The 61,342-nt window shown below is 45.9% G+C and overlaps 1 long non-coding RNA gene across 1 annotated transcript; it reads left to right on the forward strand.

The window, feature by feature from the left end:
- The first annotated feature begins 14,450 nt into the window (after window positions 1–14,450).
- LOC136372867 (uncharacterized) lies at window positions 14,451–49,333 on the forward strand. The gene is made up of 2 exons (XR_010745540.1): window positions 14,451–14,636; window positions 49,148–49,333. It is a non-coding gene; the product is annotated as an uncharacterized lncRNA (long non-coding RNA).
- Window positions 49,334–61,342: the final 12,009 nt, after the last annotated feature.

A 61,342-nucleotide genomic window follows, 5' to 3' on the forward strand; every position in this document is an offset into this window, starting at 1 on the left:
CCCAGCAGCCATGCTGATGTACATGGTGATGCCTGTGTTTCCAATAACAGGGAATGAGAGGCAGAGAAATAAAACATGGAAAAGCCGGGGCAGTTCCTCCCCTTTCTCTTAAAGTCAGATCACAGTAGAGGCCTCTCTCTAATAAGCAGATTTGCTTGCTCCACAGAGATAGATGCAAGACTATGTGCTGGCTGGGTAATTGCAGTTTTACAGGTGAAAGTGCATGTCATTATTTCCAGCTTTCTTGTTGCAGTCTCCTCTTTAGTCTCCTCTGCAGCATGGCTGGCTTGTGGTGGGCCTCTGTACTCCTGCTATTCCCATGCATGTGACACTTAAAGAGGCTTCATGGCACTTTCCCATGTGGGTACAAAGGCACATCTGGATAGAAAATACATGTGAGGGTGAGTGTGGGCTGTGAGTGCATGTGTGGCATTGGCACAGATATTTCCACGGTTGGTCCTTCATCCGTGCACGGGCCTTCATGCTGGATATCAAGACTCCTGATGAGTGTGCAAATCTGTCTTTGAGATCCACCTGATGACACAAGTCATCCTCTTGCTTGAAACACCACATTTTCTATTTTACTGGGGTAAATGCCTTGAAACGCCCTGTGCAAGGGAGAACGAGTCCTGCCATCTCTTGGAGAGCCCTAAGACAGAGCAACATTGCTGAGTCCCATCTTGCTGCAGTGGAAGAATTCATCTTGATGGGATAGGCACAGCAAAGGTGTCAGTGAGGGTTTTGATTTCTTCAGCAACATCCAGCCATTCAAGGGGCTGTGCAAAGCTGGTGCTGGTTTGAGGTAGCTGGACTTTAGCAAAGACATGCCAACCTCTCACTCTTCTAAGAGGAGTAAGCACTTTCTGCTTTGTTCTTCGTACATGAGCTTGTATGTGAAACCATAAAAAAGGGGATTTACCAGCCTTGGGTGGTCATTGGAAGTATGTTTGCTTGGGTGTTTGCTTGAGTGTTGCCTCTCAGCCTCTGCTGTCCCTCTAGAAGATTGCCAAGCTGGGCACTGAGGTCTGTGGGGTGAGATGTTAATTTGGGATGTGTTGGCAGAGCAGTGCCTGCTTGGTAGCCTGGTATCTTGTGTGCTCCTTTGTGGTGATCAGTCCCCAGTTACATTCCAGAAGGACGACTCTGGTCACACAGGATTAAAGGGGATGAAGCACAGTCTTATTTTTTTCTTGCCTCACCCATGAAACTGTGTAACACCATACGTAAGGAGCTGACTGGTTGGACTTGGCTAGCTTATAGCAGTGGTGTGTTGGCTCATACAGGTGTCTTTTCAACTCCTGACAGGCTGTTCAGTTAGGCAAAAAAGTTTGGGTATCCTTAGTTCTTTGGTAAGGTATGGGAGGACTTTTTTGTTCCACTGGAGTGGACACTATGGTAAATTGAAAAAGTTGTTGCTAGTCCGGAAGAGACAGGTCAGGGTAGAACTTGTTAAGCTGAAGCAACAGACATTGTCTGTGCCCCACGTGTGACACTGGTCTTGGGGTGTGCTCACCATGCCTTGGTGCCTGCTGTTCAGCAGGTTGGAAATGCTTCAATTGCATTTCCAGCAGCAATCCATATGCCTAACTGGAGCACAGTGTGGGCCCCCCAAAACCTGGGGCTCTGTGTCATTGAGCAGAGCTGTGCCAAAGGGTCTGATGAAACACGGACCTTGGTTGGCAAGAGCTGTGGTTCCTCTTCTTTTGAAAGGAGATGGAAAAGGCTCCCCAAAAGAACCAGTGAAGAAAGCATCCAGATGAAAGATCTGGTAAGTCTCAGTGTCCCCTCTGCAGTGTTTTCGAGCTCTTCTGTAATCAGCTGTCGTTTCAGGATCTGGGCATATTGGACCTCAGGGAGTATGGATTGAAACTTAAACAAACAGTGATTCTTCTATAAATATTTAGCTCACGCTGTTTAGGAGCTGCTGGGAGTTGGAGACAAAAAATAGTTTAAAGTTCATGACTGTCTGGAAAAGCTATTGGAGGAAGGCACTTGGTCACCAGATTGCCTGGCATGTAGGTTTTGAATAGCTAATCCTCTTTTTTTTTTCCTGAGGAAGAGGATGTGTTTAAGCATTCTTTGGAGAGGCATAAGGTTGCATTTTTCTGGTCCTTACATGGCTGCACTGGGGACTCAGATCAAAGGGATTTTCTTCAAGAGAAAACCTGGTACACAGTAAATGGATGGTGCACCCTACCCATACACACCTTTGCAAATTTGGATTGGTCATCTGAAGTTCACACTCCCATCTGCATGGGAGAGGGGGATGTGTCTCCAAGTGTGTGCTTTTATCTGGCCACCTTGATACCAGGACAGAGGTTTGTGCATGGGCCAGCTGCTGCTGAAGGAGGTGGGGTCCCTGATGGGGTTTGTGTAGACAGCACTGATCTTGGGCTGCCACATTGTTCCTGCTCTTGCAGAAACGTTGATAGTGAGGTAGACCTATCTCTGACAGCCTTTTTTGTCTCTTTAATATGGAGATAATACACTTTTTTCACTTTGCAGAGCTCTGTAAAGAATAGGGAAAAATGAAATGTGCTGATAAGGAAAGGCATTGGTAGCTGAGACAGGCTTTGAATAAACAGGGAACTTCACCATGCTCAAGTCTGGGATTATTGATTAAAAAGAAGAGAAAATAATTGATTATTTTCTCTGTCCCTCTGTCTTGCTCTCTCTGTGTTGCTCTTCTAACACAAAGTACTTGCAGTTGAACTAGATGATGGTTTTAGGTCCCTTCCAACTGTCCTTATCCTATCTTATCCTATCCCCTCCCATCCCACCCAACTATTATAACAGTAAACACCAAATGCTTGCCATGCCCTGTGAAACATTTTACAACTGTTTCCACTGCCCTTGCCCGTGATTACAGCATCCTGGGTCTTTCTGTACCAGAATGATTGGTGTGCCCTGTCCTTGTGGTCAACTGCTTTGCCTGGAAGATTAATGGCAGAGGAGAAAATGTGAGGGAAGGACATGCAAGAAAAACGTAAATTTCTCATTTGTCAGGTTGTTGAAATTACTTTTGAGGTTTGAGAGAAAATGTCAGTATTTGAGTTGGAGGTGGTGACAAGCTTGATGGTTTTTCTCGTTCAATAGTTTCTTTTACTGCCCTTCCTAATTTAAAATAAGGTGTTTAAATTATTAATGTTTTAGCACTGAAGCAGAGGGATTCCAAAGCCTTTGGCAAATGTCTGCTAAAGCATCTATCTTAAAAAAGAGCTTAATGTTTTTTTCTGACTCCATCTTTGACAGAAGCTCCCCTTCTGTGAGAAGCACTGAATCTACAGAGGTGGACAAAGAACTTGATTTATGTAGAAGATAATTTTCTCTAGTGTGTTTGGCCAGAAAACATAAAGATGATAATGATTTTTATTTTTTGGCATAGTGTTTGGAGATCTCTATTTCTGCCTGTGGCTGAAGCAACACTATGCCATGGGTGAGTGCCAGCATACTGTCCATGATGCCCAAGTGCTGCCTGTGAGAGATGGGTACCCTTGTCTTCTCTTTCTGGCTGCAAGATCCTGGAGATGAGAGGCAGCCGAGGCTTCAGACACTCTCACCAAAGCTGTAGTTAGGGCTCAGGCCTCCTATTAGATTTACCACACATTTTCCTCCCTATTCCATTTAGGTATTTGTCCTGATTTTGTACCAAATCTCTTTCTTGCTACTTGAACTGAAGAATAAAGTATTATAACTCTGGCTTGGGGCAACTGTCCAAGGGATATATTGGGATACACTTGGCCTTTGAAAACAAGGACTTCAGTCTCCAGCCCTGTCAGTCCTTCTGGCTCCTGGAAGTTTTTCTTCCAAATGGTTATTTCAAACCTCAGAGAAGAAGTTTGTGTTTTTTCAGAGCTATGATTAATACCATTTTTACGCTTCATTGCAAAATGCCACACAATGAATGAGACCAGCAGGGTGGTGGTTTATGGGTGGGAGGAAAAAAAAAAATCAAACAAACACTTTTAAATGCTGTTTTGGAAGACTGATGTGTGTGTGCATGTTTTATAATCTGCTGTGAACTGTGTGGTTATGTTCCTATTAAAAAGAAAAGGGGCAAAAAAGGCTTAAACCTCATCTATGGAAAGAATGTCAGAAATAGCTGAGAAACTGAATAATTACAGTCTTTTTTGTGGGTCAGTGAAAGCGAAGGATTGCAATGCAGTTGCCTTTGCAATTAAAAAGTCACAGGATGGTTGAAGCTGGAAGTGACCTGTGCAGATGGTATGTTGCCCAGGACCGTGTCCAGATGGCTTTTGCAGATCTCCACAGACGGAGACTCCACAATCTTCCTGAACAAGCTTGGTCACCCTCGCAGTAAGATGAGGCACAGTGCATGGTATTTCAGCACATTGGCCATAGGTTCCTGCTCGTTACTGTTGCAGTCTGCAAAGCTTGTGGCCCTGTGTGGTGCTGGGACAGAATGTGTTGAGCAATGGGGAACCTGGGCTGCAGCTGAACCGAGCAGTGTCTTGGGCTTGGCAGTGTTTGGTTGGGGCTTGGGGGAGTTGGGCTTGGCATAAGATGCCAGAAATGGTCCCTTCAGTGCTTCAGTGGTGTGCAGGGAGTCCTGCTGCCAGATGGCTGGGTCTGAGAGCTTGTGATTTCTCTGATTTGGTTTTGAGGCCATGCTTATAGCTGACCGTCCAGCCAGGTCTGCTATTTTTTCTTCCCTTACCTTGACATTGTGTACCTATTCCCTGGTGAGTCACTTTGCCACAGGAATCTGGGACTCATTTATCAGCATAAAATGAGGCTAATTACACCTTTGAAGTGTTCAGCATCAGTGGTGCTGCAGCACCAGGTGCTTCCCCAGAAAACTCTGTATTAGTGGCAAACCCTGGGGAAAAGAGGCCCAGAGGTTTCTTGTGGCTGTGCACCTATTGTGCCCCCATCTTGGGGACAAAGAGGATGCTAGTGCATGTGGGAGGTCCCCTAACCCCCTACAGAGACATTGGGGTCAGCACAGGTTTGCTTCTTGGAGGCTTCATGTGCATCTCTCACACATGGAAAACAAGCAAAGCCTAAGACTACACTCAGCCTTGACTTGGTCTCTAGTGTTTCCTCCAGTCTTCCATCCGTGGAGAACAGTAGCCCTTGTTTGCCCTGGATGCATTTTTTTTTTTTCTTTAAGCGTGTTCTTTTCATCTTGTTTTTGTTGCTGATAAGTGATGGGAATAGCAGCAGTGAGATGATGACTCCCAGTGAACACTCCCACTGTCCACAGACTTGTCCCATATAGCCCTTCTGCCAGTGATGGGTACTTTCTCATTAAAAATAGACCACAGACAATGCCACTTCCTGAGGACTGTGATTTATCATTTAATAACAAGTGGTTATTCATTTCCTTCAGAAAACTTTCTGGAAGTGTTATTTTTCTTTTTCCCCTTGCCTCCTTTTTTTTAATTTCCTTCAAAACCCTTCATTACCCATAAGAGCCACAGTGTCTGTTAAATGAAGTGTTCCCTTTTCAAGTGGAAATCATATTTATGATTTAAAGTCAATGAAAATAACAACTCTTAGCCCATTGGGCATTAGCTTTTCTTTGTAAGTGCCTGCAGCCCTGAAGTCTTAGCTCAGCCACGGGAAATAGCAACAGAGAGCTGGGTAGGTAAGACTTGAAAAACTGTGACGCTGATCCTAAATGGGGAATGGATGATTTGCTTGACTTCCAGCCCTTAGCTGTGATACCTCCTGGTGTGCCAAGTTCTCCTGAAAGATGGAGAGCCTACAGAACTGTTAGACAGTCTCATACCAAGTCTGGTATTTCAGTGGCTTTACCGAAGAAGTGCAGAAAGCTGTAGAGTAGTTCTTGAGGAAATCTCAACAGCTCAGTAAACAAACTTGGGAAATGTACTGAAGATGAAATCATTGTAAGTTGGTACTTAAGCTAAAAGAAATAGCTCTCTGTTGGATCAGGAAGTCATTTTCAGGGTCAGTAGAAGATGGGATGGTAGACTACAGATGATACAGAAGACAAAATGCAACCAGGGACATTGCAGGTACTTCAGGTCATAACATCTTCTCTTACAGTTCCCTTAATGAGCTGCAAGAGTAGTTTAAAGATAAGAAAAATAAATTCAATAATGACAAGTGCAAAGCAGCACTCTTGGAAAATGTATGCACGTACCCAAAATGAGCAATAACTCTCAAAATGAGCAGGTTAACTGCAGAAAGGGATCTGTGAGCTGCAGTGAATCACAAGCCGGTTGCGAATTGCAGTCAGATGCTGTTACAAGACAGGTAGATCTTGAATAGCCCAGACAAAAATGGCAAAGGTAATAATTCCAGCTCTTCAATCTTTGTTGCCCTATAAAACCCTGTTTGAAACATAACATCCAGTCTCAGCCCCTCTATTTTAAATATGAAAGCAGGCGGCTTGGGAAGATGAAGCTTCTGTTTGGGAAAATTTACTTACGAGGAATAGCTGGAAAATTTGCATACGTTAAACCTAGGGGGAAAAAAAACCCCAACAGCCCACAGGTGTCAGGCTGTGGTTTGGTGGTATGCTGTCTTCAGCAGTAGTTTTGGAGCTAAGTATCTCTGCTCTCCTGTGCTGCAGCTCATTGTGTGGTCAGTTGTGTAGACACAACTTGTGTCCACTCTGTGAACTGGGACAAGGAACTTCTCTTAAGTGTAGAAAAAGATGAAGTGTCTCCAAATTTATTTCAAAGTATGGCCACACAGACAACAGATGGCATGTAGGAGGGCAAGGAGAGAAACTGGAGATTTTGAGCACCTGGTAGAGTTGAGACTTGAAGGGAAGACAGCAGATTCGAGACAGTCGGGAAGGTGGTGTGAAGAGTGCAGCACACAATGTTTCCCCATGTCTGAAGACAAGAATAGACAAAACTTGCAGACAGGGAATTCCTTCTCTGGGCACAGTCTTCCAGTGCATCGTCTCCGTCACGCCTGGTAGCAGGGGGTTGGCTGGCATTTCTCAAAGTCTAGGTTCCAGCTCCTGGTGGTGGTGGAGGAGAATGAGTGATGCTGGAGCTGACCCAAAAAGCATTAGAAACCTCTTTGTTAGCAGCACAGCAGCCCTTCCCGGGTCGTGGGGCAAGTGGTGCTCATCGCTGGGAACTGCAGCTGGGTCCCGCTTGCTCTTGGCAGGGCTGTGCCGGTGTTGCCTTGGAGAGCAGCACAAAGACAAGCCAAGAGAGGGTTCAGGGCTTGGTGGCTGTTTGACTTCCCTCCTGGCCCGGCATTTCTACACTCCTTGCATCCAGATTTTGGCATGGCTTCTGACCCTGTCAGTCCTGCTGAGGCTGAGTATCTCAACGCCTCCTGATGTTCTGAATCCAAATTTCTGTCATTACTGCATTGCACTTGGCTTTTTGGCTCTTGGGAGTAGTTTGGTTGACCACAAATTGGTCACTCTGTGCTGTGATGTAAGCTGATGATTTCCTCCACTGTGGATTCTAAACCAAATACCCCTGCAACTGCTGCCTGACGGGGATGTTACTGGGCTGGTGTTTGCAGCTGATGGGAATGTGCTGAAACTGTGCAAGCCTTAGTGATTCAAGCTGATACTTGGGTTTATGATTAAATACTAAATGCCTGGTCTGTTCTGTCCAACCAGCTCTACCCCTAGGGAAAAAAGGGGATTTACTGCAAGAAGAAAGGATATTCTGGTATTGGTTGGTTGATAATGAGTACACAGAGCATCAAAGCTGAAACAGTATGTGCTGGGTTTTGAAATCACTGGAGGATATAGAAGTGCCTTGAAGAGGGAGATCATAGGTAGGCAGACCTACAGGACATGCCTGGTTGATTTTTTGTAGGCTGCAGAGCTTTCCTCTGTGTTTTGCAGGGTTCCCTTGCCTTGCTGCATCTATGCACAGCTCAAAGCACAGTGTCTGTGTCCACGATCTTGGAAGATAGAGATGTGAGTCTTGCTGGGAAGATCTAGGCTTCAGTTTCAGTGTTGTAAATGCTAAAATTCCCCTGGAAATAAAAGAAAGCATACCATGTTTGCTTGTGATGTGTTTGACATGTTGGTGCTGAATCTGACTGGTGCTGATCTCGATTGCTTAAAAAATAAAAGAATCATGATAATTTGTCTTAAAAGGGTACAGAGAAAGTGAAGAGAGCAAGTAATCTACTAATCATTGCCTTTTCCAGGCTGACAGGCTGGGGCTTACTCTGGAAAGAAGTCAAATCCCCAGACAGTTCCATATAATGTCACCAGATGAAGGAGTGGCCACCACATGAAGCTTACTGATGGCAGGGCTGGTGTGGCAGGACTGCTGATAGTGGAGCTGCAGACCTCTTCAGCAGGGTCAGCAAAGTTGTAGTGGCACCTCAGGGGATATGTCTTTGGACACACAGAAAATCCATTTTTTGCAAAACACAGTTGGTAGTCTGGGTGTTGCTGAGGGCTCCAAACTGCATTCCTGAAACCCCAGGGTGCTGTACAGGTGACGGATGGGCATCAACTCTAAATGAGGAAGTGCAGAGTGTCTAGCAACTGCTGGACTTCAGAGGACAGGGTAAAAGGTAGGACTGCAATGACACTGGCAAAATGATGGTTAAAGTGTTTTTAAGGACAAACTAATAACAACTAACTTTTTTTCCCCCTCTTTTGCAGTCCCTTTTCAAGGAACAGATCTGTTATGTTAATAACAGTGAATGTGAATATAAATATGAATATGAATATAGTTATGTGTAAGGATGAAATCTTGGTTTTGGTGACTTCACAGGATTAGTACTTCATGCAAAGAGATGTTCTTGGAAGCCAATCTGGAACTATAGTCATGGTAGGAGGAGTAGGATGCAGGTCTGAGTGGGACTTGTCTGATAGCCACAGGAAATGTTTAGTGTTGTTTTTTCCTTGATGCATTTATTCCAGGGCTGTCGGTACTGCTGGGCATTCCGAGCAGGTGGCTACCAAACAGCATTTGTGACCAGGTGGGTCATCCGTCCTCTGGTCAGTTTTCCTGTAAGAGCATCTCTCAGGAGGATGGTACCTGCAGAGAGCTGTGGGGCATCTTCCTGGGGTGGATGCTGATGTGTGCTGACCTGCCCAGCTTTGCTTTCACCTGCTCATCTTCCCACGTGCTTGCTCAGGGTGCTGAAAGCAGGGAACCTCAACAGCCACTGAATGGTGACAGAACACACATAGCCCTCCACCCTAGCTCTTTTCCCCCATCATTGTCCCCAGTTTTCTATTCACCTCCCTCCAGCTCTGTGGCTGGGGGCTACAGTGACCACAGTGAAGCCTTGCCCTGGCATCTTCCTCCTCCACTCCTCTATCCTGCCTTTCCCTTCCTCTCTGGCTGCTGGGTTGCTCTAAGCAACTTTGGCTCCTGTCCCAGGAACAGTCTCTGAACACACATAGACCAGGAAGGCTAAAATAACACTTTAAAATTGTTAAATAAATAGCGATAGAGTTCTGCTTAAATGGGAAACGCAGCTTAATTTGTTAAAGGCTTTTTGTCCTCCCTTGGACAGGGATTCGGCTGGGCGTGTGTGTGTGTGAGAAGCATTTCTTGTAGTTTGTAAGCTGCATCTCATGGCCCCAAGTGGGCAGAGAGGGTTATGTGAGTCTGAGTTACTAAACACTTACAGTAAAAGTGTAGTCATCCTGAACCTCAGCCAAAGAACTGGAGGTTTTGTAAGGCTGCCTTTTTTTTTTTTTTCTCTCTCTTTTTTTTTTTTTTTCCTCCACATTTTCCCTTCTCTCCCTGCAGGATGCTGCTGCGTCACTTGCATTCTTCACCCCAGCTCAGCAGTAACTCTTTCCAGACTACCAGCGGCAGTCCAGGCACTTACATCCTGCTCCTTTCCCTCTCCAAGAGCTTTGTGCATAAGGCAAGTGCATTCCCTCTCCCTCAGCAGAGGAGCTGCTGCCAGCTCAGAGGTGCCCATCTTTCTGAAACGTGAAAAACACTAATTTCTCTCTCACATCTTTTCAAAACTGGAACAAAAATAGAATAGCAGTTACTGCTGTGAGAGAGTGAGAATGGGAGGCTCTGGATGAGCGTTTGTAAAATTTCCAGGGGAAATGGATGCCGGCAGAGGCTCTGCTGAGTGGGAGTGGGTGTACCAAAATGTATGTGTCAGGATGAGAAATGCATTTCTTGGGAAGAACATGGAGAACTGGCTGCTTCCCAGCACACAGCTCCCTGCTGGGGCTCGTCCTGTGGGAGCTCTTTGCATTTATTTTTTTTTAACACATGGACTATCCCCAGTCCACTCTTCTGAGTAGAAACTAATCTGTGTTTTGGGAGAGAGTTGTTTCTTATTAACTGTCTGAATGAGGAAAAAATAACCTCCACTCCCTGTAGTGGGAATTGCACGAGTCAAAATTTTACATTCCCTTCTCCACGCTCCCAATTCACTTCTGAAAGGATGAGTTGTGGGTCAGAGAGGGGCTGTGCCCTCCTGCCACACCTGCTGTGAGAGCTGCCAGGTCTGGCTGTCTGTCTGAATGTGTGATGAGAGCAGAGTAAAACTGCATTCATGGCCTGAGCAGGGATACCCAAAATTAACATCAAAAGGAAAGGAGGGACTGGTCCAAATACAGCCTGCAAACCTTTAATTCTGTATGACAGTGATACCCTGAGCCAGGTAATCTCCAGCATCAGTGTTGCTGCAGTGATGGAAGCAGCTGATTCTGTGGGAAGACGAAGGTTTGATGGAAGGTATAATAATCTATCTTAGATGTTTTAAATTTCCCTTTTCATGCCAAACGTAAGGAGCAGAGTTTCCTCCACTTTGAACAGGTCTTTTTATGTTCTCTTTTTATAATTGGGTAGAACAAAATGATGTTTCTTCAGTATATAAAATTAATCTGGCAGCTGGTTTTGTACTTCAGCCTCCCAAAGAAACAAGCAAGCATAAAGCAAGAAGATACACTGCCTACTAAGATGTCCCACTTATTAAAAAACCCACAATAAAATCCTCTGTGAACATCCTGTTTCAACTCTGCAATAAAACTCACTGGTCAATTAATGGTGGATCTCCTGTTCCCATGGAGAAAGGCAGTTGCAGACTTAAGAGGTTGCTGTGGGAAAGGGGAAAAAATAAAATTAAAAAGATCCAGTCTTGGTCTTGCAAACAAAGGTTGCCTTGGATTGCAGTCACATGTTGCAGTTCAGCTGATCTCGCTCATGCCAAAAGGGGAAAGATTTCTAGTACTTGCCTGAGCCCCACTGAACTGGTTTAGGGAATTAATTAGAAGAAAGTTACTCACCTTTTGTGTTTTTTCCTATGTAGTTTCCCCTTAGACTCAACTGCCCTGCCTTGGCACATTAGGTTGGGGGGGGCAGGGGCAGCTGGGACAGGATACGTAGCCGCTGTGATTTAAAATTACACCACTGGCAAATGTCTTCTGGCTTTTCCCAGTTGAGGAAGAAGTCTCTAGGTACCCAAACCTGGGATACCACTGAGCTTTGTAAATCATACCCAATAGCTGAGTTCCATTAGCAATATTGGGGCAGAAGAACCTGGAAGAACATTTTGGGGTCAATTGCAATTCCCTGGCACATCAGATGAACTAACAAGCTGGTGTTGGTAGAAACCTGGCCATGCATTTATCTGAATTCAGTAGATAGTTTTGGGAAGGTCAAGCTCCTTCCCTATGGTGCACCACTCGGTGCCATGGGGTTCAGAAGACCTTCATATGGCTGGACATCATGTGAAATTACACAGAATCCACGGTTTAGGCTTCACAGAGTTGATAGTTAGGTGTGCATAACATGGCTTTTTGGGGCAAAGCCAACATAACAGGTTTATCTCTCCTTCTGGGTGGTTTACTCAGGCCTTAGGGCTCACTTCTGATCTTCTGTATAAGGTCCTTGGATTTCAGAGGGTCAGAGGATATTTTGGCTGAAGGGTATGATCTCATCAGAGCCAGGTATTGAAAAACTTCCCAGGATTTTGTCACTTGCCCATGTGTGCTGTGTCTGGCTGTGTCTACAGACCTGCTGGGCTGGCAGATACCAGGAACACCACTGTCCAGCTCAATCCAGGCTCTTGCATTCTTGGTACCATGCTGTGTATCTTTATTTATTGTGGGGAGAAAAAAAATCTAGTGCTTGTTAGATCCCCAGACCTGTTTGTTTTTAATAGGTTGGTGGTTATTTCCCTTTTTTTTTTTTTTTTTTTCTTTTTCTTTTTTTTTTTCCCCTAAACCTGAAACATTAGGATTAGGGCTGCTGAATAAAAATAAGGAGTGAAAAACCAAGTATATTTATATAGTTTAATTTTACAGGGAAAAGGCAGGTCTCTGCTTCTTGGGTGAGGTGGTATGAAACACTTGCCTCATCCCAAATTTCCTGTGCTTCCTGGTGGCTTCGAGGTCCTTGTTTGCAGCATCCCATGGCAGAGATAAAAAAGTTTTGGTGTATGTTCCCTTCGGGGCAATGTGGATTTCTCCTCAAAAACCTCAATTCTGGCGACCGGTTTTATAAATGCCTAAAAAATGAGGCTTGTACCTTATCTCTTGAGAGATCGTTGATGGATCCATTTCTCAGAAAGATATTTTATTCAGTCCTTTAATGCCACGCCACTCCCTTCATTCAGATGCCTGGAGTCTTTTATCACGTCTCCTCTTACTCATTGCTTAGCCAGGTTGGGCATATTTAGTTCTTTTAATCTTTCCTGCACCTCAGCTGTCTTTAATCATCCTTCTTGATGTCAGAACGTTTGATGCCCACTTCTACGGGAAACAAGCCTAGGTTGGTTTTTTTTTATGCATGTGTATTGCTTGGGAAATGTCTCCGGCCGTTTGCCCAGGCTGATGCCTGGATTCCTCAAAAGCTCCCTCGAATGTTTCTGGATGCTGAGGAAAATTTCTGGCTCACCATGTACACCACCGGACTTGGCACCCACTGGGATTAATTAAAATGTTTTTTTGTTGGGTGTGGTCGGCAACACATTTACCCCCCCAGATGTTCCATGGATTGTGTTTCCAGGGGTGGATTTCTCTGGGCATTTGCAGAGGGATGCAGGTGCTGATAGTGTTAGTGGAGAACAGGCCCAGAAAGGTTACTGTAACCTGCTTTTCCTTCCTGTACCTGCCAGCAACAAGGAGAGAGAGGTTTAATTACCTCCTACGATGTCAAAAGCAAAGCCTGATGGTAACTGTTTATGGGTGCCTGTGCTGCAGGTCAGGCTAGTGCTTCTAGGTGCTGACCCCTTCCTGCTGCAGGTATTGATGCTGTCTTTCCTGAGTAGTTCATCTATTTTGCACCCAAAAATAGTCGTTCACAGCTTCTTAAATCAATTTGAAGGTGAGGATTGCTGCTAGCTGGTACCAGGCTGAGAGCACTACATCCCTTCAGGGCAGGATCTTCAAACTCACTATCTGAAGCTGATGTGTGGAGGTGTCCAGAATTCCCTCCATATACCTCCTGGATACCTGCTGTTCCAGTGGGATCTGTTTCCTAAAGCCTGACTCAATATATTTTCTTAAAATAGGCAAGCTCAGGTGCTGACTGGAAGGGGTTAAGGCACCGATCTCCGGGTTTGCTGGGTCTAGGCCATTGCTGTGCAGCCAGGGGTGACTTCCCCGACATGGACTTTGAATTACAGAGCACTTGGCAGGAGTTAAAGAAGGCCAGAAGCCGGCGGGTCCCTCCTCCACCTCCCATTACGAGGGAATGCTTCTCATACTCTCCCAAATTTAGCAGTGTAAATGTGGCTCGGTTAAAGTAGGCTGTGTGAGGAGGAGATTCTGATGGTGATAAAAGTCCCCTTCCCCCTCTGCCACACACTCACACTGCCAGCAGCCTGTGCTGTTTGGTAGAAAGCTGTTTGTTATATGGCTGTGTGATTTGTGGCTGTGCCAACAGGGGCTCTGTGGCCTGAGGAGAGGATGGGGATCTGGATGGTGGGAGAAAACAGTCTACAGGGACCATCACCCAGCAGAGCGCTGAGAACCTGAACAACAGCCTGATGTCCACCTGGCTTGTCCTGTGTGATCCTTGGGCTGTAACGAGAGGGGTCATCAATGTGTGGAGGTCACCACATGGAAAAGCCCATGTCCTCTCCACGATGACACCGGCCTACTCTGGGTCATGAAACAGGAGTCTGCTGCCTCCTTTTCCTCACAGCTCTGGGCCACCCAGGCTCCCTGGCACTCCTGTCTGTGTTTCTTCCCATTACTCCTTAGGAGTGTTTGAGGGATTGCTCTAGAGCTGGCAGTGAACATCTCAGGAGGAGCTTGACATACATTTTATGCCCCGTTGCTGGGTCATTGTGGGAGTCCAGTGTGGGACAGGCTGTAGGGCTCCATTATTGATGCCTGAACTTTGGTGGCTGCAGAGGAATGTGCTGCTGCTTCAGCCACTTGCATGGAGCCCCATCCTTTCACTAATTTATATATTTATATATATGTATGTATATATTTAAATAGGTAATATATATTAAATAGATATATAAATATTCAAATGCATACATAAGCTGCAATTTATATAAGCTGTAATTTATATATAACTGGTTTCCATTGCAACCTTATGTTGAACAATTAAGGAAATTGAAGGTTTTTGTTTGGAGGGAGGGGACAAGATTGAGCTTGCTGACATTTCTTTTGTTGTAATGTCATATAGGTCTCGGTTGACTGCAGAAAGGAGAAGGGAGGAGTGTGTCAAAGGGAGGTCAGATCCTGACAGGGTTTCCTGAGAAATGAGGTGAGTGGTGATCTCTTTCAGTGCTCATAAGCCTGGAGATAGAAGCCCTCCTGGTCTTCTCTGCACCTTTTGTGTGAGACCTCTTCTGCTGATCCTCCAGATTTCCTTTTCGTATGGGTTTTGCTGTGTTTTGCCTCTTCAGGGCTGATAGGACTGTAGTCTCCTGTTGTGCTTGGGAGTCTCAGAAGGGCTGGAGACTATCTGGAATATGCTGAGGTTTGTGCATCACACAGACCTTATTTCTGGCTGTATTTGGGCTTTGCAGCCGGGGACTTTACTCCTCTGGGTTTAGAGAACTCTGCTGCAATAACTGCTACTGATCCTGGCCCCCCCAGCCTCCTTTTACAGTCGCTGTAGGGAAATGGATATTTTTAGGAAGTGCCTGACCCTGACCTGCTGTAGGCATCTGAATGGATCGAATAATTCCCTACAATACCTGTTTCTCTGCACTGTCAGCACAGCTGGGGCAGCTTGTTTGGTTGTAGGGTCTGCAAGGCATGTGTAATGTCTGTACCCTGTGTAGGAGGACTGGAGCTCAGGGTGCTTGCTTTGTGGTTTCAGGTGTCCAAAGCCACTACATGAAAGCTTGGCCTCTCCTAAGCTGCCTTTAAATTTTCTTCAAGGTTTGGACACAGCTTAAATCTGTGAGCCACTTGTCTGAGCCTGCTCTCAGCATTTATACACCCTGACTGGCAGCATTTGTACATTCCTGAAGGATAGGGTATGATTGCTGAGGAGGTTTCAGTCCAACTGGGTCATCTCACACTGGCTGTTGCAGCCCCAGTGAGAATCAGCAAGATGATTCCAGCCTCAGGAGTTTATTCCAGCCCCAGGAGCCGCTGCACTCAGACCCGGTGAGGCTGCTTGGGCTGCACTGTAACCTCCTGGGAACCAGCCCTGGAGCTGCTCTGCTCTTTGGCTTTTTGAGTGATGTGGCTTGTGGCTTTTCAGCCACAGGAAGGTTTGGAACAATACTTGCCATCTCCCCATGGGAACTTGACACCTGTAGAGGGAGCTTCCACGTCCTGGTACCTTGGCTAAGGTGCAGATTCCCCCAGGTATGGTTCTGTGATGAACTGGGGCCATGACACTGCATGTCAGCTCTCTGTTGGTTAGAATCTCCATCCAGAGCTTTTGTGTACATCACTGCTTCTCTCAGCCACAGACATCTGCCTGACTTTGCTATGTCACTTTCTCTGCTTCCCCTCCTAGTTCTTTAAGAGATAGAAATGTTTTCTGCTTGTGTTTGCAGAGTGCTCAGCCTGTGCTCATCCCTACTGCAGTGAGGATAAATCTCGATGCTGGTTGAAATTTAGATGTACAAGGTATTGTGCCTAAGCAGAGGTAGCTCTGGAAGATTTTTTTGTATGCTTCTGCTAATGCCCTCAATATGTTTGTTCTCTGAGGGCAGTCTGTTCAGAAATAGGGATTGATAATGATGGTCCATCATCAAGATTGTCATCTTTAAGTCAAAGAACAAATATAATTTGCTGTAGTACAGCACTCTTGTTTAGTTGTAAGCAGGCAAAGGAAATGTGTGTTATTCTTCATTTATTTAATGTTTTCTCTGCAATTTACTGTTAGCTTTTCTGTATTACTAATAATTGGAGTGTTTTCACTGCTATCCCGGAGAGAGGAATCTTCTTTTTATAGCAAGGGAAGCTGTCACAGTGAAATGATGAGGGCACTGCCCTTCGCCTGAGCCTGACACACACATCTCCTGCCTTCTGTCTGCCTGCCTTGGGGACCAGCAGACGTTGCAGACACTCAGGGTGCCCCCTTGTATTTGGTGCTTGCTTCTGCCACTGGTCTCTTTGCTCTGAGTCTGTGCCTCGATTCTCCATCCAGAGAGCAGGAATAAACTGATTCTTTGGAGTTGCCAGGAGAATTAATGTTAAGGATGAGCAATTTAATGGGAGATACAAGGGCTGTATCTAAGAAGGAGGGATGCTTTTTGCAGTATCAGTGATTCCCAGGGAACATCCTCATTTTTACTTGGCTGCTGGACATCTCTCTAGATTTTTCACAATTAGGTTCACTCCATCTGGGTTTTTTCCTCCATCACTCTGTTTTTTTGAAGCGTTTTTGTGCTGGGCTGACACTGTGGATATCAGCAAGGATATTTAGGGCTCAGGGATGCAAAGCCAGGAAGCTGGTGGCCTGGTGTGAAGCTCTCTGCTTTCTCTGAGTTTAGGGTTTCCTTGATCTGGGCTGCACTGGGATTCTGGGACATGGTAAGCAGGAGAATGTTGTCATCTCCATCTTGACCAATATGAAATGAGCAGCCTCCCTGAAGTGAGGAGGATTTTGCAAGCCTCAGTGACATCAGTTAAGTACGCGGAAGGGGTGTGAATTGGGGGTGGGTGGAGAAGGAGGTTTCTTGTGTGTTTCCCGGCAGCTAAAAACAGGTGTTCAGTCAACTGAGAGTTGCCCTAAAGGCAGAGAATAAGGATGCAAATCATCTGTGAAACATAAAAGGAACCATCTGAATGCCCCTTTTCTTGGTTTACCTCCACCTTGGGTAATTTGCATGACACAAGTTGATCAACCCTGAGAAAAAGCAGTTCGGTCCAACAGAAGATAACGTCGTCAAACCTAATGACCTTGCAAAGAGGTGAAAAAAGTCAAGCCCAGAGGCCAGGAGATACAGAGAGAAAAGGGTGGGCTCTGCACTCTTGGTGGGGAGGTGGGTCCCCTGGTTGGCACTTGTGAAGTCCCTGCTTCCTCCAGGTTTCACAGGAGCCCAGCTAAGTCCATACACCCAGTCCGGTGTGTGGATTGCAGCTGTAACCCTCCTTGGTGGAGGCAGTGTGAGAACATTGGGTGAGAAGAGCCCACGGAGCTTTTGCCCGAACAGGCACCACATGAGACTGGTTGGTTTAAACCCACCTGGAATGCCTTTTGGGCCGTGCTTTGCCTCATGTTTGATGCAGCAGCAATACATGAATTCAGCCAGTTGCTGCAGCTCAAGGGGTGGCTGCTCAAGTGGGGACAATGCCTTACCTTGAAACTGGTGTTGATTTAGGAGCCTCCGTGGCCAGCCTGGTGATGCTGAGTGCAGGTGGAGCAGTGCTGAGCTGGTGCTCTGCTCATCGTGCCCCGATTCTGCCTCAGTCGAGTTCTACACCCAGCCTGGGTTTACACCCTACCAGAGCTTTTAACAGAGTTAATATTTTTGCTGTGACTTGGACCTGCACATGTGTCTGTTGGGTGTTGTCAGCTCAGCTGTAGCCGCAGATGGCTGGTCTTCTCTCACCTGTGCTCTCCTGTCCTGCAGCTGACCTGCGTCGTTTCATTGATAGTTTCACTAATTTGCCCGGTGTTAATGAGTTTTTCCCCAGCTCCTATTCCCCCGCTTCCCCAAATCCAATTGTGAGGATTAATTGCTTATTTATTTTGTGGACTGCACCTCCCTCTTTCTTGATTTCACTTGATTATGTGCAGGATGTGGTGATAAAAATCTGTTTGAGCTGTGTCTCCTGTTTCAGACATTTTTGCTTCTTTAAAGTAGCTTCATGGGGTAATGAGTGTGTACAGGGTGCTTGGATAGGGAGGTGGGGAGGGAGCAGCAGGCTGGGCAGCCTTGTGCTCTCTGTATGCTCCATTCTTGCACCCAGGTGTTTGAACAAAGGTTTTGAGGTGTTATATCCTCACAGAACCATTGTTATAAATCTGGGGCGGGGGGGAAAATTGTGACATTGTTCCATCTGATCTCTGCTCAGCTACTTGCAGACTTCTCTTTTCAGCAGCAGCTCCCGGGGTTGTCTGGGCCAGCTAGCAGCTTGACACCTTCAGTGGTGACATGTCTGTGTCTAGAGAGAGCATGGCATCTCTGGATCTGTGCAGTCTCCTTTGAAAAACTGCATGATGTGTATGGCTGTATGGTCCCTCCCAGCCTTACCCATTCTGTCTTTCTGTGCAATTCTCTGTGTTCATGGAGGGCATCCAGTTGCATATATTTAGTTGGACCAGGTGTTTTCTGTTTTTTTTTTTTTTTTTTTTTTTTTTTTTAGGTTTTGCATCAATGGTTTGTTTGGCCCTGGTGTTTCCCCCTAAAGTTAACGGTGTCTATGAGTGATTTACTCACATGCATGAAAAAGCTGCTCTCAGAAGTGGTTTGTATTGTCTGTATTTTTATCTTGAATGTCTGATCTGCAGCATGTCCTGCAGAGTTGGCTCCTTTGGGGAGATGTTGTCCTTGTGTGTGTATGCTTTAATAAATTTGACCCCTTTGAAGAAAACAGTGTTCATTTTCTGGATTACGAAGCCATGTATTGAAAACCAGTACGGAGTAAAGGGGGCTGAGGTCAAGAAGGGTTAGTTATGATGACTGGGGTGTATTCTGCTAACATCCCAGTGCCCCAGGGGTAATGCTTCTTACAGAGCTGTAACCCTGAGTCATAAGTGCCTGCCCCAGTGCGACTTCCAGCCAAAGCAGTGCCACATTAGAGAAGCCAAGAGGCGTGAGGGGTCCACACTGATGGGGCTGCTGGGTATGTGATGCCGTTATACCCCTGTGGAAAAGGGAATTAAAAATTGGGCAGGAAAACACAGGGGTCCAAACTGCCAAATGGCTGCATGTGTTTGGTTTGCTATTTTTTCTTTCTCTTTTGTTTGGGTCTGTTTGCCTGACTTTGTCAACTGGATCCCTCCACAAAAAAAGGACTTCAGAGGTCTTTAACAGCAATAAAGGGAGCTCATCTGTGGAGGAAAGGGTTTCCCTTGCTGGGCCAAGCAGACAGCTGCTGACTTGGGATGAGATGGGTGGTGGTTTTCCATCTTGTCTTTCCTTGTGGTCATGACAGGGAGAGCTGATGTTCTAATTGAGAATGTGTAGTGACATGCCAGGAATACATCCTTGCTGGATTGCATTCTTCTGTGGGAAGGCATAAGCTATACATTGTGATGGGGATTAACTCATTAGACCTTACTGTATTGATAGTGCTTTACAAATGATCTTTTCCTGGGAAGATTTCCTGGCTGGGCGTAGTCCCAAAGAGCATGATTTGGATGGTTCTGACTCTCTTATATCATTCCCAATGCCTTGGTGTTTTGGATGAACATCTGAGGCTGCAGCCCCTTTCCACGTGCTCTGCTGTGATGGTGCCACTGGTGTGGACAGTTGAGCAGGTGGGAAGTGACAGAAAGGGCATTCCTTGTGTTTGATTGCTGGCAAATCTCACACCCCATAGCTTATCCATGAAGAAATGAGTCGATGATGGAGGAAAATGGATAATTTTGTTGAGTTGAATTTTCATATTTCTTTAACAGTTATGCTAAAAAAACCCCAACCAACCAACAACAACAAAAAAACACCCTCTAAAAAGCTTAATGTTTCTTGGGATTAATTTTTGTATGTTTTCTGAGAGCACAAATAAAGGCTATAAAAGCAGTTTCATTTTCCAAAAGGAGAAAGAGCTCAAACCTGAGTGTGAAACATCCTGGTATTGCAGCATACTTCCCAAGTGACCTTGGGCAGGTCAGACAGCTAGACTAGAAATGTTTGAATGGGCATCCAAAATGCTGACCCACTTGTACATATTGTACCAGCATTACTGTGCCAGTCTGAACTGCTGTTTGGTGAACTTCACAGCTCCTGAATAGCTGTAGTTTGGAGTCAGGTGAGGTTGGGTGTGAAATTAAAAAAAAAAGAAAAAAAAAATAGTTATCCAGTGTAAACATCACTTAAATTCTGTGGGAAGAGTGGGAACAAATAATGCTTTGGACCAGGATCCTCTATGGTCATGGAAAATTTCTGAACATTTGGCTTATATTAGATGCCTAATTTCCAGACAGCTAAAATTAGGGAGATAGCTGTCCCAACTTGTTTCTTGATGTTTCTGTTGCTTGTGTGTAAAATGAGCTTAGTATTAAGTCCTTGTTTCCCTGAAACAGAGAATAAATATAAAACTTGGAGCTGTTTCCTGGCTACAGCAGCAAATGGATGCTTGTGTTTGGGATAACAGCCTGATCTTGGCGACAGGTAGCATCTTTGATACTGCCAGCATGCTGGGAGTTAATGAATGTGCTTGTATTTCTCTTGATGAGCTGACGTGTTAAGGCTTTAAAATCAATTTTACTGCTGCACACCACCGCAAACCTTTTTATTTAAGATGTTCATTTCATGAAGTTCAATAGCACCCATGTTGGACTGAATTCCAAATCTCCAGGAGAGTTTAGGACAATTTTGCTTGAGGTTTCTATTGTGGTTGCTTGCAGGAGAAAAAAAACAGGGTAAAGTAACCAAGGTCAGCACCTCACTTCAAGCTGCCAGTAGAACTCCTCCAGAGTTACCCTCTGCCTGCAATTCATCCCTCATGCCTATAACCAAATAATCCAGTAAAACAGTGTCAAAAGGAGGGAAAGTTAGGAAAATTTTTTGGTGTAAGTTGGGCTGGGTAAATGATACTTAGAGCTGTGTTGGCACCTTGAGTACAGATTTCTCCTCAGAAAGTGCTGAGGAGTTATTTTACCCAAGGTATTGCATTGAAGTGCTGATGTCCATAAAGGGTGGAGTTGAACATGTGTCTTCAAATGCACAGTGGTTGCCCCCATCTCGGTAAGAGGTCTTAATTTTTGAATGCTGTGATTCTGATTACATTTTGCACTTTATATTGATCAATATATGTAGTGCCTTTGTTTGAATTTAATGAAATCTTGTTGAGTATTATAATGGGCTTTATTACAGATCAGTACTATGTTGCATTTATTAGTTTTTCCATTCTAGAGGATCTGTTAAGTCATCCCAGGGTTGATTCCTAACCTTAGCATGCTCATCTGCCCCCTTCAATGCCCTTGGACACATTATCCAATTGTGGTAAAAGCTATCTGGCCCATTTTCATTCATTTTACATCTCCTTTTTCCTCCTTAACTTGATTGTTATGAGGTCATTGAGCTAACAACAGTATTATTTGGTTCCAATTTGTATGCATTTGACATTATTGACATTATTGACATTTCGGCTTTCTCTGGATTACGTCTCAAGGATGGCATCCTGGTATTCCCTGCCAGCATTGCTTTTTGTCTTGTTAATGTTCGACTAACCTTCAAGGAATAGATTTTGAGAAATTATTTCTGAGGTTATGCTAATTTTTGCCATGTAGGGGCTGTGTGACTTTCAGAAAGTTGCATTTCAGCAGCAGGCTGGACTAGACAGAACACTGGTGCACTCTGTGATGCCAAGGAAATAATTTGCTGCAGCGCCCTACCACATGCAATCCTTGTTTTTCTTGGGAGATCTCCAGTGGACCTTCTGGCTGATTTTTCTCATTCTTCAATCTGATGTGATTGTCGTATGTTGTGGTATGTAGGGCTCCAAGCCAAGAATATCCAATATTTTTGAAATGTGTTCATTTCTGTTCAAAATAGGCCTTTTTTCCATTCTCTTATAAGATTTTGCCACTTCTCTAATACGCTAATTTTATCCCTTCTTTGGCATCCATGCTCCTTGATGTTATTTTGGTTTATACTGTATATGTATCTTACATATAGATCTGTGTGAGTATGCATTACTGTATGTGATTTGTATAAAGCTTGTCTTGTCTGTGCTGTCATGAGGAAATAACTCTCACTTTTGTGGTGGGATCTTGGCTTGGATATGTTGTGTTCACCCAGTCCGTTGCCAGGTCTGTCTTGCTTTCCTTCATACCCAGACAAGACCATTGCTCCACCTGGGGAAGACACAAACTACTGAGCACCATTTCAGGTGATGGCAGATGAGGGATTGGGGCTTTGGAGCTGCTGGGTGGAAGTCTCTAGATCCCTGAGTTACACACGCTCGTGAGCTGCATGTGTGCAAATGAGCATGGCTCTGCAAATGTGGTCAAAGTGTATATGGAGAAAATGGCTTTAAAATTGGGGATAAAACTGCCCTGAAATAGAGGGGGAGCTACACTCATGTTACACTCAAGTTGGACCATGAGTGTAACAGGCATGGGTGAAGGCTGGAGACAGCAGCCAGGGCAGAGGTGGAGTGTGTGGGTGGGTGAAGAAGACCAGTGTGAGAAACTGCACTGGATGGCAAACTTAAAAGGAAAATTCTGATTCAGATATGAAGATCATTAATTGCTCAACTTGATTCCCCTGTAGTTTCTTGAACACCTACCTTACTTTGATGTTCTGCTTTCTCAGTGTGCCTGCTTGGGTCACATGCATGGACCCAAAAACTTGGTAGAAGGACTCTGACAGTGCCAATGTGTTTAGGAACAGGAAAGGAGCCAGAGTTAACTGTGGGATCCAGTCATGGAGGAAGAGTGAAACTTTGTGGTCAGCTCTGACTTGAGGGAGCCAGTGGAGCAAAATGACCACTTAATGTTCCTGTCTTTTGGTCCTGCTTAGAAGAGGGTGATCTCTATTGGTTGGACATTCATGGTCTTTGTTATATGATGGCATCTCTTTAAGGCTTCCACATTGTCATTATGGTATCTACCAAGGGGATGGAGACCTGGCTCATTGTGGCTTTGTCATTTTAAAATTTTGCCTAGCTGAATTGTGATGAGCTTTGTTGTATGCAAGAAAAGGTTTTCAAGAAGCTCTGGAGTTCCCGGACTGATGACCTGAAAACAGAGGCATAAAATATGTGAGGTAAAAAGTGGGGAGGATGGTTGTTCCTTTGAGACAGTCGGGTATTTATTAGGAGGAAGTCATGAAGCTGAAATTATTGCACTTTGTACCTTGGCTGCCAGTTTCAAGGTTGTCAGCTGAGGTGGGTATTATACCAGAGCAGATTATTGCCACCTCCAGCCAGGGTCTTGATGGGTCTGGCATGACATGGAAGGCTGTAAACTGGATTTCTACTCAGTATGACACCGGGTTTCTGGGCCGAAAGGGCAGCTCTTAGTCTAAGGAGCACTGTGGCTTGTCACCAGGAGGGCTGTGCCTCATCAGTGCTGGTGGGGTTGCTGTTGCTGGTGGGATCAGAAATACTGACCCTTTCCTGCAGTGGAGGACATCTCACAGTGTGATGGAGGCCACAAAGGTGTTAAACTGTTGAGCCTGTTTAGTCACTAAGTGTCACCAGCAGTCAGTGAGAGCTCTAAAGGTGGAAAACTTTCATAGTGTCAAGTTACTGAAGGAGGGGAGACACTCAACGCAATTAGCTTCATTCACTCGAGCCATAGGAAATTGAGGATGGGTTGGTGAGTATGGACGTGATCAAGTCTCCTAAATTGGTTTTGTTTATGTCAGCCAAAGGGGGATTTTCCAAGATTGGTCCTTATGTTTTCCAAGCAAAGCAGGCATGTTGTTCTATCTGACTCTGCAAAAAAGCTGACACAGTGGCAGTAGCACTCAAAATTGTGTATTATTCCCTTCACAGCCAAAACTAGAACAAGAAAAATATCTTGTGTCAACCTGGCCTTTGAAATACAAATGAGTGAGCTCAAGCTCACTTGTAAATGTCACAGTGTGCTTTGTGCTCTCACTGCCTAATGTGGTTGCTTTGCTTTCCCAGGTAACACATTTTCAGGCTTTTGCTTCAAGTGATGCTTTGACAACAAAGAGAGGAGACAAGAGTCGCTGTGCTTTGTGTTGAGTCCTTCAGAGCTGTTTTCCCACTGAGAAGCTGCACTGACCCTGCGCCAACCTGAAACCAAGAGCACACAGGCATGTGCTCCCATGAAAGCCCAGCTGCAGCCTCACGTTCTTCTGCTGTCAGACTTGGGGGAATAGTGTACAAAAGGGCACTGAGCAACTCTTTGGCTTGACAGCCTTGGCTTTTTTAATCTGCTGTAAGCCTTTCTTAGGATGTTTGTGTGTCCCTGTTAGGGAGTCTGTGCTTACTTGCTGAAACTCCATCCTGTTTTAAGGGATGAGTTTTCCTGGACTAGACCACCAGCAAACAGCTGTGCCTGTCCAGCTGGCCAAGCCTGCTGCAAGTCAGAGGAAGCAGAGGAGCAGGCACTGATCTCTTCTTACTGGTGAGCAGTGATAGGACTTGAGAAAATGGCATGAAGCTGAGTTAGGGCAGTAGGAAGGGAGGGGGATAGGTTGGTTATTAGGAAAAAGTTCTTCACACAGAGGGTGTTTTGGCACTGGAATAGGCTCCCCCAGGATGTGGGCACAGCACCAAGCCTATTGTGGTTCAGGAAATGTTTGGACAACGCTCTCAGGCACATGGTGGGACTCCTGGAGTTGTTCTGTGCAGGGGCAGGAGTTGGACTCAATGATCCCTGTGGGCCCCCTCGAGCTCAGGACAGTTCATGATTCTGTATTTCTATGGCAAAGCATTGACTTGTGCAGTCACCTTTAGGTGATCTCTACTGCCTTTTGCAGGATGCACTTCTGGGGTTTGCACTCACTCATGCAGTTTCTTTGTGAACTTCCCCTCAAAACTGAATCACAAGGCATTTAAAGTGCCAAGACTGCAACAGGATATGTTACTTCTGTAGAGAAGCCCGTTGTGGAAGCTAGTTGTGCTATTTTGCGTTATACCACAATGGTCTGGCTGGGATTGATGATGTTTCTGTCCCGTCTGGGATTAACCTGATAGGGACATTAAGACAAAAAATAACATTAGAAGCAAATAAACCCCTGAGAATTGCATTTTGGATGCCAGAGGATGCTCATCCTCAAAACCTAATAGTTTTAAACCAATTTGCTGATTAGTTCAAGCCAACTTTCAGACTCCTATCTGAGTAATAGGCATTTCTGTGGAGTTAATCAGAAAGAACTGCAGTTTCTTTTACCATGAGCAGAAATAAATGTCAAACTGAGGACAATGTGTAACAGCCATGACTGGATTTCTTGACTTAGCCAGAAATACGCAGCCAGTAAAAAATAAAATCATGTGGAAACACCTCACATGCTCTGAATCAGTGCTGACAATCCCTCTGGAGCTCTACTTGCAGTTGGTGAATATGTTGTGAGGAGTAGCAGGAGTGTAACAGTGCAGGAGATTCTCTCTGGGTCCAAATGGATCAGGGAAATGCTTCTCCTCCTCATCCTTCGCTCTGCCCATTTGCAGGGGCTCATCATCCCAGTCTGGACTTAACCCCTCCCTTTGTGCTTCTGTTTTGGGAGAGAAAGAAAGAAGCCTGTGGTAAAAAATAGTTCTGGGACAGACTTTTGGCTGGTAAGTTTTACTAGATCAGAGCTGTTTTCTGAGCATGGTAGAGCTATCTTATCCATCTTATCCAGCTTACCCATCCCAGCTGGAATGCTGCAGAGTTGCATTTCAAATGCCCACAGCCAGTGCTGCATGGTGGGTAAAGGAAGTGACACAGCTGTCACAGAGGTACTGGGTGCCTTGGTGAAGAGCATGTCAGGATCTTCCATCCAACCTTCTTTTTTGTGATGAGCTGATACTGGCTGGATGCCAAAAGCTACTCTGTCACTCCCTTCTGCAAGGAGAGAGGGGAAGGAAAATAGTAACAACAGCCTAATGATTTGAGATAAAGGCAGGGAGAGATCATCAACTGATTACTGTCATGGGCCAAACAGACTCAATTTGGAGAAATTAATTGAATTTATTACCAGTGAAAATACACCAATCAAAATCAGAGCAGGATAATGAGAAGTAAAATGAATCTTATGAAGACCTGTCACCTACCCATTCTTCCTTCCCAGGCTCTAGCTCTTTCCCTTTGGGCAGCACAGGGAGTTTACAGTCAGTTCATCACAGGTTGGATCTGTCACTACGCAGGGAGAGGAGTCCTTCCCCTGCTCCAGCATGGGGTCTCTCCCACGGGAGTCAGTCAGTCCTCCACAAACTTCTCCAGTGTGAGTCCTTCCCATGGGCTGCAGCTCCTCACAAACTGCTGCAATGTGGGCCACATCCTGAGGGGTGCAGTCCTTCAGGGACTGGCTGCTCCAGCGTGGGACGCCACAGGGTCACAAATCCCACCAGGAAACCTGCTCTGAATGTGGACTCCTCTCTCTGTGAGCCCTCAGGTCCCTGTCAGCTCCAGCTCCAGCACAGGTTCACAGCCCTGTTTCAGTCATCCACCTGCTCTGGTGTGGGTCTTCTCCACAGGCTGCAGGTGGATCTCTGCTCCCCTGTGCTCCTCCCTGGGCTGCACCACAGGCTGCAGGTGCCTGAACACCTCCTCCTGCTCCTTCACTGACCTCCAGAGAGAGTTCATTGCTGATCCAATTATGTCAATTTGGCATGATATTGGGGTGCTCTGTGGTGTGTAGGAGGCAGCTACAGTGTACCTTCTTTCTGGCTGGTTAATACCCTAGTTTGCAGTGAATCCACACTCATCCTCATCTCTGTTGTTACCATTTTAGTTTGTAACAGGTTGCTGGGGCTGTTGCTCATTCCCCAAAATGCTCAGCCAGGGGCTTACCCACAGGAGCTGTGCTCCACCCCTCTGCCTGGGCTCCTCCCCATTTGCATGGGGACTGTGATTTAAAAGTACATAGTGGGAGACTTCTCAGACTGAAAAGGGCTCCATCTTCCATGGATGAGTTCAGCTTTTTTTTTTTGCAATACTCTACTGACACTGGTTGATGTCTTTCCAAGAGTCTGAATTCAGTATAGTGACCCACAGCTGGAACATCTGCCAGAGCTCCCTGGACAAAGTGCTGAGTCTGCTCCTCTGGGCAAGAGGCTGCCAGGAGGTTTGCCCATGAACTTCTGGTATTTAGTGTGGTGAAACAGGGGTTTATAAAAAGCTTTAGTGGTGGCAGGGCTGTGCCAGTGTGCTGGGATGCATTCATGAAATAAAGTTGTTGTTTGAAGGAAGTTACTGAAATGGTACCCATGGCCTCATACAAAAAGCTGGTACAATCGGGGAAGATTTAACTTCTCTCCATTTCTCCTGTTTCCTGCCCATCTGTTTTGATAATTTTGGGTCTTTCTGCTTTGTGCTTCTTTAACTTTTTGTTTGCTTACAAACCTCCAAGGTGTGCTGTTAACTGCACCGAGTTTTAGTGCTTTTGCTATCTTGAGCAGTGCATACTGGTTGGATCATTGCTGTTATTTCGTTTTTTTCCAAGTCTTCCCACAGGCTGCTGTTGATTTCAAAGATACTTGTTGAAAAAAGGAAGTTTTCCACAAAAAAGTCTATCACACCTCTGATGCATTCAAGCATAACTCCTTCTTGAGCATCTGTACTATCTTACCTTGGCAATAAAAAGCTGATTAAAGGGGTAGGAATAGTGATTGCAGCTATTTTTGTGGCACATATGTCATGTTGATACTTTTGCAGTGGGATGTCCAGCAGACTACTTAGTGATGGATGAGTGCAGGGACTTTGGGGCATGCATGTGAGCCCCAAAGTATTGCTGTCTGTCAGGGCACTGCAGTGCTGAGCATCAAAGTGGCCCCTTGAGGCGATGATGGAAACTGGGAATAGGTCCAAATTTCCCACTTGCTGTAACTTTCCTCTGTACAAGCTCTCCCCTCTTCTCCTCTTAAACTGCTTTCCATTTCCCAGCGCTGCAGCTGGCACATCTGGGTAGGAGCATCCTGGGCTTCTGTGCCATGCATCAGCCTTATTCTACCATGCTGACTTCCCTCAGTGATATCCCCATGGATAGGGAAACCAGTGGTAATAGATACCTGCTCTCACCCAGCAGTGTCCCTCTCAGTGCAGTCCTTCTTTATGGGATGTGTTGTGCACAGAGACAGCCAGAAGGATTCTCTGAAACTAAAGCATCACCTTGTACAGATGGAACATCTTTTGCATATGAATCAGGAGGGAACATCCCTAATTTGGATTGACAGAGCAGTGTTGGAGCCACAAAGGCTCAAATCTGTCAGAGCCTTTTTTTGGCAAATCACTTCAGAAGGGGTGTTTCAGTGTTGTTTAATGAGCAGAAGAGAAAGCCCAGCGTTGGGCACAGACAGGGTTGCAAGGCAGGAGTTACCAGCTGTAGGTACCTCCAGGAGCAACCAGAACTCCACAGTACCATAGCCAGTACCAGGGCCAAGATCAACTTTCCTGTCAGTTCATTTACTTTTCTTTCCCACCTGAATGTTATGTGCAATTTTCAAAGCATTGTGTGCATATCATGATTCTCTTCTCCTGGATTAAGCAGGTATCCTCCTCTCCCTTAGCTGGTTTCTTCACACAGAGGTAGGGAGTGGGAAAATATTTGTTCAGAGATAAAATAAATGCGTTTATCTGATCAGGAAACCTGGGTATGGGCAATATCTGAGTAAAGTTTTTGTTTGTTTGAAGCAGCTTGGAATTTTTAGAATTAGAGGAATTTTCCTTAGGATGAACTACTTAACAAATGTCCTGCCAACCAAGCTGATAAATGCCAGGCAAATCCAAAACAGAATCCAGTACTGTTCTCTCTAGCTTCCAAGTTTGTGTTTGCTTTGGATTTTTAATTACAGGTAGTTTCCCCAAAATGAGTGTTTTATTTGTTAGCATCTTCCCTTCTTCTTCTTCCTCCTTGTCCACTTCTCCCTTTTGCTGCTGGCTGTTGGCTCTGTGCTCAGCTGTGCTGTGCTTTGCTGGGCTGTCACTGTTCTGCCACCATGGGGATGGCACTGCTCTTTTCTCCAGCTCTCCTCAGCCCTTGTGCTTGCTCCAGCACTGATCCACCCACAGCTCACTGTGCTGATAGAAAGTCAGCCTGTGTCTGTACTGGGTGAGCTTTCTGCTGGTCAGTGAGCTGCATCAGCAGCTGGAAAGGTTTGGTGGGCACCAGGGTCAGCAGTGGCTTTAGAAAGTGAGGAAAGTTTACTTGCCCTTTTCCAGTGATGAAGTGTCAGACTTGCACGCACTGTGGAGCTTTCAACCCAGTCCACCTCACCCATCTGCATCCACATCACTTAGAGAGATGAAAAAGTTTTGTGGGGTTTTTTTTCCCCTCTCTCCAAAAACGTCAACTGCTTTGAGAGTCCTGAAAAGGCCGAAGTATAGATAGATGATCATTGATTTTTTTTTTTCCTCTCTAAACTATCTTGAAAGTAACCTAGGTCCTCTGCAGATAATTGTGGCATAGGGTAAAATTTTATTTCAACAGAAGGGAAGAGCCTGGTAGACGATCAGCTCCTTTCATTTCAGTGTAGGGTTATCTTGTCACCCAGGCACATGTAGAAATATGCTTTGTTCTCATGTTCACTGGTGCATTCAAGCTAAATGTGATTGAGCCTGGTGGCTGCTTGGATGGGTTATAGGTGCTTCCAGGTGTCATTTGTACATGAGGACACTGGTGACGTAGGGAATGGTTGTTTTCCCACCCGTATGAGACCTTTGTTATTGGAGGTGCCTTCTAATGATCATTCAGGATATTAAAGTCTTTCTTTGTACATTCATGTTTATTTTTGTATTGGCTAAATTTCAATTCACTTTCTTCCTTCTGGACAGTTTCCTTTTTGTTGAATAAACTGTTCCTCACAAACCATACTAGTGAGGTCCCTGATGTTGTGAGGGGTTTGGATGATTGGGTTTTTAAGAGCTCTTTCCACCCAAGGGTGAATTTCTTTTTCATTATGCACTCTCTGACTGGTTTTCCAAGCCTTTCTCACCTTGTGAGTTTCTAAATATGCTGTTGGGTTTTTTTTTTTTTTTGTTCTTTTGTAATGAAGATGTAGGATCCTTTCAAAGAAATTGAAGCCTTCTGATGATAGAGTTGCATTTTTTGTGTTATTTTCTGCAGACCCATACAATATGGAACATTGTTCCCCAAGGACCAGATGGCTTGAAATCCATCATTCAACCAGTAGCCCACTTGTTCACTTAAATCTGTTCTTTCTGGTAGTTACCAGTTACGGTTATTAGGAATTCTCTATGCTCTTGGTGATTTATAACCCTTCCATTCTTGTATAACTGTTGTGGACAGCAAAATCAAAGGTCTTGGTGTTTGCCCAGGGCACCCACTTTGGTCATATGAGCTTGGGCAGAGTGCTGTACTAATGTGCCTCTGTGGCTTTTGTCTTAAGCTGGATTGAGTCCCAGTCAGCTTTAGGCACAAGCAGAGCAAGCCCAGGTCTGTCTGCACATGTCTGGGTGGACACATCACACTTGGGTCATGTGAAATCCCTGCTCATCTGAGCCTTGGAGGGGCCTTCTTGCCTTTGGCTGTGCCTGTGAACTGTGTAGCACTGGATATACAAAATAATCACAGGGAGCCTGAAAATGCCTGTGATGTGAAATTGTAACATTAATAAAAACAAAGGAATTTTGTTCAGCCAAGGAGAGTCGTGCCTGTTTCTCAGAGAGCAGTGTTTTCAGCCTTGCAATCCTTGGAGAAACCCTGATCAAAAGTGCAGTACAGGTGATTGCAAGGTGGCAGGCACAAGCTCTTGCTCAAGAAAGTTTTTCACGCACACGTGGAAAATGTCTGATGTGAGCACTGGAAGTGCTTCCCAATGGGGAAGGCAGGGCCTGTGTTGTGCAGTGCAGATGCTGTGGTGCCCCTCTCTGTGGGGCAAATCAATCCTGGATCTACAGAGATGCAGCTCAGCCCCAGCGAGAAGTACTGAAGGAGGCAGGGAAGCTCTCCCTGTGTGTCTGAAGTCTGTAAGGTCTGTGGTTTACACCTGGCTTCTGTCACTGCAGCGTTTGTTCAGGTCAAGTTCATCTAATGAGGAGTGTAAAGGGAGAGCAAACCCATCCCTGCTGTGTGTGCATCTCTGTTCTGTGCTGCAGTGCACAGATCCCGTGTGGCTGGTGGGTTCTCCTCAGTCAGTGGGTCCTGCTTGGTGCTGCTGGCACTGGTGGTCAGGCAGGGCGGGCTCAGCCCTGCCCACGGCATGGCCAGCCCTGGAGCCTGGAGAGAGAACTTGCCTTGCAAGTCTCCTGGGTAGTGGAGGGAAAGTCACCTCTGTGTGGGCTTGCTTTTTTCCTCCTGTGTCTTACAATTTGGTAGAAGCTCTGTGTCAGAGCTGCCCAGAGTGTGAGATGTGCTATTCACAGGTTAGTTTCCTGGCAGTTGGGCATCTCCTTGACTAGATAGCAGAGATGCCAGTGCACATGTGGAGGGTGGAGCTATTGATAGAATTTGGACCAGAATACTCTGAGGTCTTGCTGAAGGCTGCTCCTGGGGCCAAACAGTAGCAAAGAATACTTGGTGTTGGTCACCTTTAGATGACAAAAGTTGGAGGGATGGCAAAGATTCAGGGATCCAGACCAGCTCATCTGGTCTCAGAGTGGCCCTGATGAGGACAGGCTGAGAGACCTGGGGATGGGAAGGGAAGGCAAGGCAAGGCAAGGCAAGGCAAGGCGAGACTCCTGGGAGACCGTATTGTGGCCTTTCAGTACTTAAAGGGAGCTTATAAGAAACATGGAGAGAGACATTTCAGCAGGGCCTGTAATGTTGGAGGGTAATGGCTTTAAACTTATAAGATTAGGTTGGATGAGGCTCTGAGCAAAGTGAAGATGTCCTTGCTCATTGCAGCAGGGTCAGGCTGCATGGTGACCTTTAAAGGTCCCTTCCAATCCAGCCTATTCCACAATTTCCAGTCTGGTAGAGAGAACATCACTGCAGTGCAGTCGTAGTTGAGTAGTCAGCATGGAGCTTGTGCTTGCAGACAAGGGAAATGCTTTGGTCTTTGATGTACGGGAAATCATTAGGGGATGCCTTCCATTCTACCAAGAGTGGTGTATCAAGGGATGCTGGTAGTAACTGTGGAAGCACCTTGTGCTGTGATTTGCTTGGGAACAAATAGATGTTGTTGTAAGTAGATGCCAGTGCAGTAACAAGACACCTGGGTCTTGGTGCAGTGTGAAGTGACTTCAGGTAACTTTTGCCTTCCTGACAACATTATGCAAGTGGTCTTCTTGGTCATGTTGTCTGCTGTAAGCCTGGGGATCATACCTAGTGCAAAAATGTATCTCTTGACCTTGGTGGGTGTCTAAAACTGTCATTTTCCCCAGTGTCACAGTAGGAGCACTAACTGTGCCCCAGAGCCTATTGTCCTTTGTACAAATGTTGAATCAAAGGCTGTCCAACCCCCAGGGAGCTCATGGTCTGGATCAATGACAGGAGGTTGTGATTGGTACATGCATATGGGAGAGTAAAATCAAAATGCCAGGACATTATTGATCATCTTGACAGGCTTGCCTCCGAACACCAGCAGCCTCACAGTTATTGAGTTTTCTTGTAAATGTCACGCAAAGGAGAGTTTTGATGAAGTCGCTGAGGTGGTTTGGCAGACATTTGAGATGAATTTATACCAGACAAGAAGGGAAAAAATGTCATTCAATATCAAAGGCATTTTCCATTGACAGGCTCAGGAGACCAAGTTCCTAAGCAATAGTCAACATTGTAAGAGTCAACAGCAAATAGTGGGTACTGTAGGGCGTGGGGTAAGTGTTGGGAGATACAGAGCTCTCATGTGATGAAATAGGGAAAGGGGCTACCCTTGAGAAGATGAAGTGGGATAGAAGCCATGACCCATGTGGTAGTACTCTGCTGGTCAGGAGAAGTTAGGTGTCTCAGGGAAGAGTGGGTGTTGGCTGTGACGTGGAAAAGCAAGAGCTTCAATGACAGTGGCAGATTTGGATGCTGGATTAAAGTGCATTCAAAAGATGTCCTTAAATTTAATTTCAAACATAAGGAAACCAGTCTGGAGTAGAGAAGAGAGTCTGCATGGAGGAGGGCACAGACCATCATACAAATTTCTGGTGGAGGTGAAAGAGAGGTAGAGAAGGATGGGAGCATGGGTTGAACCACAGGGCCCATGGGGAGAGAATACTGAAGTTTAACTGGAGGATGATGAAGGGGCAGGAAGGGAGAGATGAGAGATTGTGCTGACAGAGGCAGGTTGGAGAAGCCAAGGCCAAGCAGAGGGACATATGGATTTTGACCTTTGGCTAAGGAGCGACTACTTTTTTTGGTAGAATCATGAATAAATAGTATTATTGCTTCCAGACCCAGACAGGATCCTCTGCAGATAAACCAGTGCAGACAGGGAAAAGCTTTGCATGTAACATCGTCCTGGGGTGCATCAAACACAGCAGAACCAGATGAGCAAAAGAAGTGATTATCCCACTCTGCCAGCATTGGTGTGGCCTCACCTAGAGCTCTGTGTGCAGTTCTAGGCCCCACCAATTAAGAAGGTTGTGAAGGTCCTCGAATGCATCCCAAGGAGGGCAACAAATTTGGTGAAATTGCTGGAGGTCATGTCCTGTGAGGAGCGGCTGAGGGCTCTGGGCTTGTCTAGTTTGGAAGAAGTTGAGGGGTGACTTCATTGCTCTCTAGCAGCTTCCTGAGGAGGAGAAGAGGAGAGGGCTGTGCTGAGCTCCTCTCCCTGGGATCCAGTAGCAGGATGTGTGGGAATGGTCCAAAGCTGCATCAGGGAAGGCTCAGACTGGACATTATGAATCATTTCTTTGCCAGTAGGGTGGTCAAACACCGGAACAGGCTTCCTAAAGAGGTGGTCAATGCTCCAAGCCTGCCAGTGTTTAAGAGGCATTTGGACAGTGCCTTTGATTATATTCCTTAACTCCTGAAGCAGTCAGACATTTGGACTACATGCAGGGCCCTTCCAATTGAAATGGTCTATTCTATTTTATTCTATTCCATTCAATTTCATTTAAATCCTATCCTGTTCAGTGCTATGCTGTCCTATCCTGTTCTGTCTTCAGAAGTGGCTCTGTGTGCTTTGGCCAGGGACCTGTGCTGCACTCCTGCCTGGGAAGGGATCTGTCTGGCTCCAGTGCTTTCTATCCCATCTCCCCACTTGTGATGGGGATGCTGTTCCCCATAAAACAAGCATGTGCTGCTGATGTCTCTGCCTGGCTACACAAGCCAGCTCTGGAAAACCTCAGCTCCTAGATTACCAGCATAGCAGGGCTCTCTGTCTGCAAAGGTGTAGGATTACAAAACACACACTCGAAAAGCTTAACCAAAACCACCTCATTTTTAGCAGTTTGTGAGGGTTTATTCATTACACTTCAGCAGAGGAATGCAGGAATGTGAGCAGCATTAAACCTATTCATTTGGCAGGGAGGCATCTCCTTTCCCCTGCTCCAGCCTGCTTGGCTTTAATGATAATTGCACCTCTTGAGTTGTTGAGTTGGCTCTCTGCCACACGCCCTCCCCACACAGATGTGTGTGGCACAGTGCTGGGAAGGAAGGCTGGAGCTGGGAAAGCTTAGATTAATGCTTTGGAGCTGGGCTGTCCCTCCCGCTGGGATGCGCTCCACCACTGCTTTGCATCCTGCCCTGCATCTCATCCTGCATCCTGCCCTGCATCCCATCTTGCATCCCATCCTACCCACACCTCTTCCCAGACTCCCCAGCTGTGAGCAGCTGCCTGATTGAAAAAAACTCTTTGCTTTCTCCGTGACAAGCCTTCAGCCCTGCAAATGACCTGGGCTGAGGTTTGAATGGCTCTACCTTTCCAAAGAGCCTGTTCTGCATGTCCTGGGCCACCCTGCCTTTGTGGGACTGCCCAGTGCCAGCGTGGGCAGAGACACTTAGGGTTTTTTTGCTCTTGACTCTGGGCAGGGAAGAGGATGACAGTCACTCCCTCACTCTTACATGTCCTGCTGAGGAATTCATATTGTTGTTATTATGATTATTATTTTTATTATTATTAACTGTTGTTGTTGTTATGATTATTATTTTGTTAGTGCCTCTGATTAACCATCCCTAAACACATCTAACAGTATCCTAGCATCTAAAATTTAACTATTGATTTTAAACGCCTTGTCACTTTAAAAATGGGAAATAATTAAAAAAAAAAAAAAAAAGCAGCAATAATTTTTGTTGGCTTGTTAAGAATTTGAAAGATGCAATAAAATCGGATTTTTGGTATATTCATGCTGCCTGTTCCCAGAGTAGGAATGTGTTGCTCTGCATAACCTGGCTGCCTGCAGCAGCTGCTGCCGTCACTGCTTTCAGTTCTACTGCTGGAGTTTCACATAAAGGGCCTATGAAGCTGAGGGGACTGGTAGCACTGGATCCCTAATGAGAAGACAAGTACCGTGTGTGAGCTGTGGATGCACAGGCTGGGCAGCTGGAGAATTTGTCAGCAGAAGTGAGCACCATGGGTACAATAGCACTGCTGAACTAATAGAAGCTGTTACAGTTGAATTTGAGGCACAGAGACATGGAGAAGGTTTTATTGAAAGTAGCTTCAAGGTCTCTGTTGAGAGGACCCTGTTTTGATGGGTCTGTAATGAGAATGGAAGCAGCCTAATTCAGTTCATTAGCTGGGGCCCAGCCATCAGCTGGGCACCTCAAGGTTTCACCTGCTGCACAGTGCTGAAGAGGAGACAGCCTGTTCCTAGAAGCTGAGATGAAATTTAATTGTGTTTCAGCAGCTGGGACACATTTGGACAGTCTATTAATTGCACTTGTACTTGAAACATTAATTAAATGCTCCCTCTTGGTAGGACTGGGCAATGGAAAGTTAAGTGGTTAAAGAGTTTTCTTAGCCCTCCCTGTTCCCATGTTTGGGATCCTCAGGTACAGTGCTTTGGTATCCAACTTCTGGATTTTGGTCAAGTCACCAAACTGCTTCATGCCCATGGTCCACAGTTGTACAGCAAAGAGCTAGGGCAGAGGTGGTCTTCCATGCTCTGTATCAGCCTCAGTTTTGAGACTCAGTTTTGGGTATGATCAGTAGGTAGTTCCTGTTCAGTTTCCTCTTTTGGGCGTCTCTGAAGGTTTGACTTTTGGACACATCCTCAATTGCTACCATGATAATCCCTTAATTGTTCATTGTACAGTAATTTATAGTTTACAAGAAGGCCAAATGAATTAATCTGAGGAAGATGAGAGGATGCAATGGACAAGATGGGTCCAATAGAGCAAGTGAAGGAATTAAAGAAGAACGAATAAGTCTGTGGCAAGGTGAGAGACTTTCCTGTCTACTTTCTCCACCTAACACATTCACTGAGAAGAAGCAGCTGCTTGACAGCACACTGAAGAATATATATAGCAGATAAAAATCCTTTGCATCATCTTCTGTCTTGGTGATCCTCCAGTCAGGGTGGACTTGCTGACCATGGGATGTCCTCCATGGTCACCTGTACGAGTGATTCAAAAAGTCAAGCACTATCACAGCCATAGCCCCTGACATTGTGTCTGCTGCTGCTGGAGGGATCCAACTTTGCAACCTTTCAGCAACTCTAAGGTCCTGATATCTTTGATAGGGACTCCATGGCATAGTGCACACCCTGGTAGCTCCTGGTTCTCTGAAATGCCCTTTCCCAGTCACCTTAATGTGTAGTTGTATAACTCAGACCTTGGACACAGAGAGTTTAGGACAGTAAGAACCAAAATCCTTGGTGATCTTTTAGTGTTTTTTTTTTTTTTTTTTTTTTCTTGTAAACACCTACATTAATCAATCTTCTTCATTAATGGAGAAACTGAGCTACATGTGCTACCTGCCCTGACAGCCCTTGCTCTCTGCAGAAAGCGTGCACTCCTGGGCTTTAAACAGAAAATTTCTGATGAGGAAAGCAACAAACAAACACAGAACAGAATAAAAAAAAGTGATGCATTTCCAACTATCCACTTGGTGCCCAGTGTTTTCCAGCACCTGTAAAGGTAGGGCACACCCTATCCTGGGAAATGGCTGTGCCATGTAACCGCCCTGCCCTCCTGCCAGTAACTCATACCCTGCAGCAAGACAGTGCAGAAGGATGGATAGACTTGTGCTCAACCAGTCCTGCTTTCTCCTCGCCCAGCGGGTTGTTGGGCAACTTAAGGATTGCTCAACCCAGTGAAGTTTCTCCATTTGGATGACACTAACAGCACTTAAGTAGTTATAAGTGCTTTGGGATCTGTGGTATAGAAGTAACCGATAAGGAGAGGAGGTGGGGGAAGGGATATAAGTGTCAGGAATTCAATTGGGAAATCTTATTCATTATATCGCCTTTGTATTTATTCTGATCCCACTGCTACTGTTGGCTTTTTAGAACTCCATCAAGACTGCCGTGAATCCAAGACCCTGAACCTTGCTCTTGCCGCTGGGTTATGCTTAACATCATTTACTGCGCTAACAGCAGCAGCAAGGCTGATAAAAAATATTTGTATCTCCTGGAACATAACCTCTTTGGGATGAGAAGAAGTCCTGGCACTGCGCTCTGCCCAGATTTAGCTACAGATAATGGAGTTTTTCCTACCGACATCTTGGGACGATGGCCGGTTGTACGACGGCGGTCCTTTCGCAGCGTCCTTGCAGTGCCAGCTCTTCTCCGTGGGCTCCCTTGTCCGATGGCGGATGGCTGGCTGCCACTGTGGGGCTCAGGCTGTGCCAGCCATGTGCTGCCCAGTCAGGCAGGGCACAGCTGGTGACTTGCTCTGCGGTTGTTGCAACCGTCTCCCAGGATCTCGGGCTGAGCTCAGCTGTGCATGTGTGCACATGCAGGGGAGCATCGCGAGAGCCGGCAGTCCTTCCTCCTCCTCCCTGGTGCCGGAGCTAGCTGGCGAGCCGGCATCAAAGCAAAATTTCCCACTGCTGTCTCTTTCCTCGGAGGCTGCCTGTCTCCGTCGCTGGCTTTCAGTGGCGTTGAAGCCTGCCTGGGAATGGGCGCCACTCCCGCATAGCTCCTGGGTCGACTCTCATTAGGAAGGGCGTATTCCCTGGAGAGGGTGAGCTGTGCCTCTCATTTTATGTTTCTCCACGTAGGAGCTGGGCTGCAAAGCCAGGACACAGAGCTATGCTTCTTCCCCAGGGCTCACTGGAGCTGGCTGTGGCTGGCAGCCCTATCAGTCATGGCATGGTGATTAACGCTGGCACAGCGGCAGTGCCTGGGTGGCCGAGCCCTTCCTGCGTGTGCTGGGCTGTTCTGCTGGACCCTGGGCAGGTGCCCCATCAGAGCCATGCCCTGCTTTGGGGTGGGGATCTCATCCCTTGCTCTGGATTTCCCAATGTACTCTGTGGTAGTGAAAGTCATCTTTAGAGAAAATGTCGCAGTCCCCACTTCTAGTGCTGCTATTCATTCCCCTGGGTTCTTCCAGAGCAGGTGGCCCTGGTGTAGTTCAAAACCCAAAGTACCCAAACTGGGTACTTTACTAATGAAAGAGGGGTAGACATGCGTGCCAGAGACAAGGAGTGAGTTGTTGTGCCCTCTCCAAACCAAGTGAAGAGGTTCTGTGCTTCAGAATCTCCCCAGAGGTGGTTCCCATCTTGGCACTACCCAGCGTTGCTGGGATTGCTGGGTAGCACACCATGATCTTGTTGTCCCCACATCTTCCCACTGACTGTGTCATCATCATTTGTACTTCGGCTTTATCAGGGTGCAGCGACTGATGCAGCTTAGGTGATCACTCATCTCTGAGGAAGAGGAGGAGGAAGAGGAAGGTGGGAAGGAGCAGGTTGCCCAGAGAGGTGGCGGATGCACCATTCCTAGAAGCATTAAAGGTCAGGTGGGACTGGGCTCTGAGCAACCTGATTGAGTTGATGTCCCTGCTCACTTGAGGGGTTTGGAGTAGATGGTCTTTAAAGGTCTCTTGCAACCCAAATGTTTTGAGGAGTGGAATTCCCAGCCTGGCTAATCCAGAGGGGCAGGTGAGGTCAGGACCTGAGCTTGTTGCAGCTGCAGGAGTGGAGGACAGAGGCTGACCCAGCAACAAAGGGATAGTTACATGCATTGAGGGGAGATCTGAGCACTCACATTGCTCAGTTACAAATTCCTCCCTAAACGGTTGTCTCAGGACCTTTTTAGAGGCTAGTGCTAATTAATACAGACCCTACCCATGCTTACTCTTCAACAGTGAGATTTGTCAGTCTGAAAGCAGGCTGGAGAGGCAAAACAAGTTTTGGGTTTTTTTAATCTTCCCACAAGACATGCCTTTCTGAACACCAGAGGACATATTTGCATTTTTTGGGACATAGTGTGAATACTTTCAGCAAATACTAAAATGCACTTATCCATCCCACAGGAGTACATATACAAGGCAATAGAAGATGGCTATGCTTGAAGGGCTCAGCATCTTGTTATTCCTGCATAGCTCGTTGGTCAGGGAGCCTGGTGAAGTTTTCATGTCCTTTGACAGTGTTTCAGCTCATACCTGTATTTCCCTGGTGTATACCAAGCTTCAGCTGTGGGCTTCTCTCTTCAGCACCTAGTCAGAAACAGCTTGCCTTGGGTTTGCAAGTTGATGTTTCTGGCTGGTTCCTCTGGTGCTGCAGGATAGCACAGTAAGTCAGTCAGCTGAGAAATGGGATCACTTCACCAAATTCGGTCCAGTTTTTTTTGATAGCATACGTAAATACAGCTGGTCACTGAAAAACTAAAAGCCCAAGGCAACATTTGGTGGTTCATTCCTTTGGCAGCTGAACAATGTTACTGTAAGATCTGGCCGTCCTGTGCTCTCTGGCTGCTGACAACAAAGGATGTTGCTGAACATACTTACAAACAGAGAACCCACCTAACTGACATTTTTTCTCTCCCCTGGGTTGTTACTCTGTCGGTTTGATTCCCCAGACCAGTTTGCAGCCTCGCATGGCTGGCATGCACTGGTGTGGCTGAGAGGGAAGAACTAATGGAAACAATACCCTGGGCTGGTCCCAGTGCCAGAAAGAAAGCTTGTGGGGGAGAGTCACCGGCCTAATCACACTGAAACCTTGGGAGTTGCAGCTGAACTGGGAACCTCCTCGGGCTTTGTGCCTGCCCTACTTCCAGGGCAGTGTGGTTGATGATGATAAATGGGAAAGTCTCAGTACCTAGTTCCCTGCACATGCAGGTTGTTCCTTTGTGCTCTTGCTTTTAAAGTTAACAGCACAAAACGGTAGAGGTTGAGAGAGTGTTTGATAACTCTTTTCTCATTCTCATCTTTTTCTGTATTTGTTTACCATCCTGATACTCTCTATTAGCCTTAGTTCAGAGCAAGGGCACCCCTGGTAAATGTGAACTTGGGAGGAGCTGGGCTGAATGCCAGGCTTGGGGCTGGTTGCTATACTTAGATTTTTTGTCTTTCTTGCCCCAGATGAGCTAAGATCCCCCTCCCAGGAGCCATGTTTCTGTTTGGCTTATGTGGAGCTGAGTTTTGAACCTTCAGCTGACTGTTCTCAGCTTGGGTTGCTTTCCAGCATCCTTGCTGCAGTGTGGAGATAGAGCCATAGATGTCTGTGCTCATTGCAGGGGCCTTGAACTGCATGACTTTTAAAGGTCCCTTTCATCCCAAACCATTCTGTGATTCTATGATCCCCAGTTCTGTTGTCCAGAATGTGAATATTTCTAGCTGGCCTGAGGGAACCCGTTTTGGAGAAAGGGAGAACAGGCACATGCTTCCTCTCCACAGCCTTCTTCCAGCATGTAGCATTCCTGAGATGCACTGTTTGCTGGCTCAGCGTGTCGTAACACCAAACCCTCTTTTTCCTTTGATCCAGGGCTTTTAACAGAGCAGCACGATCCTCCTGTACTAGCCAAACCACTTTGATTCTGCCATGCAGTGTGTGTGCATGTGTCCAGGTTGACAGGGGCAGTAAACACTTATTTCCTTGCAGAAGCTGAGATTAAATGAAAGCAAAGCTCACAACTGCAGTTTGGTTTATTTATTTATGTATGTATTTTTCCTAACAGTCCATGTGTTTTCAGCACTTATTACTGGATGCAGAGGGGTGCTACATCAGTGTGTACCTGCAGTGTCCCTTGTTAGCTCACAGCTCTCATCTCATGTGCAAGAGAGGATGCTATCAACAGCTGGGTCCCCAAAACGTGTTTTCCTGTAAATCCTGGAGACAAATCACACTGATGGGAGGTGACTGGCTGCAAACTTGTGGCTAGAAGAAGATGGATGATTTTGAGCAGGGGTGTTGTGACCTGAAACTTAAGCCTGTGGCTGGGTCACTGCCCTTCTTTCAAGTTGTTTTCACTGGGCTGGAAGCTTTCTTGTTATGCATGGAGTTGCATCCAGGGAGGATCTGAAAGGTCGCTTAACCCTTTGCCTCACAGTGAAAGCAGAAAGAAATGATAATACAGTAAATCCAAAGCAATCCAACCATCCAAAAAAAAAAAAAAAGCCTGAAAGCTGAAAAAGCCCACAAAGGAGGATGCTGGGTTTATATTGCTTGTTCAGCAAACAGCCTGCATCTGGGTTGAGGTTGCAGTGAAGGTTTATACAGAAATTCAATGCCATTTGGGATGTAACACAGGTAATAGCATTTTTTCCCTCTTCTCTCTCCTCCCTTCATCTTTGCTCTAATGCGTTTGACTGAATTACAGTGCAAATCCATGGGTATATAAATACCAAGTGGGGGAGAAAAAATGCAGCAGAAACCACAGGCATTGTTTAGGTGGTTCTTTGATGTATTTCACCCATGAATATAAACTGTTAGCCTTGTGGGATGGTTTTGGGCTAAAAGGGGCTTGAGACTGGTTTGTTGGGTCCCTTATAAAAACACTTCACAGACATTTCACTTCCCATCCTTTCTCTCTTGATGTGTGTGCCTTGCAGAAAAGGTGCTTGTACTCTCAAGATTAAACTCCTTTTACTGCACAAATATTGCTTGGGATCCACAATTTGTTCATATGTTGAATCCCTTAAAGGATTTAAGTCCAGGTTCTGGCACTGCCAGGTCCGTATTCTGCACTAGCATCTTTACTTAACCAGGTTTGTCAATAAACACTTGTTCCTCAGGGTAGATCCTACGGTTTGGGTTGGAGTCAGGAGTGGGGTGCTGGCAGGGGTGGGTCTGCAGTGATGAAGGAAAGGATGGGGGGATTTGGCAGCTGGGCTTGTTTGTTTGTTTGGGAGTGCAGGGGGAGGACTAGTCTGTGATGCTTGGCAATAAATTTGGCCTGATACTTAAGTACCAGTTCCCAGGAAATTGCCATCAGAGTAATTAGCGTGTGCTGACTTATTTGTACAGTGATAACAGCAGGAAAGTATTGAAGCAGGAAAAACAAACACATTATTCATTTGAACCTTCAATCCACAGCCTTTACCTGACAGTTCACTCTTTGCAATACACAGGTCTATTTTTAGGCTTCCAAGTCAGGCAAGCTCTTTTTTCAATTTTTGTTTTGCATTTTGGTCTTTATTTTGCTGACATAAATTGGAAATGAATCTGTGCTTAGAGATAAACAAACCCAATTTTAAAATAAGCCTTTTGAATACCAAATACTCTGTGGAAGTGCTGCAGCTTCAGTACAAGGCTCTTGAAACTTGTGCCCTTGCAAATGGGATGAGGGTGCTACAGACAGCAGCTAGGGTAGGCGAGAGGGGTTCTCTGTGCAGATGCAGCTCTGAGCAGTGGAATGTGATCCCTGTTTCTATCGGATATATTTGATGTGAGCATCTTCTTTAGCCCAGGTTTCCCTGCCTGGTGGTGAGTGCTGCTTAGCTAGCCAGGTTAGAATTGTCCTTTGAGAGGTGAGCACTGGGGAGGGAGCAGGTTTAGTAACTTGGGTAATAATTATTGTTAACGAGACTGTGGGAGAACAGTACAGGGTCACAGGAGTTTGTGGTTGTGAGGCATCTGAGGAGGATATTTGGGGAAGGGCAGCCTTATATTTGTGAGTACTTGGAAAAGCTGGTAAGAGAGCGGGAGATATTTGGGGGGGCAGGGGGAAATGGGTGTGGAGAAATGTGTGGATTCACCTTGGAATGGAAACAATGGGGATGAAAGTGTTTGCCTTTCCTCCCTCTTGTGCTTACCAGCCACCTGCAGAAGCAGTTCCCTACCAGGCACTTGTGCTAAATCCTTTGAAAGCTCCTCTTCTCCTTTGGCGATTATAAATGCAGAAAATGGGTGGAGGCAGAAGACAGGCTGTCTGCAGGGGAAGAGAGCAGAGAGGCCCCAGGGTTTCTCCTGGAGATGGTTTTTGTGAACAGCTGAGGAAATCAGGCAAAGCACCTCCCGCAGCCAGCAGCTATATCACAGGCACCCCTGGCCTCAAATGCAGTGCAGATAAATCAGAGTTAAAGTGCCTTTTTTAAATACCAAAGGCTTTTAAGTATTTGAGCCAGCCATCAAAAAGGTGACTTACCATCTCCATATCTTGAGCTCTTTGCATGGAGCCTGCATGCCTCCCTGGAAGGTGGGGCTTAGGCAAACATTAGCAGTACTGCTCAAATCAAAGGTAGGCATGAAACTTGTGACCTCCCTTATGCAAGATTCAGACTGGGTGACTCAATGGTCCTAAAGTCTTTGGGAGTGATTCCTGTGCTTTGCAACCCCAAAAGTTCATCCCCATCCCTGCTTCCCCCTGTATCTTCCAGCTACCAAGTACAGGTTTAGGGTTAGTGGAGGCTGGATTCTGGCTGCAGCCTCCAGGTTTCCTAGGGAGCAATAGCAGCTCCTTGATTTTTGTGCCACTGGTTAGTTATCCTTTTAATCCTATGGCTGTCGCAGTGAGATTTTAAGCATTTAAGCCCTAAAGGAGGAAGATGCAGGAGTGAGGGAAGGTATTGCAAATGCACAACCATGAACCAGTACCATGATGATGAAAACTTTAAACAAACCAGACAGGAGCTGAAATTTGCTTTCTGTTTGCAGGGAGGGCTTTCCAGCTCTTCTAGAGAGAATGCAGTCAGGGACTATGTCCTGGGATATGCTTTTGAGGTTTAAAGGAACCCAGCAGATGTGAATATCCTGGAATCAAGAAGCACAAAAGGAACCTGCTAGCATAATTATGATAAACATCAGTGGGTGTTTTCAGAGTGTCAGAACTGGGAGCTTCATTCCTTTGGCTCAAGTGCTTGTAGTCAGGAGAGTTTTGTGTGCCTTTCGTGGAGCCACAGACTGGCCCAGACTGGAAGGGATCGTCTGGTTCAGTCTTTTGTGGGAAAAGGAGCCAAGGTGATTGTAGCAACCTTGTCCAGTTGCATCTTGAATACCTCCAGTGATGGAGACTCCACCATCTTCCTGAGGAGATTATTCCAATGAGTCATTGATTGTTCTCACTATCAAATGCTTATTTCTTACAGTATGCTTTGTTTCTGTCCTGTGAGTGTAAATTTTTCTTTTATTCACTCTTGTCTGGATATGGTTTTTTTGATTTTTTAGCTGGGAAAAAAAATCAGAGTGGGTTTCTCAGTTTAACAGCATTTTATTCTGCTGCTTGTGATATGGATCTGGCACCTTTGCTGCACTTCAAAATCCACATCTGGGTAGTGATTCGATGCAGATGACCATTGGATGGTCCAGGGATGTCTGAGGCTGGACAGGCCTGACCACTGATAGTAGGGTATCTTGCTCTTTTTAGCACCCGTAACTGAGCCTCTTCTCTGTACCTCATTGATTTCTAGGCTTTTAGGTCATAGTGCTTGTTTAGTCTGACCTGGTGTATTACAAGGATTCCTTGAATTAATTTCCACTCTGCAGTCAGCAGTTGTGAATGGAACCGAGCATACGTTTTTGGGGAAGCAAGAGAAGAAAGGTGGAAGCATCCCATCTTATTTTAAAAATGGCTCATGTTGGATCCTTGGCCATGCCAATTGGAGGACTTTTCTCTCTGTTAATTACTTGCAGTGTTGAAAAATGGTATAGTTTTTGGTTGGTTTTCTGTTGAGCTTCAACTTTCAACCTTTGGTCTTGTTATGCCTTTGTCTGGCAGGCTGAGAGCACTCTTCTGACAGGTACCTACAGGCTGCAAAGTGCCTTTTAACTTTCTCTTTGATTGACTTCCTTGAGCTCCTTGCTACAAGCCTGGGTTTGTTCTTGTGGTTGTTCTCTGAACTCTCTCCAGTTTTTCCAGCAGTATCCTTGAAGTGTGGGTACAGGTATGAAACCTCACACTCCCATCAGCCGTGCCAGCCCAAGGCCCGAAGATAACAGGGCCTCTGCTGGTACGTGACATCCCTTGTCTGTGGAGCCAAGCACCATGGACCTGCCTTGTGAGCTCACCTTGGGCTAATTATGTCTTTTGCCTCAGCCAGTCCTGTAGGTCCTGTATGTTTAAAAAGTTTCCACGCACCCATTTCTTTAATATGCCAAGAGTCTCTTTAATCTTTTTGATGTGTTTTGTTTTTTTTTTTCCTTGGTTTGTATTCTGAAATGAGTTTTAGTTCAACCTTTCTCCCTGTACCAGCCACACATCAAAAATCTTTACAAAGCTGAGAGCTGCTAGGAATGTGTTTTATGGAGCTGGGGGAAGGTAAGTAGTTCTCAAGAGGGAAATAACACTGAGGTGTATCTCCAGTGCATGGTGGGACAGGACAAATGCATACCACTGGTTCCAAAGTACTGCAGGCTTTTTTGACCTCTTCAGATCTTGATGGATTGTTTTCTCCCATGAAGATTAACCATGGAGATGGTTAACCTGCAAGCCCTGTGCCAGTCAAACCTGTCACTGCTGGCTATGGAGTGTAGCACTAAGCTTCTTGGCTGGAGATTGAGGACTGGCTGGTCCCATTGGGGTTTGGGTCAATGCTGGTGAATTTCTAGATACTAGACACAGAGAGTTAAATGTATTTCCAGCTGAGGCATTTTTATTATTGGTTCTATGTTGTTTCTTATGTATAATGATTCAGAGGAAACAGAGGTGTTGATCTGATGGGGAACCTAGAAAGCTTTTTGGTAATAACATCCAGATGTTTCCTTAGCACATCTGCTTAAGCCACTGTTGAAGTCAATGCCTTCAGCAGTGCTGCTGGTGTGTTTTACTGCTTGCTGCTGTGTGTGATGCTAATTTATGAGTAATGCAGAAATGGAGGAGGGGGGAGTTTAGCAGCAGAAGCAAGGACAAGCAGCTGCCAAGGAAGCGTGGGAAAGGAAGGCAATCCAGACTGTAACCCAAATTATTCTTGCTTTTACCATTTGTGTAGGGTGTTTGGAAGTAGTCTTGCATGTAATTGTAAGTATGTGCCCCAGGTTTGCCTGGTTACAGGTCACTGTGTACCTGTGCTGTTGCAACTCAGCCATGTGGGCAAGACATTTGTCTGTCTGAACATTGACTTCAACTGAGAGCAGGGCAAGCTCTCCTTGTGCAGTGACTGATGTGTGAAAAGATACTCCTGCCTGTCCTCTCATTAGTGGGAAGCTGTTTCTCTCCCTGGTTGTATCTGTTTAGCACTTCAACACTGCCTTGCTAATCCCTGCACCAGGATTGTCAGCATGTGGTGTTCCTCCAGGGACAGTCAGCTTTGGGACAGCTCAGCTGCCTCATGCCAGGGCTTTGAGCAGCCAGGATGCTGCTGGGAGCTGTGCTTTTAATGTCACTGTGTCAGCGTTGTGCCCTGCCCAAGGGAATATTGCCAGCAGCCTGAGGACAACATTCCATCATTCCCAGTGCCCTGAGCTGTGCAGTGTCTTTCTAGGCTGCACACTCCAAGCCCTGGGTGACAGCCCTTCTGATGTGGACTCAGATCTGGGGAGCACTGCAGCTCCTTACACCACACTGCTCTTCCTCCTTCTTCCTCAATGACTTGTGCTGGTGGCTGATTTTCAGTGTCACAGAAGGCATGTCTCCAGAGCACACCAGTTTGTGGTGCTCACTGCAAAACACTGACGTGGACACCTGGTCTTGTGATGGCAGCCACAAGGTCTTTGAAGAAGAAAAGGATCTCATCTCCTCATATGAAGGCTCATTGTCACCTCTCTCCAGGGATGGTGGGATGATGTTAGAGGTTATGCAGGTTAAAATGGGGGAAGAAGGTGGAAACCTGTGGTTGGGGTGTGGCAAAGCCCTTCTGTGAGGAGGAGACGTTGGTGTGGTAGGTGCCTGTGAGATGAGTGGCCCAAAGGTGTAAATCTCATCCTATTCCTGTCTCTTCCTCTCTAATGAGTGACACAGCTCCATGAGCTGGCCAAGGATTGGCCCTTGTTTACCCACCATTGAGTGGCCCAGCTGGATGATTCACAGGGTGGAGGTGGACACTGGACAGCCCCAGAGGAGCCTGCAGCCCCTTGGTTTGTGTGTGTGGTCCTTCAGAGAGTAAAGACCCTGAAATAGCACTGCAGGTCTTGAAGCAGGAAAGACAATGTGGCTTGTAAAAGTTTGTCATGTGAACACAGAAAACAGCAAGAGATGGTCAGAGAGACACCTTTCTGAAGCTGTGGATGGCATTGCCACCCTCGTGGCTTGGAGCCCATCTTGTTTCCAGTTGCCATCTTCTTAGCTGTACCTCCCATGCTCCCAGGGCATGCCAGAGCCATTTTTTTTTCCACTACACCTTCTATGATCTTGTTTCTTCTGGCAATGAACCATGGTGCTTGGCTTCCCTAGCCAAGGTGTGTTTGAGCATCAGTGGCTTTGTACCTCCTGTGCCACATCCTGCACCCAAGGAAGAAGTTTCTTCAGCAGCATAGACCAGCTTTCCTGCTTCTCATAGAATGATATTATAGAAAGGCCTGGGCTGGAAAAGACTGTAGGGCAGGGGCCCCGTTTCACTGTTCATCTCTGTAACTAGGAACATTACATCTGGGTAGGACCAAGCTTCCATTGATACAAGAGAGCTCTTCTTTTATGAAGCTGAATTACAAGTTATTCCCAGCAGCCTCCTAAACCTGAGTTAGTTTCTATGTCACCAGCCCACCCTGGCAATCCTCAGTTGCTGGGTTGGAGTTTGCAGGTCCTCACTAATAGGGATAGTGCTGCTAGACTATTTTTCTGCAGCTCTTCCCACCCCTTTGGGTGGGAATCTTGTAGACATCTCAATTGTGTTTATTTTCCATCTCTTTCAAATATCCGTTTAACACAAATGAAGGGTGCTTCTTTCTCAGGACCATTATGCTGGGCTGCTTGTGTCTGGCCAGTGTCCAGTGGAGAAGCTCCTGGAGATCATGAAAGTCTTTAGTTTAGATAAAGTACCTAGATGCTGTGTTTCCATTTCTCTCTGCACACACAAAAAAGTGGCCATTTTTTTAAATAAAACTTAGAATTTAATCTAGCTATGATTCTGGAGTTGTTCCTGCTTCCTCAGGGGAGCAGTATGTTACACGCAGCAGAGCAGTATTTGCATTAGCATTAATCAACACACACTGTAGCCATTTTGGTAGTCTGTGAGAGTCTGTAGTTGAACACTTACATTGTCTTTAGTTAGAATTTACATGGAAAGCTAACTATATTGTATTGTGTATTAAAATCCACTTAATTTGATTAAAGTAGCTCAATGTTTCCTTTGTCGGCATTTGAGCTGACTGTTACTTTGTCACTAATCCTGGGCTGTGTTGCAGTTGAGTGCACCCTCAGGAGACAGCTTCAGTAAATCCTCCTTTTTGGGAAAAGTATAATAAAAATTTGGAGAGGATTGGCTACTGACAATACATCTAAACTTTCTGACTCTGTCTGCATTTTGGTTTGTATTTGAAAGGAGTCTCTGTTTCTAATGTAAGTTATAATACAAAATGTAAAAGTTCGTGACTGCAAAGGGAAATTTTCCAGCTGTTGAAACAAAGTGCTTCAAGTCAAAATGAGTTCCAATTCAGCAACCTTCAAAATTTCAAGATTTTTATATTTCTTTTGACTTATTCAGAATGGTAGAAAAAAAGAAATCAAGATTTTTAAATCCCACAAGGATGATAGAACTGCATTTTTCCGCTTTCTTTGGCATCTTTTATTCATCTCTGTTCGAGTAGTACCTTCCATTGGCTGAATCTTGAGGCAACAACAAGATGTTCTTTTGTCAGTACTGCCAGGTCGGGGTGTCCTTTGAAGGGTGAACCAGATATCATTCTCGATACTAGTAAAAATCATGTATAAAACCTGAAGGTTTGTCAATCTGTCCTGATCCAGATATTAAAACTGTGTTTTCTTTATAGGTGTATTCACTGTTTGGATGATAAAACTTGATGAGCTGCAATTTGGCTTGGATTACAGTATTTCTGAAGACTTTCTGAACTTGCCTGGCAACCCTCCCTCTAGACTTTGGGGACAGAGAAGCTTAAATTTATATTTCCAGCATCATACAGGGAGAAAGAACAGAGTTGGCTGCTTTGCACAAGTAATGAAAATCAATGCTGTGTTGCTCTTGGAAGGAGTAATCAAAAGCCGAAAAGCCTGGCATATAGATCTTGGTTTAGAGACAGATTTTGCCTGGAAAAAGTGTGTCCAGGGGAAGATACAGGAAGAAGGAGAAGAGGTGATGCTACAAGCCAACTTCCTTACCTCCAGTGGGACTAAAGCTTGGTAACAAGGTAAAAAAAAACCAAATGCAAAATGTTTTCTTTCCTTTGTACCTCATCAAAATATCTGTCAGACAAGAAGTGAGATGAGTAATGAGTCCATGCATTGAATAGTTTCTCCTACTGCCTCCAATCTCTGTCCTGTTCCTCATGCCATTTCCTTTGTCCTGTATCACCCATGCCTTGAGCAGACTTAGTGTAAAAAATCTCAACTGCCTTAGTTGTCCACATATCTAAGACTTAATTTTTCAGACATCTCTGTGCACACACACACACACTTGTTGTTTCTGGAGGGCACCTGTGCCTTTACTTTATGCCTGAGGAACTTGCTGCTCTGTTGTTGGCAGAGGGGATGACAAGTCTCTCACGCTGTTTGCGCTGCACTCTCTGCAGCTCCAGAGCAGGACAGTGATGTGTTTTCCAAACTGATGAGATACAGAGAAAGTTGAAATGTATTGGCTTATTGCATTGCTTTGTCCAAAGCCACAAGAGGAGAAAGGTAGAAAATAGAGCAAAACTACCTGTTTTAATTTACTACCTTCAGAGAACTGAAAAACATTTGTTGTGGAAAAGAAAGTTGAAGCATGATTTAGTTTTTAGTCTATTTCTTGCTGCAAACCTTTTTCCTCATAAACATGCATAACTCCTCCTGTGTTGGACCCTGGGCTCTGGAGTGCTGGAAGCATTACTTGGAGGAGAAGGCCAGCCAGGATGACAGAGGGGTGTCAGGCTTGGTCTTTTCCAGGGATACAACTCCATGGGCACAGCAGGCACACCGCTCTCCCCTGCTGCACCTCCTGCACTCTGTGCACTCTGAAGGCTCTGTGCTGGTGAGGGTGGAAAGGGTTCATCAGAGTCTTCCTCTGGGTATGTGTGGTATGTGTGATGTTGCCATGAAGGCCATGCCAATGTGTGCATGGGGACCTACACTGTCATGGCAATATTCCCTAATAAATTTGGCAATGATGAAAAATGCTGAACTGAACTCCACTGAGGTGAAAATCCCCCCTTTCAGATCAGAGATTTCCTGGCTGTCTCTCACCCTCGTGTCTCAGCGCTGAGCTGGAAAGACCATCATTTTGTATCAGAAGTTCTTAACCTCTGTGACTCATTCAGTTGTTGGTTTAACTGCTGATTTTTCCAGTGTGAATGCCAGTGACATTGGGTAGATATGGTGATGGGAAGGTACCATTGTCCAGGAAGCATCAATGGTTTTGCATCTATGAAGACACTCTCTATGACTAAGTGTGTTGCTGCTACATTTCTAAAGCAGATTTGAATCAGAGAGAGGAAGGACTCTTTTAAAGTTTGGGTCTGGCCCAGTTCCTTGGAAGAACCAAATTTAAGTATTTGTTCGTTAAGCCTAAGTTTCTGTTTCAGAGTGGATGTTTAGATGTTAATCTTGCATTTGAAATTCCCCCATTTAAATGCAAAGTGAGGTGAGAAAATGTGTGATGCACATTGAACAGCAGCCACACTGTTAAAGGTGAAAAGGAGTAGAAGTGGCTGTACAGATATCTGGTGTGTCTGGTGTGATATTTCCCTTGGTGAGAGCTAAGAGAGGAAAGAGTATAAGAAAGAGTGCTTTAGGAAGGAGCTTTCCTCAGCAGATCCTTGCAGAATCCAGTGGTTAAATGTGCTAAGTGTTTCTTGGAAGTGTCCTTTATGCCCATTTGTCCCCATGGATCAGATGCTCCTGTCGTGCTCAGGTTACTGAGCTCATTACTCTGAGCAACCCAAGCCATGCCCAGTGTTGTGTTTATAGCCAAGGTCACCTAAATCAGAGGTGCTAAACTGGATTTGGCCAGGGGACATCACAGCACCTGGTGGGCTGATGGTCCTGCTCTAATGACCAGGAGTTTGGACTTCACCCTCAGTGCCGTGTAATTCTGTCATTTAACTCCTCCACTTCTTCCCCTGGGAAGCATCTACTTCATAGAGAGTACCAGTCATATCTGTGGGTGTGAATTCCTGTGTAACAAATAGGATTTAATGAGAAGAACAGACCTTAGAAAATCCCGTGCAGCTCAGTCTTCAGTTAGTCATGTAGGACTGTTGTCCTTGGTGGCTTGATGCTTAAAGGAGAGAGATACAGCCCCTTGTATCTCACAGGAGCCTCTTCCAGGTCTCCAAAGAAGAATAGAGTGTAATTTGGCACTTATTATTTCATTGCATCAGCTTTTCTGGGTCTGGGAGTGCTCTTAGCACAAGCAAATAAATTACCCGTCTCATTTTGCTGCATGCACTGCAGCCAGCCATATGTTTGAGACTGATAGAGATTCTTATCTCATGGGCTAAAATTACTGAATGGAGGATGACATTTCTTATCAAGGGCTTTGCTGAATCAGAGAGTGGCCCTGGCACCCAGCTCTGAGACACCACTCCTCTTTGTCCAGCCTCCCAGCCCAGCAATAAATGGATTTGTGTCTGTAGGTCAGAGGTGCTTGTGTCAAGGTTTTGTTGCAGATCGAAGCTCTGAGGATTGACCGTGTGCCTGGGGGGATGTGGGATTGAGGAGGGGAAGTGAGACTTAAACAGGGCATCTTAGATCTGTGCAAATGCATCTTCACTTAGAAGTCCTCATATGCACAGCTGATAACTTCAGGCTTCACATCCAGGGACTCTTTTCTCCCACTGGACAAAGGCTTTACTTCCAGTTCCATGGTATGAAAGGCCATCCCCTCCTACTGACAGCAGCAGCTTTTCTCCAGACTTAGAGCTTGCATCTCTCCATCCTCCCACCCTCTTTAAGGACAGGTTATTTTCCTTCCTGTCTTTCCATTTCTGTCTGTGGAGGTTACCTGGTAGCTGCTGATGAGTCAAGAGGTTGCTGGTATTTATTAGGTAGGAGAGAGACAGAGAAGCTTCTCCCACCAAGCCCAAGCACCTTCTTTTTTCCTTGTCTTTGCCTCCTAGAGCAGAACTGACAGCATGGAATGTTCAGCTTCTGCAAAGCATCTGCGTAGAGCTCTTGATGGAGAGTGAAGGGGCTCTCCAGTGGACTTGGTGAACTCCCCTAACTGAGCACTGTCCACATAGGCAGGTTTGCTCCTGGGAGTCCTCCTGGGCAGGAAGCAAGACTTGCCACCCACCCAGCCACCCAAGCATGGTCAAACTTCCCAGAAGGGGTTCCTAGGAAAGGTGTCTCTGAATTAGCATGTTTTTTTACTTGCAGGAGGGTATATTCCACAGGATGACACTCTTGTAGTGTTGTACCAAGGGGAAGATAATTTTCTCAGATCAAAATAAACCTGGTAAAATGCTGTCTTTGACAGAGAGAGACTTAACGTGCAGCATCAATTTCTTCCGCTAAGTGGTCTCAAACGAGTTTTTCAGTTTATCTGTGACCATGTTAAGGTACTTCACTTCCCCTTTAGTTACAATATCTCCAAGCTGGCCTGTGGCAGCCATGTAATGCACAGCAGGAGGTCAAGTCCTGGGCGTCCAGCAGAAGCCATTCTTTAGGTCAGTGTAAGCATGGTAACTAGGCCCAGTACAGTGAGGGCATTGTGGCTGAAGGTCCCACTATTTGCACCCTTCCTGGCTCAATCCTGGCATGTTGTTGGAAGCATGGGACACATCTTTGAGCGATGCTGCCCAGGGAAGACCACTTTATTTCAGAGCCAAACCACCAGCACTGCTTTCTGCAGTGCCCCATGAGATGCCCAGAGATAACAGCCCTCTGTGGTGTGGCAGTGGGCCAAGGCTGTGGCTGTGAGTGACTCCATGAGGAGGCTCCTCTGCCATCTGCAGCAGCTGTCAGGAAATGCTGTGGCTGATGGGTGCAGCATCCCCAGGGTGCCCCGACTCCAAGGTAGGGTTGAAGAGGTAGAGAGCAGGACAGTGCCACCCTTCTCGTGGATGGCACCCCTGGGGATATGCACCCATCTTCTACCTCTTGAAACAGCATCCACAGCCTGATCTTCAGGTTTTTCAGTGTCCTTCCTCCTGTGTTCTGATGGTGCAGCCCAGCATCTATCACAGCTTCCTGCATGGGGGTCCCAGGCGCCCCATGCTGTCACATGTGCGCTAGGTCCTCCTTCCTTCAGACCTTTTCTCTTCACCAGTTTCCCCCTGAATCATGCTGAGTCACCCTGACCTCAGTGGAGCAACCTCAGGCCTGCCCATCAGCCTCTGGCCCTGCACCAGCACTTGAGCAACCACTGCCCTGAGGTCATGCTGGGATGGAGGTCTCCAGGGCAGTGGATGACCAGCTAGCCCTTGGGCTTCGCTCCCAGCAGTGTCTGCATGCCTTTGCACCACAGTCATGCTTTCCCCCATTACCTGGCTCCTGCTGAGGTGGCTGTTTATTGATTGTTTGCTTTGGATGCAGTTCTCTCCTGTCCTGTGGGATGAGGTGGTTGCCTCAGTGGGGGGTTGGGGAGGTTATGGCTGTGTTTAGGACTAGTGACCATCTGAGGTGACCAGCTGGTAACTCCCAGTTGTCAGCCTGGCCTGTCCAGCTGGGTGTCTGCTTTTAATACAATTGCAGGATCATGTTTGATTTGTTAAAAGAAAGAGCAGAGGGGTTTCCTCCAACTGCTGAATGCATTCACTATCTGGCTATTGTGTCAGGCATCATGTCTGGCAGTGACTTCTGAATTGTTGCAGAAAATCTCAGTGAGTTGGGCTCTGGCAGCGTACCCACAGTGTGCACCTTGCATACCCACAGAGTTCACCCCAGATGCTTGTGGGGTGCACTCTGTATGTGCACAGCATGCACCGCCCCCACACACTAAGCATCCTGCACACCCATGACGTGCAGCCCATGTACCCATGGCATGTGCCCCACACACCCAGCACACCCATTTCCATGCACACTTCAAGCTTGTCGAGATTATGTGCTGGGTAGAAATGCTTGAGGTTGTGAGAGCTCACATCTTTGCTTTCAGTTCCCATACTGAGTTTGCAGTTGAAAAAAAAAAAAGCAAAACCTGTCATTTTATTTGTTAGCTGAGGTAATTTTTTTCTAGAAGCTGCTAAGGCACAGTCAACCTAGAACCCGCAGCGCTCTTACTAGAAACCATTATCTGGGTTAGACTGACACACATAATGGGAAGGTTGAAGTGGCTCAAACACGTGGCTGGAACATTGTTAGTGCCGAGTGTTGCTCCTGTTCTGGTGCAGTCATGGGTGATGCAGTGGCAGATGCCTGTGGAGCAGCTACAGCCCTCTTGTTGGGGCTGCAGTTGATGGTGACTGTCAGATGTCCCAATGGAAATGGGACCGAACAGACCGAACTTCCAAATACTCCCAAATACTCATATCCATAAATCTGTTCATCACGGATGCTGCCAGCCAGGTATATATGGAATATATATATGGAGTATAAAAGAGCTTCCAAAACTTATGCTCCATGCTCAGGGCTTCCCAGTACCAGCATAGGCTTGTGAAAGCAGAGCAGGACAAGCCAGCAGAAATGCATTACGCATGGGGGAAAACCAGACTGGTTTGGTCCCTACCATTTTGAGCAAGCCAGAATACATCTTTTATAAGGGGAGTCTTCAGTAAAAATACATGGGAACCTCTCCTTTCGGACTTTGGTGTCTTGAAAACAGAGTCTGTTTTCAGAGGTGCTGTGGGCAAGCCCTGTGTCCTGCACCTTGTGTTTGCTCAAGCAAGCCCTCAGTGCCAGCTTTTCCCCATCCAGTTTCTGTCCTCATGTCTTGTACTTGATTATCTTCCCATCTGATTTGTTGCAGTAACAAGCAGCTCATTTAGGTAATTTCTATCTAGCTTTAATTAAGATTCTACATGCCTTTTTATTCCAATGAAAAAGAAGGGGTACCTCTTGATTGCTTTGGAGTATGGGAGCATGCAGCCGGGTGCCCTTGACTTCGGCAGTCTTTAAGAGCATGTGTAAGTGCTTTCCTGCTCTGAACCAAAACTGCAGTAAATCTTGACGACTCTCAGCAGGAGTCTTTCATCTGCATGGAGCTCTGTAAGTGAAGGAAGTGTTGGCAACTCTTGGAGCCAACAGAAAGAATGTGTAAATCCTGTCAAGGAGGTGAATTACAGTGGAGTTCAAAGCATGACATGCTCCTTTATGTACTCTATCTCAGTTGTCAGGAGGGAGTTAGCTCTTAAAATGTGGTGCTGGGGATGGGGACTGAGTTATTTTGTGCTTGCTTCTGTGCTTTTTTGTTTTGGACTTCACCAAGCATTCAGGAGGATGGGTGCTGCCCCATCCCACAAAATCCAACTGGCTGAGCATGGTGGAAGGAAGGATGAAGCTGCTCTGGAGTCCTTTATTTACTTTGGTGCTGCAGGAGTAACTTTATAGTGCAATCAGTTCATAGCTCAGGAAATGTTTTCCTGCTGATCACATTGCTAGCTAGCAACTGTCCTCCCACTCTGGGAGTGAAGGCAGGAAAAGCAAAGTTCTAGGTGAAAGTCCTCCTTTTTCAAAATTAGTCTGATTTTTATTTTTATTTTTTTAATTACTTAATTGCTAGGTTATTCTTTGAGGTATCTTTGACTGGGCTTTGCAGGATATTTCATGTCTTTGGCAAACTTTCAAGAAGGAAGTGTCTTGGTGATGCTGTACAACTCCAGAGGGCTGCAGAGGATGCAGGCAGGTGGTAATGCCAGAAGGAAAGGATTAGAGGTCAAAATAAATGCAATTTATGCAAAGGCTTCATGGAGAAATTCAGCCTGATAAGGGCATGGAGCAGCAAAACACCTTCTTAAGGAGAGACAGAGCATCACTGCTTTCTTTGCTCATGTGACACGGGGAAGGATCCAGCTCTCTTCCCCAGGGATCGGGCTGGTGCATCTTTTCCATCTCTAATGTCTCTGCTTCCTCATATCTGATGTAAATAATTTATAAGGCTTGAAACGTGATCATGGAGCCGTCTGTGCAGGAGGAAGATTAAAGCCTGGGGCCAGCAGTGTGCAGGAGACCTGGTACCTAATGCAGTGCCTGTTCTCCATGGGCAGTATGCCAGGTGAACAAGTCCTGGATTAGTGCCTGAACCCTACTAGAGTCATCCCACACAATCCTTTTGTTCTTTCCATCCCTTTTTCCATGTCTCCTTCCCTCCCCCCTGCCCTTATTTTCCTTTTTCTGTTTTTTTTTTTTTTTTTTTAACTTTTTCTTTTTTCCCTTTCTTTTTTCTCTTCTGTTTTTTCCTTTCTTCTCTGCTGTTTGCTACTATTCTATATGTGAAAAGTCAGTATCTCTTTTTTCCAGGTAGTAGTTTTTGGCTGTAATTGAGCTGTGGATATTCTGACCGCATAAGAACTAAACAATGGGGTTGTCACTTCTGTACTAGCCTGGCTTCAACCTGGGGATGAAAAACCACCTGTGGACAGAGAGTGGAAGTCTGTGAAAAGCTGTGCTTGGTAGTGGGCTGAGAGATGACTCGAAGTGCCCAAGTTCAAGACCCTTGAATTCAGCCTAAGTAGCCAGTGAATGTCCGACCCATGAGGTAGGGTCTGGTGTGAATAGCCACAGAGCAGCTGCAGCACAGTTTCACTGGCAGGTCCCAGGACAGCTGCACAGGTGTTTCAAACTTTCTGGAAAGCAACACAATGTAGTGACAAATCTTGTTGGTTGTGTTGCTCCTTCATGTGGCAGACTTGCTCCTCACGTAGAGCTCCAGAGACTGAGGGAAGACAAATCAGAGTCCTTTAGCCATTCTGAAGCAGCAGGCAGAGGTGTTGATCAAACAGATAAATAAATAGAACCCAGACTCCAGAGATGGGCTCACTTCCAGGAGAGCTGCTTTTATCTACTCTGGTGTCCCAATGGAGCACCTCTAATGTGATGTAAAACACAGACAGTTTGGGTTGTTCAGCATGGTGAAGAGAAGGTTCTAGGAAGACCTTACAGCACCTGCCAGTTCCTAAAGGGGGCTACAAGAAAGCTGGAAAGGGGCTTTTTACAAGGGGGTGGAGTGATAGGACAAGAGGGAGTGGCTTCAGACTGAAAGATGGCAGGTTTAAGTTGGACATAAGGAAGCAACTTTTTACTGTGAGGGTGGTGAGGCACTGACAACAGATTGCCCAGAGAAGTTGTTAATGCCCCATAGCTGGAAGTGTTCAAGGCCAGGCTGGATGGGGCTTTGAGCAACCTGGTCTACTGGAAGGTGTCCCTGCCCATGGCAGAGGAGATTGGAACTAAATTATATTTGAAGCTCCCTTCCTACCCAAACCACTTTGTGATTCTTGAAATCCTGCAAGTTGTGATCTCCTATTTCAGTTGATCCATTTGTGTTAATTGAGAGGGAAGAAACATGACATTTTCAGTCCATTCAGCAGCAGAGACATGCTCCTGCCAAGAGACTGCTGGCAACTGCTGCAATTCAGAGGTGGCAGGTTCAGTAGGAAGGAGGTGGAGGAATGGCTGAGCCCAGAGCCTGAGTATAGCATCCCTTCACCTACACAGGTGATCTGGACAGAAGCACCATAAAATGCCCTGGACAAATGTTAGTGAACCTACAGAAATAATCTCTCAGAATATCACTCCTCTCTGATTCTTCAGGGAAACAGGTCAGCCTACCAAATGAGACAGGAGTCAACAATAATTACATTTAAAGGGGCATTTGCTGACTTAATCTCTCCATGGCTTTGTCTTGGCATCTTTTGCTGTGTTTGTGGAAAACTCGTTTAAATGAGTAGCTGTTTGTCCCTGTGCCTGGGTGGCTGGTCTTGTCAGTCCTCCTCATGTCACTCATGAAAGTGAATTGTAAATATATATATATTTTTAAACTCAGGGCTATCATTACATGATATTCAGCAGCATGGTCTCATTTTTTATACCATCTCAAATTCATCCTTCAGATAACAAACGTAAATTTTTAGCATCATTTCAAAATGCTGCAATAACGTTATTGTAGATGCGAGTATTGTAGCTATTTATAAGAACAGGATGCTCTCAGTTTCCTGGGACTGTACAGTATTACCATTTTTTGGCTTCTCTTAGAGAATTGTGTAAACGACTCTTTATTTTCAGCAAAGCATCTGTTTTAGCTTCGTGATTACTTTGTCTTTTAGACTGAAAGGGGCCTCAGAGCGTTTTAACCTCCTGCTTCCCCTGCCTTGTAATCCCCCCAGGGTTTGCCAGGCTCCTTCCCAACATGAATGGGGGGCCGGAGGGGGAGCGGGGAAAGGGGGGATCCACTTCCGATGAAGTCAGACGGACTGTCCCGCGGCAGGGAGCCGGGAAGGAGCTGGGAACGACCCCTCATCCGCGGCTCAGGACGCTGCCAGCGCCGGATTAGGAGCGCAGCCCTGGGCTGGGAAGCCGGTGGTGACTTCACTCCCCCGCCGCTGACCTCCTCATGGGAAGCTTTTCCCAACAGGAAGATGCATGGGGTTGTTAAATACTTCCCAATGTCTGGCTGAAGTTTCCCCCTTCCTAATTTAATTTCACTTTGATTTAGGTGATTATTTAAGAAAAGAAAAAAAAAACCCAACACCCACTTTTTTGACAGTTTGTGTATTTTTTTCAGTTTGAAACATCTTACTCTGCTTTTAAATAGATAAAAATCCTTTGGTCTGTCACAGGTGCTGTGGATATTGGCTTTAAGAGAGCATCTCCATCTCCACAAATTGCTTTACCCTAATGTAAAGGGATACTTTACAAAAAATTAAGTCATAGGTAAAAAAAAAAAAAAAAAAGAAGTGTGCTTGAAAGAGAAGGATGTACCAGGTGTATCTGTTCTTTTTTCCCATAACTTGGTGCTGCTTTCTTTTCATGTTTCCATTGGTGGTTTGTGGAGTTCCACCTCTGAGCACCCAGCAGCAGCACAGACCCTCAGTGCTGGGCAGTCCTTGTGTGTCTGCCCAGGCCCTGGGCTGCAGCAGCCTGCAGCTGAGTTCCTGTGAGGGGCAAAATGCAGAGGAGTGGGTCGTCCCTCCTTCTGCTGTGGGGTTCTTTGGGAGATAAAACACCTCACCCAAACCCAAGGAGGGTTACAGCGTGGTAAAGCTGGAGCTTGAAGCCCTGCTGAAGTTCCAGCACCTCAGCCTTGGGTTGGATTTTCTCTTGGGGCTGCTGGAGCTCAGTGGGGAACTCAGGCTGTGTTGGGCCGTGCTTGGCTCTTGAAGCATCTTTGAGTTTCATTGAGCTTCTGCTCATGAGAGTGGTAAAAGAGTTTATGTCCACTAGAAAACACAATAGGTGGCAGAGGCCTTGAGAAATTTGGTACCATGAGAGCAAGGAGGAAGGAGACTGCTCCTCCTTCCTGTGTCTCTTCCTTCCCTTCTCCATCTTTCCTCTTCCTGCTTAGCACTCTGCCTCTGGGACTCAACCTCCACTTGAGGGGGTGCCACCACCCCTCCTGGTCAGGAAGCCAGTTGTGCAGCTGAGAGATGCTGATTTTTGGAAGCCCTGTTAGATGTTTTTGTTTGCTCATCTTGGAGATTAAGCGTGGGAACAGTTGCAGCCTGAGATGCCAGTAGCTGACAGTTGCATCTGACATATATTTCAATTTTTGTTATCTTCTTGCAGCTGTTTTCACAACACTCATATGAAAGGTCCACTTATCTCACTCCTTCCATGGTAGAAAAGGCTAAAGAAATCATTCCTGTTTGTTTGTATTTGTATTGAAACTGGTAAACTGGTATGGTTTGTGGCTTTTATGTTTTCTTGCAGGCTTTTTTTTTTTTTTTTTTTTTTTTTTTTTTTCATTTTTTTGGTTTTTGGTTTTTTATCATCTTGAACTCTTGAGCAGAAGGTAACAAAACACGCAAGCACAGTCCTATCTCTTCTACATCAATGCAAAGGTAGAACTGTCACTGACCATGGGATTGCATTGTCTCACTTCAGAGGCATGCCCTCTGTTTTAAATAAATAGATGAATCCCTCTACAAATGCACATTAATTTTCCACTCTCTTTTCTTACTCACTAAGGTTGCATTATAGTTATAAGTAGTCACACACATCTCCTGTAACAGAGCAGTTGCATCATAATTGAAGACATTTTGTTTTTATTTTTCATAGAAACAGCTGTATCAGAGGGATATATGAAGAGGGGTTGGTTTGGCATCCTGGAGCAGTGCATTGATCCACACAAATATAGCTTTGCATGTATGGACCAGGGGTTGCACACATATTGCTACCCTGCATGTAGCCAGCAGCACTGAAGTTTCAAAGAAAGCCTGGAAGCTGGGGAGATGGGGTGTGGTGCCTGCAAGACTGGCCAGGTTTGGCACTGGAGCTTCTCTGGGACCTGAGGGGTTTGGGACACAAGCTGTGGCTCCTTGTGTCCTTTCCTTCTAATGGCTGGTGTGGTCCTGCTGTTCAGGAGATGTTCTCCAGCCTGGGAGGGTAGTCAGGGCCTTGTTTGCTTTTGTTATTAGATGGACTGAGAGGCTGCAGACCGGGGGAAGGAGGGGCTCCATTTCTCATGTGTGTGCTCTCAAGTGCTGAGCTGACACTGAGCTTGTGTGGTGGGGAGGCAGAGGGATTTATGATGTCATTACAAGTCTTTGTGTCTCTGGTCATTAGCTAGATGCAAATCATAAGATTTTTAAATTGGCTAGCGTTTGCATGGGACAAGTGAGTCAGATTCTTCCCTGTTTGCAATGGTCTTCCTGTCTGCAGATCGGTGGCAGGAACGAGGGCTTCACTTGCCACTCTGCTCCAGCAGCTCCAGGTCAGCTGGAAACTGTTTCCAAAGGCTGCATTCCTTTGATCAGTGACTAGTGAACTCAGGTATTTAAGCTAAATGTTACAGCTTTCTGGGAAGTGTCACCTGAGTTGCCACATAAATGGCGTGAAATTATTGTCACAGAGCCAGTTTGGCTGACACAAGAGTGTTTTCCACTTGTGTGGAGATTCAAGAGAGGACCTCTCAGTGCTCCTGGATGCTGAGGAATTCAGCC

The sequence above is a fragment of the Sylvia atricapilla genome, chromosome 1 (assembly GCF_009819655.1).
Source record: "Sylvia atricapilla isolate bSylAtr1 chromosome 1, bSylAtr1.pri, whole genome shotgun sequence".
NCBI classification, from domain to species: Eukaryota; Metazoa; Chordata; class Aves; order Passeriformes; family Sylviidae; genus Sylvia; species Sylvia atricapilla.